Below are 72,089 nucleotides of genomic sequence, written 5' to 3' on the forward strand. Positions count from 1 at the left end.
TCAGCTTTGTTGGTTTAATTTCAATGTCATATTCCAAAATGTTAGCTACCCATTTGCCTCTTTTGCCTTCTATTCCTTCTTGAGTTAGAATATCCTTGACTACAGTATTTGGCACATAGGCTATTACATGAGAGTATAAGATATAAAATCTGAAGTCCTTGATAGTTTTTACAAGGGCATAAGCCTGCTTTTCTATGATTTGATATTTTAAAGGTGCATCTCTAAGCGCTTTGCTGAAAAAAGCTATGGGATTTTCACATCCTTGGTCATCTTTCTGTAATAAAACAACAGCAATAGTATGTTCAGATGCAAAGGAAAAGATTATAAAGTCTCTGTCAAATTTTGGGCTTGTAAGGGCTGGTGTTTTGGTTAAGGCTATTTTGATTTCTTCAAAGGCTTGTTTGGCTTCTGTTGTCCATTTGACTTTGGAATCCTTCTTTAGCATGTTGTTCAACAATCTTATTAGTTCAGCCAAGTTGGGTATGAATCTTCTTAGAAAAATGATTTTCCCTAAGAAAGCTTGCAGTTCTTTGATATTTCTAGGGTGTGGAACTTGCAGAATGGCTTGTATTCTGTATGGGTCAATTCTGATGCCATCTTTTGAGATGATGTGGCCTAACAATTTTCCTTCTTCTAGGCCAAATAATGATTTCTTTGGGTTTAGTGATATACCATATTTTCTGCAGATTAAGAACACTTGTCTAAGATGATCTAGGTGTTCCTGGTCTGATTTGGAAAAGGCAGTGAGATCATCTAGGTATATGACCAGGAAGTCATGAATTTCTTTAGCGAATGCTATGTCCATGGCTCGTTGAAATGTTGCCCCTGCATTTTCAGTCCAAAAGGCATTTTTACATACTTGAAGGTTCCCCAAGGTGTTGTAAAAGCAGTTTTATCTTGATCATCAGGGTGAACTAAGATCTGATTAAACCTTGAAAATCCATCCAGTACTGAAATTCTAGAGGCTCCCACTACCCTTTGTAAAATTTGATCCATTTTGGGTAAGGGGTAGTGGTCTTTTAGAGAGACTTTGCTTAGATTTCTCAAATCGACACACAGTCTGATTTCTCCCGTTTTCTTCCTAGTGGGCACTAGATTTGAGATCCATTCCGAAAATCTAATGGGTGCAATTATCCCAGCATCATACATTCTCTTGACTTCTTTTTCAATGAGAGGAAGAAGTACATGATTTACCCTTCTAAGCTTTTGTTTTAAAGGTTTTTGATTTTCTTTTAGAGGTATGGTGTGCTGGATAACAAAAGTATCATAGGACTTAAGATCTTCATAACTCCATGCGAAGACATCCTGAAATTCTTTGAAGAGTTCAATATATTTAAGCTTTTGGTCAGGTGGCAAAGTTTTAGACAATTTTATCATCTTAAGATTCTGTTCAGTGCCTATATTACAGTCCTCAATTTCTGCGTTTAATGGCTGCATTTTTGGCTTTCTTGGAATATCATTAGAGTCAAAAATGTCCTCAAGAGGAGCTAATCCTGTAGGTAAACAATTGTCCTTCAACTCAATCACCTCAGCTTCACCTCCAACAATATCTTCAAATTCTATTTTTTCAAGCTCTTGCAACTCTTTGATAGTAAACTTTGTTGGATGTAATATCTGATTTGCCGTTTGAGCTGAAATGTGAGTTTCAATTTTGTCCAGTTGATAAAGTTCATGAGCAGTGCTTGTGTCTATGTTAGTGCTAGAAAATTCTTCTCTTAAAGTCAGGAAATTATTAATCTGAATGTCACTGTCAAATACTTGCCAGTTTTTGACATTGTTAGGCACAGTTGGTCTGTTTCTAATCTCAGCTGTAAAGTTATGATTCGTCTTAAATGGTAGTCTACATGTACTGGCAAAAGTTGCTAGACGGTGAGCATGTAGATTGTGGTTCCTTGGGATTTTAGTAAGCTGAGTTTCCAAAAAGGTGTTGAGTATTTTGATGGCTGCAACTCTATAAGACCTTAACTTGAGATCATTTGTAATAAAGTTTCCTTTCATTTGTTGAATAACCAAATCAGAGTCTCCCAAAATTGATAACCTGGATGCCCCTAGGCTTTTGACCAATTTGACTCCTAGTAGAAGGGCTTCATACTCAGCCATGTTATTTGTGCACCTAAAATTCGGCCTGTATGCATGTCCTTCTGCATGATCGTTTTGCACATTATGTATCCAAATTCCTGCCCCAGCTCCTAGCTTACTGATAGATCGATCAAACTCCAGATACCATAGGATTTCTTGATTACAACTAGCATTAGGAGTTTCAAAATTTTACTTAGTATGCAGATTTGGATTTTCAGTTTCATGTGGTTTCCCCTATGCGTCTGTATTATCATTGGTCATAGAAATTTCTTGAATCTGAACTTTGGATTTTTCATTCATGACTTTTTCTTGTGCTGATATTAACACCTTGTTATCAGTTGGCGGGCAGATTTTAGTATTGAATACGATGAAAGAGTCCATATCAGAGTGCATGGAATAAATGGGAAAATTTTGGGGCTTCTCTTGGCTGCTGACCACCTATTTCATCAAAGTTTCCCTATATAATCTTTTTGGCTGGCCAAAGACTCAGATGGTGGCTTAGGACATGTCAAGCTGTAAAGAGCCCTGAAGTTTGGCACCCCAGGATCTAGATAATAGCATTCCATATTTGGGTGGGATATCAGCCACTATCACATCCATTAGAATTGTCTTGGCAGGGTATTGTACCAATGATACACACAAATCTTTAATCAATCCTAGGCATCTAACTTGGCTAGAATCAAATGAGAACAGGTCTTTGTATGGCCGGGCTATGTCTAGTTCCAACTTTTCCATCACTGATTTGGGCATCAGATTGTGAGAAGCCCCAGAATAAAAAATTGCATTGTGAAGTACTTTGTCATGAATATTCAGACTCACATAAAAAGGAGGGACACCTCCATCAACTGATTTGCCATTTACTTCAGGGCCAAAAATTAGTTCCGGTTGGTCATCTAAGACATTCACTGCATCTTTGTGTTCTGAAATTTGGAGTGACCTGCTAATTTTTTCTCTATAAACATCATGTTTAGCCAATTTTGAGAGTGGAATGGCTACTTTTAATTTGCCTATTTCCGTTTCAAGATTAAACAGTTTTTCTATCTGAACTTTTGCATTTCGGGCAGCAAGATTTTCTTTTTCTGCTGTGTTTTCGATGCTTCTTTCTTTATTAGGAGTGTTGTTATGGATTCAATCTGCCTCAAAATCAATTTCAGGAGGTTCCTTTGCATTTTCTTTGGGAGGAAATGGAGTTGCAGATTGTTTATCATGTTCTTGATCATCTGTAATATCTTGAATAGTTGGGCTGTTTCAGTTGGGAATTGTCTTAGGAGGGATTTGTGTAGGAGAGTTCTTGTTTTTGGCTTTGGTAGGTTGTTTGGTTTCTTTATGCTTGTTGTCATCAGAGATATCTATTCTCCTACTTCTCAAGTTATATTGTTTATGGACTTCATATACAGCTGTGTCATATCCTGCCTTAAAATCAAAGGATTCTCCTGATTGAATTTGAAACTAACCCAAAGTATGGGCCTCTTGGTCTGCTCGGGTTAGGAAATTTGTTGTTCACTTTTGAGACCCATTAAGTTGATCTGAGGGTCTTCTGTGGGCTCATTAGAAGTTGAAGCTTCTGCATAGTTTTCTTGGAATGGGGGCCTAATGTTTTGGTCTGGGCCCGACTTTCCAGCATTGGGATTTTGATTTCTTCTAAAGTTTGGACTTCTTCCAGTGTTATTCGGTTGGCCATTCCAAGATGATTTCCTTTCAATAGTTTCTACTCTATCCCCAAGTCTGTCCATTCCCTTAATAATGGCATCTAACTTTTGTTCAAAGGTAGATGGTTCTTCTTTGAAAGTTGTTCTCCTTTCAGCTTTAGCCCGATTCTTCTTAGAAATCAAGTTGGCCTCCACACTAACAGCTATGTTTTGCATTTGTTCTAGGCTTTGAGGAGCCCTTTCCTTTAGTTGATAGGCCATGTCTGAGTCAAATCCATCAGGGAATTTGATCAAGTCCAAGTCTGGTGGAGGTCTAAGATTCTGAGGAATAACATTGTATACATTATTAAATCGGCTGCAATAATCTTGAACTGTTTCTTGTGGACCTCTTTTCAAGTTGTCATATTCTGATAAAATATGTAAGGGATCCTTTTTATTTTCCCATCTGTTCATGAAGGAGTGGTAAAGGGCTTCTAGGTCAGCAATAGTATTCATAGGGAGCGCTCTGAACCAAATTCTTACATCTCCTGTTAAGCTTTGGACAAAGACTTTCATTCTCACATCATCATCATCAATCTCATAGTTTTCAAAGTAATCCATCATTTTCTTGGTGTGTTGTTGAGTTGTATAAGTTCCAGTACCATCAAAATAGGTGATTTTGCTTTGATAATCCTGAGGCATAGCCCCTGGATTTGCAAGTAACTGCAGGGGAGCATATCGGTTTGCCATATTTGCAGAGATAAGTGGAACAACTGGAAGAGCATGGATAACAACGGAGATGAAAGGTTTGGATGGGGGAGTGGAAAAGATGTTTTGAAGTGATGATGGTGAACTAGAAGAAGCGGGAGCAATGGAAGAGAGGACCTATGATTTTCCAGCAGTAGGTTTAGCTTGGAATGAGCTCTGCTGAGGTGTGTCAAGGTTTAAATTAGCAGAATTTTCTTGATTTTCTCGACTTCTTAGGCTCTTTGGGATCAAATTAGGATTTTCAAAAATAGTTGGAGGATTTGGATCTGGATTTGATCTAGTGTAACAAGTTTTCTTCTTTGGAGCCAGCTTCTAGATATATTTTTTGGCTTTCCTTGGAATATTTTAAGAATACAAGTTTTGACAATATTTTGAAGGAAGCTTTTGAAATATAGGAGGCCTTGGGCTCTCCTCTAGGTATGTTTAATACAAGGAAACTGATCAAGTCTTTGAGACAGCTGTTTAAAGCCTAAAACTAGACTGGAGAGAGACTGAAGCAGCTTTTATTTACTCCTGTAATTACATAGCAAAAGTAGTTACAAAGGCTGCCTGGCTAACTTTAGGCTCCATCTGTAGCTTTAGAAACTAGACAACAGTAACAAACCATCGTTCAGGTCCCCAGTGGAGTCGCCAATGATGTTATCACTCAGGTTGTTTCCCCAAAACTTGTATAAAGGGGAATACGGCCGAGATAACCACAGACCAATCTTTTAAACACAGATTCTAGCCAATCTGCATCTAGAGAGGGCTCTCTATAAAGTTTAGCTTTGTTTTTAGATTATATTAGGCTAGTTATGAAGTGCAAGGGTTTGGTTTTGAGTTTTGGATGGTGGTGTTCTGTAGAATAGCGCTGCAAACTTGAAAACTTCAATCCATTGAGCTAATGGAGTCTAGGAGGTTGAACCGCTGGATGCGGTCTTTTTGACAGAAGGAGGCACTACAGAGCAGGGTAATCAGTCATGGAACAATTCATAAGCTGAATTAGATGGGATGGAGTCTGTGGTTGGAGGGCAGTTAAGAATCCTTCAACATGCAGACAGAAAGAAAGTGAATGATTATGACCAAGAAGCAATTAAGAATTTCTTAGCATTAAATCAATATGTAAGAACCAGGGAAATAGGAGCAGTTAAGAATTCCTATTTATGCTGATCCTGAAGAAAACATTAATAATAATAAAGATTGAACACAGAGTGTAAACAAACAAATTCTGGGCTATTCTTTTTCTCTATTATTAAGATCATGAAACATATATGATGTATATAAACACATAAACAGTAAAACACAGGTGAGGATAAACTTATTGATCCATAACATGACTCAAGAATTCTGTAGCAGGGCCCAGAGCATCAATTCCACATTCAGAGATCCACCAACAACGAATCCCAACATCTTCTGTATTGAAAAATCTTCTGAATTACAGCGCAGTCTCATAAATTATCACCAACCAACCCTGAATGCTCCATTTGGGGAGGTATTTATACAAAAAGTGTTTACAAAATATCTGAATGAGAAAATATCAAGCAATAACTTCATCCATCTACTTTACAGGACAAGTAAATGATGTTGGAAACAGGGAGAAATGAATGCAGAAGTAATTGCTGCTGTGTTGGCTGCTTCAGTTGGTCAGATATGTTGACTTTCACGCTCAGTGAGCCAGCTGGTAGCTGTCTTCTATTGATATCCCGTGCTATTGTCCTGGCTTTCTCGGCTGTATCTAGACTGTCTTTAATACGCTGTTGCCCCAGCCTGATTCCCGTCCTTCCTTGCTTTCCACTGCATGGTGCATAACACGAATTTTTCACTTCCCAAATATATAAGGAAATCAGAAATATATCTCCAGAATTTCTAACATGCTCTGCCACCACTAGTCTCCTGGAAATTGGTGTCTTTGCAATTTCCTTAATGTTTCATCTGCTTCTGTATACCTAAAGAAATTGGGTTGGACTGTGAAAAGATGTCTTATTTCATGTTCAATATAGAACAAAATTTCCGAACTATCATACAGGCTCTGTCCTGATGGGAGTGCTCTTTCTTCTGAAGTTCTTGATGAGGCTGTGATTTGATTTGTAACATATGTATTCACCTTGTGAGCATAGTTTGCATGTGTCATCAGTTTATGATCATTGGTTAATAAACTGGGCAGACCCTTTTCCTGCAAAATTGCAAATCTCTCTGTAAAAGCATTTATTTCTCCTTGCATCTCTTGGCACTTTCTTTCCAGATTTTGTATGAAATTCCTCATGGTCAGCACCTTTTTAACTGTCAAAATGGTGCCTGTCCTGTCCCTGATATCCAGTGCTTCTAATTCTTCACTGGTGTGGGTATTTAAAAAATATACTAACCTGTCGGCCTGTTCAGGCATATGTCCCAGTAAATTCCTGGCCTTTTGAATCTCTACCTGGGCTCGTACTATCAAGTCAATTTGCTCATGGATTGTTTGTATTGATCTCCATTGATCAGTGATGGATTGCCCAATATTAGTCCACAAGATCTTTTTAATTTCTGTTAGAGGTTTGTGAAGAGAAAGATCCTTTTCTAAGGATCTTACCTTGTTTTCCAATGCTTTTACCTCTCTTGTTCTTTCTGCCACAGTCATTTTTGATTTGTCATAACTTACTTCTAATTTTGCCAATTTCTCTTTGGCATCCTTTAACTCTGATACTTGGAGTTTTAAATCCTCCATGGATTTCATTAGCTGTTCTATGGTCATGCTGGTACCTGGTATTGTTGTTGTTGCTGTTGCTGGGGCGCCTGCTATGACCTCTGTTGTTGAAGTGTGGACTGTGGGAGGTATTGTTGTTGTAGCTGTAGGAGGAGCAGTTGTGCTTGTTGGAGTTGTTTCTGGTGGCTGGGAGGTCGACTCTCCCTACTTTTCTTTCATTGCTTTCTCCAATGCCTGCTTTGTTTCTGATAACCTCTGATTCATCCTCATTAACAAGTTCATCATGTCCTCCTCCTCTTTTTGCTGCACAATTTCTGAAGTTTGTGGATGCATAGTAATAGGCAGCTTCAATTGTTTCTTGAGGGCAACAATTTCCTCTTCCTTCTTCTTTATCAGTGCTTTTATTCCCTTGGCATCCTTGGGATCATATCCTAGCTCTGATAATTTCTTCCAAGGATTTGATCCTGTTATCCTTGGCTAATGAAGAGGCCTTTTCCAACTCTAATTGGGCAGAGGTGTTGTGCAATGAATTCTACAATTTGTGAGCTAATAATGCCTTGTCTGCCAAGGTGGAGTACACCATTTCTCCGGTTTGCTTATGCAATTCAATCTGGTCCATTGGATGGATGTCTTTGGAGAGAACTTCCAGATTGGTCCTGATATAATCAGCAGCTGATTGTGGTTGCTGCATTTTAGGCTTAAAGTGACTGAGAGTAATCTTTCCTTCTTGAATGTCATATGCTGACATTAACCTTTGTTGATTAGTGGGAGCCATTCTTAGCAATTGATTATAAAGTTGAATTCTTATAGGCTCATTCTTTGCCTTTATCTCAGTGAATATTCTCTTGATGTCCGGGCCTTGCTTTCTTTGTGGCTTGGTGGATGTTACCTCCACACTATGCTGCTTTTATAGCTCTTGTTGGTATGAACTAGTTAATGTGTCCACAACTGGAGGAGTCTGTTGTTCAGTCATTCCCTCACCTCTTAGGCTGCCTGTTGTTTCCTCCAAAATTTCCTCTTCAGAGTGAGTATTTAACCTTTGCCTCTTTTCCCCTGGTTGTTCTGCTGGTCCACTGATAGGTGTGCCTTCTTCTCTATCTCTTTTCTTGCCTCTTTCCTCATTAAGAGGAGTTTGTAGCGCAGGGGTTTCAGGTGCCCTTATCTATGTTGAAGGGCCTTGCCCTTGACCTTGTTCCTTTGTTATAGCTGGCTGGTCTGTCATAGTGTCCTGCTCTATGTCTATTACTTCTTTTCCCTTTGCTGATCCTGTGCTGGCCTTTTGTGTGGGCTGCTGAGAAGTCCCGGCAAAAGATGTATCACCTCCTATGTGCTGAGGCAGCTTGAAGGATACCTGTCCAAAAGAGTCCAGGTCAAGCGTTTTTTCAAGCCCTTTCATGGATTTTTCCAATTTCTCTTCCTCAGTAATTTCTTCAACTAATGTGCCTTCTATCCATTCTTGTTGATTAGCATACAATTGAATCTTAGGGATCTTGTGATGAACGTATGGCGCCAAGTTGTTTTTGACTTTTCTATAACTTATAAAGTGATTGGGGTCATATGGTGCCCAATAGAAACTTTGTTTCAGCTTAAGTTGCTCCCCTAAAATCTTATCAGCCTCCTCCCAGGCTTCCCTTTTATTGAAGACAAATGGGCCCAATTGATTTCTTATTTTTAGCTGTGCCTTTTTCTTAGCACTGCAGAAGTGGGTTATGTATGCATGGATAAACTGCCTGAAATACTCCAGGGAAAACAGTCTCATAGGCACAAATTTGGGTAGCTTGTAGGGGCACAATTCACAACCATATATTCTTATTTCAGTGTTATTTTGGTAAAGGTACCAGTCACCTATACTGTAGTTTTTTGATAACTGTAAAATTTTCTGCATTTCACTAGAGAGTCTGGTAGGGGGAGTTTCCAACAATAAATAAGAGGTTGGATGTATAAAGAGGTCAATGAATTCATAGTAAGTGTAAGGAGAGTTATGGACTTCATGGAATACTGATTTCCAGAAGATTACAGACCTTCACTCTCCTTTGAAATCCAATTTTTTAATAGGAAATTGAAAACTATCTGGTTGATAGTACAACAACAAATGATATATGTATGATGTGTATTTGAATACTCCTTCCCTGTCCAGGCTCATGAATTGCTCATGGATCTTATCAGCTATGAAGGTGGCATAATCATATTTGACAGCAAGGCGCTGTCCTGGAGTAAACATGGATAGCAAAACTAATGTGGTCTCATCAACATGCTCACTTTTTTTAAATCCTAAGATGTAGGATATCATGTCTATAATGAATCTTCCTGCCTCAGTGAACCAAGCATGCACATATGGGGGTGGGCCTCTATGCTGGCAATTTGGTCTCATGAACAATTGAGTTAATCTGGTTATCTCTGAGCTGGGCAATTTGGCACCTTGGTCAAGCAAAAGTCCCATGGAAAGAGGAGTCAGAGGTTGAGTGGGCCTGAAGTGTAGCATTTCATTTATGGATTCAGGGGTGATGTAAAAGAGGACATTTCCAGAAGGGGACATAACTGCTCTTTGAGTGGGCTCATAATTGGCATGGCATTGGTGGATGAGGTCAGGGAATACATTCACTGAAGGGAGGTAGTACATGGGCATGTTGGACTCCCAAATTCCATAGACATCAGTATTGCTGCGGTAGCTATTCCTAATTTCACAAAATTCTTGGAGATGAGGCTTGTCACCAATTAAGTCATTAATCTGGAAATCCCTGTCAGCTAAAGGTATCCATTCCAGTTCTTTGTGTGGAGCATTGAGAGGTGCAACATTCAGGGCCACTGGAGCCTCCATTGCTCAACTATCTGCGATTTTTCAATTTGGAATTTGGGTCTGTGTAGCAAAGGTAGATAAAACAATGGCTCAGGGGATTTTCTCAGGGAATTGCAGACTGAAGTCGATTCAAATTTTAACTTGCTGGGTGAATCTCACAGTGGAAAACGATGTTTGTATGGTTTTTCGGTAAAAATGGACAAAAACAGTGGCAATGGTGCACTAGTTGAAAGCAGTTTGACAAACTGAGCTTAAATTTGGGCATTTTTGGAAATTTTGTAGAGGCAAGTTAAAAACAGGGGCTTGGGAACAAGATTTAGGTAAATACCTATTTTTTATCGGCTCACTGTGTTTTTAGCTGTGGAAGTCAAGTTTTTTGCGGAAAATGGACAAAACAGGTATGGTTGGGGTTTATTTTTCAAGAGATATAGACTGAATTTGTTCGATTTTTGGTTCTACGAATGTAATTTAGAGAAAAAACCAGAAAAACACAGGGTTTGGAGGTAATGAAGTAAATACCTATGTTTTTGCCACACACACGAGAGTAATTGGTCGGTTGGACGATGATTTGTAGAGCAGGATGCTGGATTATGGTGGTCAAGGTGACGGACTGGAGTTATGGTGGCAAGTTCGTCGTGATTTGCATCCACAGGTTCCATAGGACAATGAATAGAAATGGATGAAAATGATCACTTTCACGGGTTTTTTTTAACAAAATTTGGCTTTACGGGCTTTTTGGCGCTTTTTTGTGATGACGTCATCATGACGTAATTTTTGTCATGTAGTGCGGTACGGAAGATGACGTGTCGGATGATGTGGTAGTCGACATGGAGGTGGTGGATGACGTGGGTGATGACATGGAGGTGACGTCACAGGATGACGTCATCGGGGGTTCAGTGAGGGCAGTAAATGGTATTCCCCGCATCGCTTTTGGGACAAAGGTTGTTTCGGGCGGAGGGAATGCGATGATATCGGGCGGGCGACATGCGTCCCGCAGTACGGCAGGAATACTGCTTTTACACGGGTGCTAATCATCGGCCATCGGACGGGTTCCGATATTGATGCGAGCCGTCCGATCTACGGGCCTTGATCCGACGGTTGACGGGTGACAGAGATGGCGGGTGTTTATTGCGCGAGGAGCCGGGTAATGGATCATGATTTAATTTGTATTGGGGGAATTCCTATTGGCTGTCGGGGGTTTAGATTATTGATTAACCAGGTGTTAATTAATTTTCAAATATTTTGCACGGGGAGGGTTGTCCATAAGGTTTTGGATAAACCTTGGACCCCCTTTAAACATTAATATATGGCTTATAACTAAGCCCAGGGCGGGATTTTTAAAATTTTGGGGTTTTTCTCATGTATTTTATATAGAACAGGGATGGGAAAAAATCTTATATAGGAGCTATATAATAAAGTCAATATGTTAATATGAGAAATATGTTTAAACAAAAAAGCGCTAAGTTAAAAGTGAGAAACTTAGGCTTAGGGAGATGAAAGGACACCAAGCTATGAAGTTCAGGAAACTTAGTATAATAGACAAAAGCATTTTTACACAAGAAATGTGTCTTTAATGTACTTAAGTAAAAACATAGCTTTACTTAGTCTTTTTCACGAAATGAAGTGAACTAGGAGCACTGAGCAGATCTCATTATCCTTGGAGGGAGGTTAGTGAGTGATTTTGGGAAAAGAGCGAGGGAAATTAGTCATGCTTTAGCTATTTTGTAGCCAAACCATTGTCATGATACTTTATGATCTCCATGAGATGAATCATCTTGAAATGACAAAATTGCTCATAAACCTACTTATGCAATATCAAAACTGCCTACCTAGCCTCTTACACCTAACATTTTTTCTTCTTTCTTGCTTGGGTGCATTTGAACTAGCAAACCTTGATTCTCTTCTTTTCTTTTAGCTGCAATCCTATCTAAGTCTGCCCTTATTTCTTCCAAGGGCTCAAATTTAGCTGTTGAGACCCCTTTTCTTCTCTACCTAGCTAATTACGTGACAAGATTGAACAGTTTGTACAGGTTTCATTCTCTATCTCTAAGACAAGTAAATTTAAATATGGACTTGGCCAAGATTAAGCTGTTTGGCCAGCCATCAACTGTGGCAAGAGTCAACAGTTGTACTCCATAAGCTCTTTGCAAAAATAGAATGGTAGTGGCTTTTTGGACTTGCACACTTTCCTGGTCCTTTCTTTGGGGTTCATTTCTTTCATTTTTTCCTTTGACCATTTTATTTTTCTTGCCCTTCGATTTTTCTTTTAGGGCACACCTCTTTTCATTTTTTAATTTTTTGTTTTCTTGGAATATGGAACACCTTTGGAGCAAGCCAAAGGTTTGAACATATTAGGCCTTATCAATGTCAATCATGAAAAATGACACCTATTGGTATAGGAACCTAACATGTGGCTAGATGAGCCCATCACCATCACGGACCACTTAATCCATCGCATTACCTCGCTTCTGTGCAAAGGAGAGGACCCCGTAGACATCTCGGAGGGGAAAAGTAGCTATTTGGCCATCGCGGAGGTCATGAAGAAGAAATACAATATGGAGAAGAAGAAAAGGGGCTACACCATATCCACCATCAACAACAAAGAAGTTAAAGTGGCGACCCAGATACTGGAAGGCAAGCCCATCTAGAAGTGCCGCGCGGACGAGGTGCCCATGCCGATGGTTACACTTGCTGAGCAGTGTGCGGAGTGGGTCCAGTTTAACTGGTTTGAGTTCCTATGCGAAGAGTTCCTAGAAAATTGCCACGAGGCCCAGGAGCAAGGAAGAATGTTCCACTATGCATGGCTTCTGCTGTCCATAGTGCTGGTGGCAGGAGAATTACCAGAGGACAGCCAGTTCCCCATAATTGACAGTGATCTATCGGGAGCCGCGAAGCACGCTTTTCTGTGGGCCACGAAAGATGCGAACCGGATCCGTGATAGCAAAATATTATGGGTGTTCATGGAAATGAACATCAAAATGGGGATTAACTGCAAGCCGTAGTTATCAACCAACGTCTACAACAACTTGTAAAGTTTTTCAGAATTTAAAGCTGACTTCCACAACATATATATCAGAGCACGCAAGGACCCAGCCGAGAAATGGAGTGAGCTATCCTGCATGGCCACAAATGATGTAATTTTTGATGTACTGGAGACATGGAATATAGAGTGGCATGCCCCAGACATCGCAGCATTGGAGAAATCTGTGGTGCAGAAGAAGAAAGAGGAGGCCAAGCTGCACATGGCACAGTTGGCAGAAAAGAGAAGACAAGAAGCAGTGGCAACAAAAGCGTAGGAGGAATGGGACACTGTGCAGATAGCAGCCAAATAGGCAAAGGCCGCAGCAATAGTAGAACAAGAGGCGGTCGAGAAGGCGTGCGAGGGCCAAAAGTCATCTTCACATGGGCAACAGAAAGATATGGAAACAAAGGAAGAAGAGGGCGGCGTGAACCCACATACAACGTCCACACTATTGAAGTGCCAGCGCTCGAGTGAGCGGATAGGGCTGCACAAGAAGGTGAAAGCATCCAAGATGTCGATCGACCTGATCATTTTTACTAAAGGTGATCTGCACGACATAGGCGAGATAGTGCGTGACGTGACCACTGAGGCCCTCCAGAATTTCACGGAGGAGAATCAGACTGTGTTAGGGGCCCTTAGAGCATAGATTCAGGAGTTGTAGTTGCGCACTCCTCAGGCTACTACCCTTTCGACCAGCCTCACAGTAGGGACGACTACAGTGGAGCAAATGCAGTGCGCTCGGACAACAAACACAATAGTGCTGCTTGAATGGGCACTGGTTACAACAAATGAGGCCTACGATTAGCGCACTCAAAGATATTGTGATCAACATGGTTGCACTCTCGTGGGAGATGCTATATGTTCTACAGGATGGGATTACTGCAAAACTGCGAGCTAGGGAGAGCCGCGCGCTGCAAGTGTTGAGCGAGCAAAAGATAAACATGGAGTAGTTGAGCTTGCAGCACGATGAAGTTGTGTCACAGTACAGGCAGATGGTATAGGTACTGGAAGAAGCTTGTCAGATGGTTCCTGAGCTGGCCATCCCAGGAAACGCACCAGTAGAGGTGCGCATCCACAGACTAGCAGCAGAGGTGCGCGAGAAGAAATGAGTAAGGTTTGGCTGGAGCTGAACCTTCAAATAGAAGAGCTGTGGTTCAAGGCACAACTTTCTACCCCTCCAAAGGTAAGAGAACAATGCGCCAACACTATTACAGCGGGGATGGAAGAGATCAACAGTGCAGTAAGGGACTGCACCAGAATGTAAGAAGAGACATTTGAGGTCCTCACTAACCTACAAGAGGACCCTAACATCCAGGGCTTAGAGATAGAGGCGCGTGAGATCCAACAACAATACGACAATGTCAGAGGGACCGCATAGACAGTGGCCCTCACTCAAAGGCTCGCGTGAATGCAATAGGCCAAAGCGCTGAAAGAGCAGGTGGATGCAGAACAACACAGAGAAGCAGTCTTGAAGGCACACGTTCAGCCTTGGATCGACGAGGCCTTCGTCATTACAACAATAATTGAAGGCAAGCTTGCGCAAATGCAAGGGATGCGGGAACAAGTCTAGGGAAGCAGTTCTGACACCGTGGTCTCGGAACAGCGGGTACAGGAGATTCAGTAGACAGTTGCTCATTGCGTTGCCGACCTTGTAGCGGTTCGAGCAGAGTTGGAGGGACTCAGCGTGAAGATCTCCGCACCAACAAAGTGACTCAAGGGCGAGTCCAAATGTTTTTTTTTGGGGCCTGTTGGGCGTGGAATCCCCCCATGGCATGTTTTGGGGTTTAAAGCCCAGGTTTGGACCAAGTCTATTGTAAAGACTCCGTGATTTGTGGGTGCGGAGTGCGAAGTCATAATAGAGTCACAGGGTTATCCACCCTTGTTTTTGTAATGTAATGTCAGTTTGAAAAATCTATCCATGGTCCACGGACCATGGGACTGTATAAATAGAGCGATGATCTAAGTGTAGAAAACAGTTAATCAAATCCAAGCATCGTAAGTCTAAGGAATTGATTGAGAAGAAGTGTAAGTTGTGTCTTTGGGTCATAGAGTAGGAGAAGGCTCTGTAGCTGTGTGTTTAGAGGCCTAGTAGTCTGCAGTTGAGTGCGCGGCCCACCATAGCTGAGTGCGCAGACCCCCGCAGCTAAGTGCGCGGACCCCTTCAGCTGAGTGCGCAGGGCAGGTTGAGTCTGTAACCATTGGAAGCATTAATAAAGAGAATTTATATAATATTTTTGTGTACCTTTTCCTGTTTTATGTATTATTGGGTATGAATTGCAAGTTTACTGTTTATTTGTTGCGCGAACTCATATGAATGTGCTGTATAAATAAATATAACATAAGGCATCCATTTACACGAAGATAACTAACTGGTGTAAGAAGATAAGTAAGATCTCGAGTGTGACTTAGCGGGATAGTGCAGAGCACTGCTCCAGTAGCGCGGGAGCCCCAAAGCCCCTTGTTAGGGCTACGTGAAGGCAAATATATTAGGGCACGAAGGCCAGGGAATAGCGCGCAAGGACTAGCAGTTGGACCGAATCAACTCCTCAGATATCTCAAGGGTGCGAAACCTAGTTCCAGCACCCCCCCCATACTACTTTGGGTGAGACCTCAGTCCGCGCTCTGCAGACTGTTGCCGAAAGGGCCAGTAGTACAGGGATTTTTTTGGCTAATTAACTTCGAACCTGGGTCAGGCCCCAACAAGCCAACACATTTGTTGTCAACCATGGTCAACCATGTTTATTTTAGGGTTTATAATATTTATCATAGGGTTTATATACCTTCTGTTTATAATATTTATCCCCTGGATTTAATATTATTTCTTTGGGTTTATAATACCTTGGTTTTTTAATATTAATATCTTGGGTTTATTATTTCCTTGGGTTTGTAATATTTATCTTACGGTTTATATAGCATGGGTTTACAACATGGTCCAACATCGCATTGTGACAAGGATTGTCTCAATATGGAAATCAACCATGGTCAACCATGTTTATTTTAGTGTTTACAATATTTATCTTAGGGCTTATATACATCGTGTTTAAAATATTAGTCCATTGGGTTTCATATTATTCTTGTGGGTTCATAATCCCTTGGGGTTTTAGTATTAATACCTTGGGTTTATTATTCCCTTGGATTTATAATATCAATCGTGGTTAACCATGATCAATCATATCCAACCATGATTGAATGTTGCATGGTGAAAATAATTGTCTCAATATGAAAATCAACCATGGTCAACTGTGGTCCAATGTCGCATTACGACAAAATTGTCTCGATATGAAAATCAATCCTAGTCAACCATGGTCCAATGTTGCATTTTGACAATAATTTTCTCAATACGAAGATCCACCATGGTCAAACATATTTATTTTAGGGTTTAGAATATTTATCTTAGTGTTTATATATCTTGTGTTTATAAATTTTTATCCCTTGGGTTTTTAGAATTAATCCCTAGGGTGTATTATTCCCTCAGGTTTATAATATCGATCATGGTCAACCATGTTTTATAAATTCAATCATGGTCAACCATCGTCAACCATTTTTTATAAACTCAATCATGGTAAACCATGATTAATCATGGTTAGCCATGCTCCTACATCGTATTGTGACAAAGATTGTCTCAATATGAAAATCAATCATTGTCTCAACCATGGTCCAATGTCGCATTATGACAAAGATTGTTTCAATATGATAATCATGGTCAACCATGGTCGAATGTCGCATTGTGACAAATATTATATTGATATGAAAATCAAGCATGGTTAACCATGGTCAACCTTGGTCCAACGTCGCATTGTGAAAAGGATTTATCTTAGGGTCTATATACCTTAGTTTTATAATATTTATCCCTTTAGTTTAATATTATTCCCTTGGGTTTATAATGCCTTGGGTTTTTAATATTATTCCCTTGGGTTTATAATATTTATCTTAGGTTTTATATACCTTGGGTTTATAATATTAATCTCTTGGGTTTAATATTATCCCCTTGGGTTTATGATACAATGGGGTTTTAGAATTAATTACTTGGGTTATACTATCAATCCCATGGGTTTATCAACCCCTTGGTACAACACCACATCGTGATAATTGTGGCAATCCATGGTCAACCATGGTCCAACGCCGCATTGTGAGAAATATTGTCCCAATATGAAAATCAACCATCCTCATTTATTATGGTTTTTCCAGTCACATTGTGACAAAGATTGTATCTTTTTCAAACATTACATTGTGACAACCATGGTCATTCATGATCAACCATGATCCAACGTCGTATTGTGACAAAGATTGTCTTAATATAAAAATAAACCATGGTCAACCATGTCAAACCATTATCAGACCATTATTCAACGTCACATTGTGCTAAATGTTGTCTCAATATGAGAATCAATCATGGTCAACCATAGTCCAGTGTCGAATTGTGACAAAGATTGTGTCACTATGAAAATAATTTTTGGTCAACCATGGTCAACCTATTTATTTTTCAGTTTATAATATCTATCTTAGGGTTTATATGTCTTGGGTTTATAATAGCCTTATCTCAATATGAAAATTAATCATGGTCAACCATGGTCCAATGTCACATTGTGATAAAGATTGTCTTAATATGAAAATCAATCATGATCAACCATGGTCTAATACCTTTATAATATTTATCTTAGGTTTTATAATATTTATCCCTTGGGTTTAATATTATTCCTGTGTGTTTTTAATATTAATTTCTTGGGTTTATTATTTCCTTCGGTTTATAATATATATCTTAGGGTTTATATACCTACAGTTTATAATATTACTCCCTTGGGTTTATAATACCTTGGCATTTTATAATTAATCCCTTGGGTTTATGTTATCAATCCCTTGGTGCAACGTCACATTGTGACAACCATGGTCATCCATGGAAAACCATTATCCAATGTCGCATTCTAAAAAATGTTGTCTCAATATGAAAATCAATCATGGTAAACCATAGTCCAATGTCGCATTGTGACAAAGATTGTGTCACTATGAAAATCTTCTATGGTCAACCATGTTTATTTTTCAGTTTATAATATTTATCTTACAATTTATATACCTTGGGTTTATAACAGGCTTTTCTCAATATGAAAATCAATCATGGTCAACCATGGTGCAATGTTGCATTGTGATAAAGATTCTCTCAATATGAAAGTCAACCATGATCAACCAAGGTCCAATACCTTTGTAATATTTATCTTAGGGTTTATAATATTTATCCCTTGGGTTTATAATATTTATCTTAGGGTTTATATACCTTAGGTTTATAATATTAATCACTTGGGTTTAATATTATTCCTTTGGGTTTATAATACCTTAGGGTTTTAGAATTAATCCTTTGGGTTTATACTATCAATCCCTTGGGTTTATTAATAGAAGTTTTTATACCTATTTGGTTTATCAATCCCTTTGTGCAACTTCACATTGTGGCAACCATGGTCATCCATGTTCAATCATGGTCTAATGTCGTATTGTGGGAAAGATTATCTCAACATGAAAATCAACCATGGTCATCCATGTTCAATCATGGTCTAATGTCGTATTGTGGGAAAGATTATCTCAACATGAAAATCAACCATGGTCAACCATTTATATTGTAGGTTTTATGGTCACATTATAACAAATATTGTCTCTTGGTCCAACATCGCATTGTGACAACCATGGTCATCCATGGTCAACCATGGTCCAATGTCATATTGTGACAAAGATTGTCTCTATATGAATATCAACTATGTTCAACCATGGAAAACCATTGTCCAACGTCACATTGTGCCAAAGGTTGTCTCAATATGAAAATCAATCATGGTCAACCATAGTCCAATAGCGCATTATGACGAAGATTATGTCAAAATGAAAATCATTTGTGGTCAACCATGTTTATTTTCAGGTTTATAATATTTATCTTAGGGTTTAAATAGCTTAGGTTTATACTAGACTTTTCTCAATATAAAAATCAGTCATGGTCAACCATGGTCCAGTGTCGCATTCAGACAAAGACTATCTTAATATGAAAATCAATCATGATCAACCATGCTCCAACATCACAATGTGACAAAGAATGTCTTGACATTACAATAAATGATGGTCAACCATGGTCACATTGCGACAAAGATTGTCTCTTGGTCCAACTTCACATTTTGACAACCATGGTCATTCATGGTCAACCATGGTTTAACGCCACATTGTGACAAAGATTGTCTCAATATGAAAATCAACCATAACCAACCATTTTCTAATGACACGTTGTGAGAAATATTGCCTTAATATGAAAATAATTTGTGGTCAACCATGTTTATTTTAGGGTTTATAATATTTATCTTAGGGTTTATATACCTTGGGTTTATAATATTTATCACCTGGGTTTAAGATTATTCCCTTGGGTTTCTAATCTCTTGGGCTTATAATCCCTTGGGTTTTTAATATTAATCTCTTGGGTTTATTACTCCCTTGGATTTATAATATTTTTCTTAGGGTTTATATACCTTGGGTTTATAATATTAATCCTGTGGGTTTAATATTATTTTCTTGGGTTTATAATACCTTAGGGTTTTAGAGTTAATCCCTTGGGGTTATATTATTAATCCCTTGGGTTTACCAATCGAAGCATTCATATCCCTTAGGTTTACCAATCGAAGCATTCATATCCCTTGGGTTTATCAATCCCTTGGTCCAACGTCACATTGTTACAACCATGGTCATCCATGGTCAACCATGACCCAATGTCGCATTGTGAGAAAGATTATCTCAATATGAAAATCAACCATGGTAAATCATGGTTAACCATGTTTATTATAAGATTTATAATATTCGTTATTTATTATTAATATTTTTAGTAACAATATTTTTGTTAGTATTATTATTTATTAGTAATAATGAAAACGATAATATTCTTAGTATTATTTAATTATTTAATAAATTTAAATTATTTAATTTAATTGTTAATTATTTATTAATAATTAACTATTAATAATCAATTATTATTATTAAATATTTAATTATTATTACTAATTAATTAATTAAATAATCATTATTATTATTAATTATCTATTAATAATCAATTAATATTATTAACTATTTAATTATTATTACTAATTAATTAATTATTAATTATTAATAATTATGGTGTTTATGGTCATTGTGACAAAGATTGTATCTTTGTCAAACGTTACATTGTGACAACCATGGTCAGCCATGCTTGTTTTTTGGTTTATAATATCTATCTTAGGCTTTATATATCTTGGGTTTATAATAGGTTTTCCTCAATATGAAAAATAATCATGGTAAACCATGGTCCAATGTCGCATTGCGATAAATATTGTCTCAATATGAAAATCAACCATGGCCCAATACCTTTATAATATTTATCTTAGGGTTTATAATATTTATCCTTTAGGTTTAATATTATTCCCTTGGGTTTATAATCCTTGGCTTTTTAATATTAATCTCTTGGGTTTATTATTTCCTTGGGTTTATAATATTTATCTTAGGGATTATATACCTTGGGTTTATAATTGCGCCGTAAGGCGTTTCCTTTTGAAATGAATTGCCCCAGCCGATGACGTGTCCTATTGTTGACCGTGGATTTGTGATTTAGACGATTGAACGAAATTTGGTCGTTGATCCTCAGACTGTCCTTTTGTCTCCCAACCCATTGGCCTCTCTGTCTTCAGAGTTATTTTTCAGATCTGATCTCTGTAGAGTTCGGACGGTGGTAGATTAAGCATTTCTTACTATCGAGCCTCGCATGGACACTGGAGGCCTTTCATACGATGGTCATGATTTTCACCAACTATGAACCCCATTGGCATTGCAATGGAGGGAAAACCCCAAAGGATTTCCTTTCCATGAAGCCAAGGTTCGAATCCTGCAGCCTGACGGGATCTATATGCTCCATGGATCGTGCCTCATGGGACTGGGACGGAGGCCCCGGGGTTTCAACGGTCTCCGAATGGGATCTCGTCTGCGGCCAGAAATAAAAAGTTGGGTTTCTGCAGTCTGCGTTCTTTGTCGGGTGTTTGCTTGGTAATTGATATTTTCAGCCCCTGTGCGCTTTTATATCTGACGGATGATCGCCATTAAGATTTTCTTTCAGTTTCTGATTTATTTTTTGATACAGGTGCAGGGATATTTGGGCATCTATCGGATTCTTCGCTGGGGCGTAAGGGTGTCCTGAAGTTGGTTTGCATCTGCAATGCCATTTTTGGTTTCTTGACGGTAATGTCACCGAATTTCTGGGTTTATTTAATTCTCCGTCTATTGACGGGAATTAGCAGTGGTGGCCTGGGGTTGTCGTCATTTGTCTTGGCGACGGAAGCCGTCGGACCATCCAAGAGAGGACCGGTTGGCATGTCGACTTTCTACTTCTTTTCTCTCGGCATAGCAGTGCTGCCGGCTCTGTCCTACTTTTCCGGCAACTGGAGATATCTGTACGTCGCGAGTTTGATTCCCTCGGCCTTGTATTGCATCTTCGTTTTGCCGTTCGTTTCGAAGTCCCCGCGATGGTACCTGGTGAAGGGAAGGCTGCAAGAAGCCATGGGCATCATGAGATCAATTGCGGCCAAGAACAGTAAATCGCTGCCTGTGCGAGTTTCTTTGGCCCTGGCAGGCGACAAACAGGATGCGGCGGACTCTGACGAGTCATCGGGAAGCCTTGTGGACGTTTTCCAGTCGCCTGTGATGCGGACCTGAATGGTTTTAATGGCGTTAATTTGGTTGGCCTGTGGAGTGGGCTACTATGGTTTGAGCCTAAACGTTGTAAATCTAAGTACCAATTTATACCTGAGCGTTTTCCTCAACGGAATCGCAGAAATGCCCGCCTTTGCCCTGACAGCGGTCATGTTAGAAAATTTCGGACGACGAGCAATGCTGGTCTCCACGATGCTGCTGAGCGGAGTGGCTTCTGTGTTAGGAGGCCTGATGTCGGCCCTACTCCATGTTCACAGTTCGAATCCCAACCGCACAATGGGCATGCCAAGCTGGGTTGCCGGGCGCATGCGGGGATTTCTGAGCGGCGTGCAGTTAGCATGTGGCGTGGTAGCAATATTCGACATGGCGGGGACTTATAATTTGATATATATATACACATGCGAGCTGTTTCCAACAGTAGTGAGGAACGCAGCGCTCGGGCTGGCGAGCGAAGCGGGACAAATCGACGCCATAATCGCTCCGCTGGTGGTGGTGATGGTAACTGTAAATCCTTCCCTGCCGTTTGCAATTATCGGCGTTTCGGGTATTGTGGGAGGGTTTCTGGCTTTCAAGCTTCCCGAGACTTTGCATCGCCCTCTGTATGAAACCATGGCAGCTTTGAAGCATGCAGAGCCCACTACCTGTGCTTAATTTAATTGTTTCAAAACACAGGAGAAACGATTTGATTCGTTGCTGAATCAAATCATTTGTTAATTTAGTTGGATCAAAGTACTTTTAGTTGGTAGAGATTCACTGAGGAGGGTAATTACATAAGAAAAGAGTTGAAAAGAGTTTTATTAGTGTTATTTTTTAGATTTTTGGTGTTGGAATTTGTTTGAAAATTTTGATTTGTGTTATTTAAACTGGTTTTTTGAGTGTATATATAAATTTAGTATTCTGAAAAATTTTAGGGTGTTTCTATTGTGAAGAAATTACCAATCAAAACTTGTGATTTGAATAAATTCCTAACAGACTTAGAGCAATTAAACTAAAAAAACCATAAACAAAACTTACAAAAAAAAATCTCACCAAAAGCAACTCCGATTTAAAAGTTTATTAGTATCTTTATCATATCATTGGTTTTAGTTATTCAACATAGGTGTCAGTGAATTTGCTTTTGACGAAATCAAACAAAATCACAATTTATTAATGAAATAAAATATTTACAACCCCACGACGATAAGGTTATTTGACTTGGCTTGGGAGAAATCAAACAAAATCACCCTTTATTAATAAAAAATAAGAAAAAAAATATCTATAACTCCATGAGGATATGTTTACATGATGTATTGTCAGGTGAGTTTTTTGTTACGACATAAGGCGTTTCTCTTTGAAATGAATTGCCCAAGCCGATGCTGTGTATTATTGTTGACCGTGGATTTGTGGTGTTAGACGATTAAACAAAGTTTGGTCGTTGATCTTCCCATTGTTCTTTTGTCTCCCAACCCAATGGCCTCTCTGTCTTCAAAGTTATTGTTCAAGCTCGAACACTTATAGTGGTGCGAGCTCTCGCACATCCAAATACGATCCAGATTCAACTTCAGATCTGATCTCCGTAGAACCGAGTTTTCAAATTTTGAATCTGCCATTGATTCGGAGAAATACTCTCTAGGGTTTAATCTATTGATTTCGAGGGTTTCATCTGTTAATTTCCAGAGGCTTTTGGCTCTGCGATTTTTTTGTTTTTTGTTTTTCAAATTTTTACAGCCATGTCGCTTCGACCCAATTCTCGGACCGAGGTTCGAAAGAAGAATTACAAGCCGTCGGTCGATCCAGACGAAGCTCGCTGCAAAAGAGAGGAAAATCTGATAGAAATCAGGAAAAGTAAGAGGGAAGATAATTTGCAGAAGAAGAGAAGAGAAGGGATGCAGGCGGCACAACAGTTCCTTCAGCAGGGGCACTCTACTACTGTTGACAAGAAGGTATGTTGAATTCATCCATTTTTGGCCGATAACCCACCTCAAAATTAGGCTATTTAGGTTACAAGGTTGGACATATGTTCTGTGTTTTTTCCTTCTCTTAAAATTTAAAAATATTGATTTAGATGGCACCCAAAAGAGTGAAATTTTCTCTCAGGAGGTTTTCAAATAACTTAAAATTCAAGAGGGGGATCCCGAAATTATGATTTTTAATTGCAAATCAGGATCATATGAAACTTTGGGTTTGACATATCTCCTGTCAATGTTTATGTTTTACAGTCACAAAAAATTCAAAAAACAAAACAAATGATGGAACCCAACAGAGAGAAATTTCAATCAGAAAACTTTCAAGGATCTTAAAATTCAACAGGGGTAACCCTTGAAGTTTGTTTTTTAAAAGGGGTTAGCTCCCAAATAGAGTTTTTGTTACCAGTGATCACTTCAAACTTCTGTCCATGTTTATGTTTTTCATTTACAAAATGCTGAAAATAAAAACAATTTCGGTGGATCCCAAAAGAGCAAATCTTCATTTATGAGGTTTCAGAAACTGAAATTCTATGTAGCTCGGGACTAGTTCCTGCTGTTAAAACCTGCGTTCTTGTATTTCGGGCACTTCGGTACTCTGCGGAAACCTACCAAACAAGCGAGAACTCTATCGGGGATTTGGAAATCTTTCTAACTGTACCTACACAGTTCCCTGCCAAGTTTAGGGATTTTTTTTGGGATTTTGGAGGGAACTCCTAGCTGCTTCAATGCCGAACCCTTATTTGTAACGTTAAAAAATGGAAAAAACAATAATGATTACTTCTCCATTCGATTAATGATTTGGCACATATTGGCATATGTAGGTTTGACGTATTGTAGTTCTAATGGTGTTTTTATTCAGAGATGTACTTGATGCAACGAATTCTGTGCAGTGTGGTTAAAGGCTTGGAAACACTACATAACATCTTGAAATCTCTAGGTTAAGATCAAGGCTAAGTGGATGGAATGGGGAGATTTTCCTCCCATCAATGGTTAATGTGATGTTAATGAAGCAACTGCTTTCAAAGGTAATTTTGGACTTAAGAAAATATTGAGATTTGGCAAGTTGAAAAATCATACTAAAAAATCATGTTATCTTACCATGAATAATGACTCATGAGTTTTGTAAGGGGACTCGACTTTTCTGATTTTGCAAAGACTGTAACATTCTTCCTCCAGAAAATGATCATATAAATAGTGTGAGAATAAAGATGATCATGCCAAGACCGATGGATGAAAAATGAGACATCCCGTTTAGGCCAGGTGATAAGAAAAGACCTGAGAATAGCATCTGGTCCTGACACCATAAAAAACCTCTGTGAGATCGATGATGTTTATGATCAAATAATTTTTGCAGCATTCAAGACTGAAATGATCGAAAGATTTGAAAATGGTAGAAGTAATAGAACTCAACTCATACTGAATCCCCAACCACTAAAAAGAGGAAGATATGGGAGAAACTGACAGCCGTGCTTCGGATAGGGGTTGGAAAATTAAATTATGGAAAGGCAGGTAAAAAATGATATTTATGCAGTAAACTATATATGTATATGTAATCCAATTCCCCTGGAAAGGCAAGTGCAATAAAGAAAGCAACTTAGAACCAATAAAAATTGATATTTATGCAGTAAATTAGTTCTATTTCATGAGTCCCCAACTGGCCAACCCATGAAATGTTTGGGGGTGTGCTCTGGTCATTCTAAACACCTCTCCTCCCATCTCCCCAGTTCATCTGTCCTGGAAACTTGTACACATAGTTCAAATTCAATTGGGTGCCCAGAAAGTTTGTTTTCCAATCCAAAAAATGGACTTATGCAAATGGGGAGATGCGCTTCCTTTAAATTCCAGAAGGATTACATTTGGGCTAGACTATGTTAGGCATTGCAAGTGGCCCAGTTTTGGGGTCTTCTAAGATGAACCATGCATCACAATCACTTTTGTTTTGCTAAGTTGCTGCAACAGGGAGTTGCTCTTTCCATAAAAATAAGACAGTGCTTAAATTTTGTCCCAACCGTTTATTGGTGTTGTGGAAGACTAGATCTTTGGTGCGTCGCCTGGCACACCATTTCATTCACCATTGAACAATGATCTCATTGGTTGTTCAGCTGAAATTTCTATTTTTTGAAATTGCTTACTTTATAACATGTTTTAAAGGCAACACAACATGTTGCAACTTGCATGACAAGTAATGTCCAACTGTGGGACATGCAAGGACAATGGGTTTAAATTTCTATTTACAATTGTGCATCAATTACATATAAATAATGACTTAACTTAAGCCCAAATATGTTATAGCCAAAATATAACAAGGGAGTCTTACTAAGATTATGTTGGATATGTTACAGTTGGAGAGTCTTCCTGCAATGGTAGCAGGGGTCTGGTATGATGATCCTACCATGTAGTTAGAAGCACCAACTCAATTCAGGAAGCTTCTCTCTATTGGTAATAGTCTTGAGTATATGTATCTTTATTACCATTTTCTTTTGTCTTTAGGAAATGGCCATCTGAAAAAATATATGTGACAGAAGGCTGTCCTCCAATTGAGGAAGTTATCGCTGTGGGTGTGGTCCCTCGACTTGTAGAGTTTCTTGCAAGGGATGATTTCCCTTAGCTTCAGGTATGATATGTTTTTCAGTTGAGATTCTAAGTATTGAATTGACATTATATTGTGGTAATCTAATATCGTTTTAATTTGGTCATATTATAGTTTGAGGCAGCCTGGGCTTTAACAAATATTGCGTCCGGAACCTCAGAGCATACCAGAGTTGTGATTGATCATGGAGCTGTGCCCAAGTTTGTGCAACTTCTTAGTGTTGCCAGTGATGATGTCAGAGAACAGGTTGCATTTTGGACCTTTCCATCCATTTATGTTACTTAGAAATATTTTTGAAATTTGCCATCTCTATGTTCAATGTGCTTTCTTTACAGGTCTAAGGGTTATTTTGAACTAATTGAGATAGTAATGTTCGTTTCATTGTAAGGATCATGTATTACAAAAATTAATGTCGGTGATGTACATTTATTAAGCTCCATGGTGTGGTTTGCCTCTCACAATTTTAATCTGTTTGATGGATAGTAGGTTTTAGGTTTTGAAGATCTATTGAGGAGTGGTATTTGCAGTCTCTGCTCTAGCCAAGGAACGGACTATTCAATCGACGTGGGTGTTTAGAGGGGAAAAAAAGTTATGGATGAACTGGAGCATTTGCTGCTAGAAGCAGCTGGTCGAACATCTACCAATGATGGAAAGCAAAACCGAAATCCTGTGAAAGGGAGACTGGAAGATTCTGATTCAGATGATGGCAGTGACTGGAAATACATTGATGACAATGATTCAGATGATGCTGGGACAACAAATAGGAAGGATTCTGGGTCAAGAATGCCCCTGAAAAAGAGATTTGATTCTGGTGACAAGGATGATGATGACAGGGGTTGCTGTGATGATTCCGATAGAGAATTATCCATAGGAAGTGATTTATACAAAGATGATGAAGATATGGAGCAGCTTTGAAGATATTAGAAGCATAACAATAAGGAGATCAAAACTTTCCAAGTGGTTTATGGAACCATTCTTTGAGAATATCATTGTGGGCTACTTGTAAGAATTGGGATAGCAATGTCCAGGTCAGGACAGAGTACTTACCGCCTTTGCATGGTAAAAAATGTTGATGTGACAGACCTTGATAAACAATACAAGTTTGAGAACCGCACCACATACAAGTATTTGAATTGTTTCTGGGCTAGCAAGAGCAATGCAACAAGATGGCAGATGGCCAGGGTGTCTGATTCACCTCCACTTGAGAAAGAGTTTTCAGATTGGGAACGGAAAGTAGAATGCAGTGGTGGTCAGATGATTAGTCGAGAAGAAGTTGAGGAAAAAATAAATGCGCTAAAAAAGATAAATCAATTTGTGTATTCTGTAGAAACTGTAAAACAAATGTTGCAGGAAAAGAAGTTGGCTTCCAAAAGGCCATCGAATGTGGCTGCTGAAAAGGACAGGGTTAGAAGAGAGATGGAGCTAGCGGAGAGCAGGCATGATTATTCAGAAGTTGAGAGAATTAAAGTGAGATTGAAGGAACTAGAAGTCCTTTCTCTTCAGAGCAAAAGCAAGGATGCAAAAGCCTTGATGCTAGTAGAAATGAATAAGAAAAACAAGGCTCAAAATTTCAAGAATGCTTCTAAGATCAAGCCTCTAAACCTTCATCTTAAAGCAGGTGAAGTAGGGTATGATCCTTTCACTCGGCGTTGGACTCAATATCAAAATTATTATGATACAAAGGCGAAGGTTGCTGAAGACAGCATTGATGCGAACAAAAAGGCAGATGCCGCCAAAGTAGAGGAAGCCATAGCAATAGAAACTGCTGAGGATGATGGAAAGCTTGTCGACACTGATGCTCCTGTATCATAAGATGCAAGGGTGTATTCTTTGCATGATTTTGAACTTCCAATTTCACTTGCTGGACTGCAGAAGTATGGGGGTGCTCAAGGGGCCCCTTTAGTTTTTATGGCTAGAAAGCAAAAGATTGAGTCAACTTGTGGAGTGCAAGTTCCTAGCAATGATGGAAGGAGGCATAGTCTGACATTAACTGTGAACGATTACAAGCGTAGAAGAGGCTTGCTGTTAAAATAAATAATGATATTTTCTCTACTTGTTGGTTTCCCCATTTATTTTTTATATGAAATATTCGGAAATTTCCTTTTGGGATTGCCAGAAACATATGCAGAAAAGCCTTAAAGTGAACATTTTTGTAAATTGTTTCAAATTCTATATGTAGTGTGCCATTATAGGCACTTTAAAACCCAACTGCAATAACCTAGTCAACCAAGGATTGTCTTATAACAGTAGCAACATCATGGATTGTTGGCAGGCATGAAATCAACAATGTGTTAGAAATATAGGCTGTATTTTCTTGACATCTAAAGTTCAAGGGTGTTTTTTTGTCTCAACCATTCTGCTAAAAAACGGTATATAATGTTCCAAAAGGATTCCTTTCCTCTAAGTAACACTATTCCACTGCAAGTTATCATGCAGTTGGTGAAACATGGCATTTTATGTTGTTTGAGATTGATGTTGAGTGATGCCTTTTCCTAAATTATTGTTGAAATATGTATTGTTTTTCATATTCATGTAATAAATGCTATGTTTTATTAATTTCTGTTGTTGTAGTATAGTTTGATTAAATGCTTTTAGAGTTGTGGTTGTTTTGTTGTGCTTAGTTGTTTATTCTTGCTTTCGATTGATTGCAATTCTATCTAATAAGCAACTATCTTTTACATGGTAAAAACGTTTAGCTGAATCGAGGAAGACATTCTAAAATCTGGAAGAACTTTGGTACAGCCAAATAATTCGGTTCAGTTGAGATTCGTATAGTCAATATGTTGTTTGTCCAAAACTGAACCAAACCAAATCCAATTTTAACCCAAAAAAATCATCTTCCCAAGAAACCCTAAAGAATTCTTAAGAAAATGCATTTTAACTTTCAAGCCACTAATGAATATGTTATTTGCCCAGTTCTTCTCCCTGTCCTGCCAATGGCTGTCACTACTCCCTCTTTTAGGAGATAGCCATGGGAGATTTCAGGAGACTATGCTGCTGCTGATGCCTAGAGAGGTTTGTCTATTCTGTTCATGTGTGAAGTCTCGAGGAGACTGCATTTGTAGTTGGGAAACTATTGCCTGCACCTTAAAGGACTGCTTAGACCTTCATAAACAAAGTTACACTCAAATGAAGCATGCCGACCGAGCCAACATACTAAATAAGTAGATTCCAATAGGTATTTAGTCATATATTCTCTGTTTGCTATGTGCTTATTTAATTTTTATTTTTCAACTTGAAAGGGTGTACCTAATGTCTGCGCATATCCTTCTTACTTCCAGAACACCTAGAACAGGTTACATGACCTGCATTATCAAAAGTAGAATCACAACAAATGCAAACAAATACATACTCCCACCAAGCACAAGAAAATAGTGTGATGGCTATCAACTTTTTAAAATCAAACTTGTAATAATCTCAATAATAAATCTAATGTTCTTTAGAGAAGACCTGCTACTTTTTGCTGGGTTTCGTACAGTTTATTGTGTATGATAAGGAAATACATTTTATTGAAGGGATTGCATCAGAAGGCTCAATGGACCTTTGAGCATTTTTGTAGGGGTTTATGTTATCCAATCATTAAAATTTTTGATAAAATTAGTCTGGACTATCCACATACCTATTTTTTTTCAGTAAATTTGAAGAAGTGCATGTTTTTGCTTTAATAATATGTATACTCCTGAATTTTCTGAACTGTAGTTTTGTGGGCCAATTGTTTTTTGTATTGTATGGTATCCACATTTGGATTTAGATTCTATCTTGATAACTATCATTTCTTAGTATGTTTTTATGAATATATTGCATTGTAAGTGTTCTTTCTCTTCTTACATTGGACAAGAGAATACGACTGTCTTTGACAATGTGAAGTTGTTGAAGATGCAAAAATTCCCTTGCTTTACATGAGCCAACTTGACCTTCAATAGAAACGTTTCTAAACACAATGAGAAGTTTCACGTTTATTTAGAGAGCATCCCGAAAGGCTTGTGTAATTCCTGCATTGTTTTGGTTGATGCCTTGCTGAGGAATCATTGAGACTTATGATGTTTTTGTGGTCCAATCAGAACCTATTCAATACTCACCTTCATTGACTATATTAGTTGGACACAAACCCTGTCAAAACTCTCAATCCAGTAGGGCTCGGGCACAATGTTGGTTCCTCAATACGGTGATCAAAGTCTGTCTTCAACATTACAATTGTCTTCACTCATCCTTTTTCTAAATAAATCTATATTACATGCGCTTGAAGAACTAGCTTTGAAGTCTCTATTCTCCGGTAATGTTCAGGTCTAAGTTCATGTAGGCAATTCTATGTTGAAATTATACTTGCATACCAGAATCTTATATTGGCGGAAGACCGTTACTCAAATGTCTGCCAAAAAGAGCACCTATTCTGACACACCACCTATGCAAAGGAAGAAGCCTCACAAGTGTTTGGGATCCTTTTCTCTATCATGGCTGGGGAAGTAGCCAAGAGTAAATATCTCTGCAGGCATGAAGTCCAATGAAAATAATGTATAATACATATTTGACAACCAACAATTGCATCTAAAATGCAAAATATGTTCCCGGCCTTTCAGAAAATGTGGAGTCCAGCAGAATGTGAGGCCAACACTATCATCGAAATTCCAACTAGATATGAATCTTTCAGTCTTATGGTATTATGGGACAATAACATCACTAATATATGAACTATATATCAAGCTTTCAATCCTAAAATATAAGTGTTGGATGCTTCACTGCAAAGCCTAGAAGCCTTCTTTCAAATGTAACAACTGGATGATGCACAGAAATTGATGCTAATAGAAGTCTGTATGAAGCGACCAACCCTTAACATCGTGGTGGGCTCTTGTACGAGAAGCCTTCTTTCAAATTTAACAACTGAATGATGCACAAAAGTTGATGCTAAAAGAAGTCAGTATGGAGCGACCAACCCTTAACATGGCGGTGGGCTCTTGTACGAGACTTAGTCAACTCAAATTCACCTCCTACACAAACTTTCATATGGTTTAAGCAAGAAATGCAAGATAGGTTATACTTGAAGGGGAAAGCATAGGAAATCATGAAGCAATGGATTCACGTAAGGCAAGTACCTGGTCAAAGGCATCAAACAATATTTTTGATGGCTTCAAGTCCATGGTGATGAACTTGGAAGTTCCTCGACTCACTTCTCAAAGGACTCTCAACCAAAATATCCAAAGAAAAATGGACTTGCTTAGTATAAATGCTTTGGAGAATTCTTTACAAGTAGCTTTCGAGTTTGAGGCCAAAGCTTCAGAAGAAAATGTACTAAGCCTCCACCAACTAAAGCAAGGTTCTCGAAGCCTTATCTTTTAGAACTGTCTCTATTAGTAACTCAGAGCAGCCTTTAAATCAGGGAAATGATTAGACAATAGATAAAATTTGCCAGCACTTATCAAAAATTCCATCCAGCCAGATAGTCGATGCTCAATCCTACTTTATATTTTCTAAGCACAACCAATAACTCCACGAGGATAACATGATCCTTATTTAGCAAATACACCGGCTGCCTGCTCAAATCGCTGGTACCTATAATCATAGCCCTGCACGGATAAAAATTGATGACTACGAGTTACATTGGCTCTATATATTGATGATAGTTTCTTTATCTTTGCCAACAATCATTGTACTCTAGTATAGACTAAATGGACACTGGAATTTCCATTATCCAGAAGATGGAATCTTACCCAAGGCATTCACAAAAGTTGTTTCCAACCCACAACTGGTTGAAAATAATCTCCATCATCATAATAAAATTTATGCCCATAATATGCACAAATGGTAACACATGATACATCTCCCAAACCAATAGAGTCCAACTAAAGTCTAATCCGAGATCCTCCATTCTCAACACTTTATACATAAAAAAACTTGTCTGTAATCGGCCTCTCTTTGCACTTTTTGGGGCAATTGCTAGTTATATTAAGTTACTTGAAAAATCCGTCTCCTACAATGTATTTTAGGGATCAGAGGAGGGAAACGATTATTTCCATTGATTGAGGAATCATTTAGGCAATTTCAGTCTTGTAGAAAAGATTTGTGTTGGTTCAGCCTGGGCTCGAAACTTTTTCGTTGTCATCTAATTAATGAATGCATTAGGTTGACCATAACAAAATATCCATTTTCAGAATACACATTATCGTCCACCTTTGCTTTCAACAATGCCCATTCACATGTTGCTATTCTTCCCCACTCTATGCCTTACCACTCTATGCCTTACGGCGTTTCCTTTGCAACATAAGGTGCAAATGCTAGTATTAATCCATTGGGTTAAATATTATTCCCTTGGGTTTATAATACCTTGGGGTTTTAGAATTAATCCCTTGGGTTTCTACTATAAATCCCTTGGATTTATCAATCAATGTGTTCATATCCCTTGGGTTTATCAATCCCTTGGTGCAACATCACATTGTGACAACCATGGTCATCCATGGTCAACCATGGTCCAATGCCACATTGTGATAAAGATTGTCTCAATATGAAAATAAACCATTTCCAACAATGTTTATTATGGGATTTATGGTCACATTGTGACAAAATTTGTATCTTTGTCAAATGTCACTTTGTGACAACCATGTTTATCTATGATCAACCATGGTCCAATGTCGTATTGTGACAAAAATTGTCTTAATATGAAAATCAACCATGGTCAACTATGGAAAACCATTGTCCAACGTCACATTGTGCCAAATGTTGTCTCAATATGAAAATCAATCATGGTCAAACATAGTCCAATGTCACATTGTGACAAACATTGTGTCACTATGAAAATCACTCATGGTCAACCATGGTCAACCATGTTTATTTTTCTATTTATACGATTATCTTAGGGTTTATATACCTTGGGTTTATAACAGGATTTTCTAAATATGAAAATCAATCATGTTCAACCATGGTCCAATGTCGTATTGTGATAAAGATTGTCTCAATATGAAAATCAACCATGGTCCAATAGCTTAATAATATTTATTTTAGGGTTTATAATATTTATCCCTTGGGTTTATAATCTGTATATTAGGGTTTATATACCTTGGGTTTATAATCTGTATATTAGGGTTTATATACCTTGGGTTTATAATATAAATCCTTGGGTCTAATATTATTCCCTTGGTGTCATGTGTCAAAAGGAGGAAGAATCAATCCAACACCTCTTCATTAACTGTATGGTGGCGAGAGAGTGCTAGAAACAGGCAATAAGTCCTTTGGAAATAAACATAAATCCAACAACTCAGTTGACAACTCTTCATAAAAATTGGGATAAAAGCTATCCATATACAAAGAAAAAAAAGGCAACAATAAACAGGATATGGAAATGCCTCCCTTCAATACTGTGTTGGCAAATTTGGTTAGCCCAAAACAAATGCATTTTCAAAGATCAAAAACCAAATCTAGGCAAGATCCTAGCAAAAACTTGGAGCCAAGTTGCAGAGGTAATAAGTACAAATGGAATCTCAAAAATGGACCAAAATGATTTACAACAAGAAGAGAAAGACTGGTACAACAAAGCAATGCTAGTAAACAAAGCAAAAGTGGTAGTTGCAGCGAAAAATAAAGAATTTCACACAAACAAGAACTGGAAATTAAGACTGGATGATAAAGAATTTGCAAAATGGATAAAAGAGTAGAAGAGACACCTTCTCTTTTTTGATGGAACTGCAAAAAATAACCCAGGTAAAGCAGGGGCAAGAGGAGTCATTCTAGATCCAAATGGGAAAAAATAATAAATTATGAATGGAGCCTTGGAGAAATGACAAACAACAGGGCTGAAGCATACAACCTTCTCCTAGGCATAAGGATTTTAAACAAAATGAAAAAAGGACCTATAATAATAGGGGACTTGGCTATCATAATAGAAGCTTTGGATGCCAAAAGGGACTTTAAAAGCATAGCCATCAACAAAATCTATCAAAAGATAGGAAAAAGCTTTGAAATCCTAGGAAAAATAAGCATAAAGCATGTCTTGAGAAATCAAAATAAGGACGTTGATCGTCATGCCAACAAAGAAATTGACAGACCAATTGGGATTTTCAAAGAAAATAATGGAGTTTATGAAGAAAGTATACCATGATCCCACAACTAGTATGAGGATCGAGGAAGAGGATACAGATCCGAAAAATCTCACAAGCAATTTTAAAGAGGGAAAAAATATAAAAGAAGAATCAAAATACCAACTCAAGTTGGAGATTACATGAAGAAAGCAGAGAATATAAGTCAACAAAGATTCTCAATTGTCATCAGCATTGCATAAAGCACTCGACTCTCAAAATCCCAATTTGCTACACTATATGATGAAACAAGATCCCAATTGTCCCCCTCTCCTAGGCGACATTGGCTTTAGTCGTGTCACCCATGATCGCCTAGACAGTAACAACTTAATCTCCATGGTTGACTGCACAAGTTCCCAGGTGACCCGAGATAGCAAGGCATTCATCAGTAGCAAGTCTCCCCTCATACGAGACCAATACATCAGGACAAGAAATCAATTAAATAAAGCGTGAGGGGATAGATGAAGAATCCCCGCACAGGAACTGTTGGATCTGAAGATCAACGGATAAGGAGTGCCAGCAGAGGCATCGGGAGAGGATCTCGATGAAGGCAGATCAATGGTCATCGGGCGCTAACTTGCGCGAGACTTAGTCATAGCGAAAAGGCGGGAATCCGTAGGAGTGGTTTATTCGGAGGAGTTTAAGCGGTAAATGGTTTCTGGTGGGAACCCCCCAATCCACTCATCGTTGGACACATAGCAAGCTATTGGGGCGAGAATACCGCTTTATTGGGTGGGTATTCTCCGCTCGGTTTGTCCATCAGATTTGACGGAGGAAATCTACGATGGAGATTGAGTTTATTAAAGGCTAGTTTTGATATTTACGCTAAGTTTGTGGAAAAGCGGAACTATAGTCCCGTGTGTTTGTTTTATTGCCCGCCATTTCCAAATTTAAGTGTGGGTTCTTTGGTTAAGTCCGTTGTTTCAATGTTAAGTGCAAGATTTTTGTATTTTTTGAAGTTTTTAAGAAACAAGGTTGTTAAAGTAGCTATGGGGACTGCGCTCCCTATTGAGCACTACTTTGATCCAACCCTCCTCGGATTGTACAAGGAACTAGCTTCCTTTTCCAATTTTTTTGCAATATATAAAAAAGTAACCGACTGTGTTAATATATCTATATATATATATATATATATATATATATATATATATATATATATATATATATATATATATATATATATATACATATTATTCCCTTGGATTTATAATACCTTAAGGTTTTAGAATTAATCCCTTGGGTTTAATACTATTCCCTTGGGTTTATAATACCGTAGGGTTTTATAATTAATCCCTTGGGTTTATATTATCAATCCCTTGGTGCAACATCACATTGTGACAACCATGGCCATCCATGGTCAACCATGGTCCAATGTTGCATTGTGGGAAAGATTGTCTCAATATAAAAATCAATTGGGCCAACCATGTTTATTGTAAGGTTTATGGTCACATTATAACAAAGATTGATTTTGGTCCAACGTCGCATTGTGACAACCATGGTCCAACATTGTATGGTGACAAAGATTGTCTCAATATAAATATCAACCATGGTCAACCATGGCCAACCATTGTCCAACATCACATTATGCCAAAGGTTGTCTCAATTTGAAAACCAATCATGGTCAAACATAGTCTGACCTCGCATTGTGACAAAGATTGTGTCAATATGAAAATCATCCGTGGTTAACCATGTTCAACCATGTTTATTTTTAGGTTTATAATATTTATCTTAGGGTTTATATACCTTGGGTTTATAATAGTATTTTTCTCAATATAAAAATGAATCATGGTCAACCATGGTCCAATGTCGCATTGTGACAGAGATTGTCTCAATATGAAAATCAACCATGATCAACCATGGTCCAACATCGCATTGTGACAAATATTGTCTTGACATTACAATCAATGATGGCCAACCATGGTAAATAACCATGGTCACATTGTGAAAAAGATTCTCTTGATCCAACTCACATTTTGACAACTATGGTCATCTATGGTCAACCATGGTCTAACATTGCATTGTGAGAAAGATTGTCTAAATATGAAAATCAAGCATGGCCAACGATTGTCTAATGCCACATTGTGACAAATATTGTGTTAATATGAAAATAATTTGTGGTCAACCATGATCAACCATGTTTATTTTAGGGTTTATAATATTTATCATAGGGTTTATAATATTTATCTTGTGGGCTTAAGATTATTCCCTTGGGTTTATAATCCTTTGGGTTCTTACTATTAATCTCTTGGGTTTATTATTCCCTTTGATTTACAATATTTATCTTATGGTTTATATACCTTGGGTTTCTAATATTAATCCGTTGGGGTTAATATTATTCTCTTGGGTTTATAATAGCTTAGGGTTTTAAAATTAATCCCATGGGTTTATCAATCGAAGTGTTGATATCCGTTGGGTTTATCAATCCCTTGGTCCAACGTCACATTTTGACAACTATGGTCATCCATTATCAACCATGGCCCAATGTGGCATTGTTAGATAATGGTAGAAGTGTCCTCAGACAGGTAATTTTATTAATAAAAAAAAATTAATGACATAATTGATTTTGCAAGAGTTTACACCCGAGCATCCAAACACTCTTGCAATGAGCTATTTATAAGCTCCATGTCCTAACTACCTTTAATTATGGATCACTTATTAAATAACAAATGTCCATTTACAATAAATACTATTCAAACCAACTAGCTAACAAATCTCCTAAAATAGAGCCTAAGATACGACACATTTGGAGAGTCATATCTAGTTACAACAATATACTAATTCTAAATAATTAAGCATTCTAGAATAATAATTATTAATTGAATATCTTAAATTAATAATTATTTTATTCTAATTTTATAACCTATGATAAGATTATATTTTTGGATCATCTAACATCCCCCCTATGATCCAAAGATACATTACAATAGATACCAAGCTCATCCCTGAACTTAGTAAATTTTATTCTGCCAAGCGGTTTCGTGAAAATGTCGGAGATCTGATCTTCAGAAGGACAATAAACTGGCTTGAGGACATCTTTGGCAATGAGAGATCTGATATGATGATACTTGGTGTCCACATGATTTGTCTTTGAATGAAAAACTGGGTTCTTGGCAAGTTTGATGGTTGGCTGGCCGTCAATGAATAATGATGTAGCTTCTACCTGAGAAATGCCCAAGTCCTGCAAAATTCTACGCAACCAAACAATTTCACATGCTGCTTCCCATGCTGAAATGTACTCTACTTCTGCTGAGGAAGTGGCCACTGTAGCTTGTTTCTTACAACTCCAAGATACTACTGCTGACCTCATGTTCATTAAATAACCTGATGTGGATGCTCGATCATCAATACTTCCAGCAAAGTCGGCATCGAAATATCCACCAAGTACAAAATTTTTAGTCTTTGTGTAAAGAAGACCAAAATCTTTTGTTCCTTGGATATATCAAAGAACTTGTTTCGCTGCATTCCAGTGGCTGTCTCATGGTTCCTGCATAAAGTGTGAAAGAATACTAACTGCGTAAGATAGATCAGGACGAGTATTTGTCAAATAAATCAAGCTGCCAATCAACTGGCTGTAAGTTGTACTGTCCACCTTTCCCCCCCTTCAAATTTTGAAAGTTTCAAGTTTTGCTCCATGGGGGTGAGAACGGGCTTGCAATCTTGCATGCCAAATCGTTGAAGAACCTCTGCTGCATACTTACTCTAAGAAATTAAAATATGATGTGTACAGTGGAAGACTTCAACTCCAAGATAGTAGTGAAGTAATCCCAAATCTGTCATCTTAAAACCTGCATGTAACTCCTTTTTCACCTGTGCAATATGATAATCATGGTTGCTAGTAATGATCAAATCATCTACATACATAACAAGAATTACCAGATATTTTCCCTGTTGTCACGCATACAAAGTATCATCAGATTCACTTCGTTGAAAACCAACTTTCCTAAGGTATTCATCCATATTTGCATACCAAGATCGGGGAGCTTGTTTTAATCCATATAAAGCCTTGATCAATTTGCATATTTTATGTTCTTGTCCTTCAATTTCAAAACCTGGCAGTTGGGTCGTATACACTTCCTCCTGTAAATCCCCGTTGAGAAAAGCACTTTTCACATCCATTTGATGAAATTTCCATCCTTTCTGAGCGACCAATGCAAGTGTTAATTAGATGGTGTTCCATTTAGCTGTAGGAGCAAAAGTTTCCTCATAATCAATGCCTTCCTACTGCGCAAAACCTTTTGCGACAAGTCATGCTTTATACTTTTCAAGTTCTCCCTTTTGATTATACTTAATTCTGTAAACCCATTTGCATCCTATGGGTTTAACATTTGATGGAAAATCAACAAGTTTCCAAGTGTTGTTATCAATTACTGCTTGATATTCTTCAACCATAGCCTGTTGCCATTCTTTATGTTTTACTGCTTCTTTGTATGTGGAAGGTTCAGTAAAATCATGTGCTATCAAGGCAAAATTGCCTTCACTTCTATGTGCCCTTCTGGTGCCTGTTTTATTTTTCTCATCAGGCTTTACATCTTTCAAAAGTTGAATTGCCCATTTCGGTAGTTGGTGCTCACTTGTTTGCGCTTTTGTAAAATCTCCATCATTGTAAAGAGGATTAATATAAACTAATGTTCGTCATTCAGGTGAAGAGTGTGGAGAATCACTGTTAGAGGAACTGCTGCTGCCTGGAGATGCGGATGAACTGCTAGAAGACCCAGTTGATGTAGATGGACTGGATGACTCATCTTCAGCGGAAGGAAAATCAAGTTCGTACCAATTTGGTGAAGTTGGTTGACTTTGCATTTTTCCATTTCTTTTACTTCCCTTAGTTTCTAACTTGTGAAGAATATTTTCAATTTCTTCAGCACTTTTACTCTCAGTTTCATCAAAAATAACATCCCTGCTCATAATGAATTTTCCATTGGTCAAAAGACGATACCCTTTCTTCTCATCAGAATAGCCAATCATTATGCATTTTAAAATTCTTGAGTCATTCTTAGTTTGTTTTTCTTTCGGAACTAAGGCATAACATATTGACCCAAAAACTCTAAAATGTTTAACTCGAGGTTTGAAACCAAACCAAGCTTCATAAGGTGTGATTCCATCTAAAGAAGCAGTTGGAGGTCTGTTTCTTAAGTAGACAGTTGTATGTATTGCTTCTGCCCAATATGTTGGACTTAACCTCTTAAAATTTAACATGGATCTCGCCATTCCTAACAAGGTGCGATTCATTCTTTCAACTACTCCATTTTGCTGTGGAGTGTAAACATTAGTAAGATTTCGTTTTATGCCATTTTCACTGCAATAAGTTTTGAATTCATTTGAAGTGAATTCTCCCCCATTATCCGTCCTGAGAGTACCTATCTTTTCTTTGACTTCATTTTCAACAAGTTGGGAAAAAATTTTAAACTTATCAAATGCTTATGACTTGTTATTCAAGAAGTAAACCAAGTCATTCTACTGAAATCGTCAACGAATAATAAGAAATATTTGCAACCACAAAATGAAGTTTGTAGTGGTCCATAAACATCACTGTGAACTAGTTGTAGCCGCCTGTTTGCACGCCATGAACTTATTGGAAAACTTTCTCAACTTTGTTTGCCATAAATGCAAGCTTCACATTTTGCATTTTCCCTTTTGAAAGTGGGAAGTCCTTTAACCATTCCTTGTTTCTACAGTTAAGAAAGACTCCCAAAATTTAAATGTCCATATCTTACATGCCATAGTCTTACAGGTGAAATACCTGTACTTACTGCCCTTGCAAAATCAAAATGCCTTGGAATAACTGTCCCTTTCATCTGTAACAGTTTTCCATCTTCATAACCTGTCATGGCAGTTTTCAAACTTTTTTTAACTGAATTAATCTTAACTAAACCATCTTCCATAATCACCTGATGTCCTGCTTGTCGAATCGTGACTAAAGAAAGCAATTTTTTCTTAAATGTTGGTACATACCATACATTGGAAATAATTTTTTCTCCAATGCCAGGGAGAAAAACTTTAACTGCTCCTTTTCCATAAGGAGTATGTTTTGTATCATCAGCAAGAAAAATGGAATTAAGTTGGAAATCTTGAAAATTCCAGAAAAAATCACGTCGACAAGTCATGTGCTGATTTGCACCAGAATCCAAGATCCAGGCATCTTCATAATCACTTCTAAGATGGGATGAAAGTTGTGATGTTGGTGAAGAAGTAAAAACACATTCTGAGTTATCATCATCTTCATCATTTGCAAATTGCGTTGAGCGCTGCTGAAACTTGGGAACTTTATTAAGAGATGTTCGACAATCTTCAGCATAATGGCCAACTTTATTACATCTTCGACACACAATTTGACTTAAGTCTCTTCCTCTTCTTGAAGATTGTCCTCTACCTCTGCTTTGACTTCTATGATGAGATTGTCCTATACCTTGATTATTATTTCCTTATCCTTGAAAATTGCCTCTTCCTTAGTTGTTTCCTCTACCTTGAAAATTACTCCTTCCTGAACTGTTGCCTTTAGAAAAGTTGTTTCCTCTGCTTTGGCTTCGACCTCGACTTTGTACATTATGAGCTACTTGATTTTGATTCCCTCTGCCTCTGCCTCGAGAACTGTTTGCTGATGATTTACTAGTGCTGGCCTCTGTGAGAAAAACATCTTCACCTACTTTCTTCTTCTTCTTCCCAAAAGTTTTATCATGTTGGGTCAACATTTCACAAAGCTCATCAAACGTTAGTTTCTCTAATTTCCCAGTTAATTGTAAAGTCTCCAAAAAATGCGTGTAGGAAGAAGGAAGTCCAGCAATTACAATCGTGACCATAAAGCTATCATCAATTGCTGGAAAACCTGCATTAATGATTTCCTGCCTAATATTCTTAAGTCTTGAGATATATTCAAGTACATCACCTCCTTTAGTCAATTTTTGTTGTAACAATTTTAATTCTAGATCAACTTTCTTTGATTCAGGCTGAGTATCAAAGAGGTCTTTAAAAGTTTTCAAAGCAGACCATGCATCTGTAGCATTTTCTATATGGACATACATTTCATCATTCACAGCATATTTAATAAGAGCTAAGGCTTTGGCATTCTTAACTTCCCATTTTGCTAGAGTAGCTGCATCTGTGGGTTTATTTAGCTTAATATCTCCATCACATATACGCTGCCATAATTCGTTGTAAATGAGAGTGCTTTCAATGAGACGGTGCCATATTTTATAAGATTTTGTGCCTTCAAGTTTGTCGGAATCAGAAAACAAATTAATCAACTTAGACATTGTAGTGTTGAAGCTTCGCACCAAGAATCAAAACAAAAAATGTCAAGATGGCCAACACAACACACCACAAAAAAAAAAAAAACACGATCTATCGGGGCTTGGCCTTGACCCTCATATAGTCGTTAGAGCAGGAGAAAAATGACTGAGCTTTGCAATTGGCTCTAGTCAATTTTTCAAAAATTACAGGGCAACTTTCAAAATTTGACTTTTACAATGATGCTCTTGCAAAACTTGGTAAAAAAAAGTTACCCCCCCTCAAAGTAAAATTACTTTGAGTTACACTTTTCCCTCCAAAAATTACAATTAAAATCCCCTTAGTACTCCACAAACAATAAATTTCCAAAATTAAAAAACTCACCAGATCTATTCAACATACAATATACCTTATCTCTCCAAATATTTACAAAATTAAAAATATTCCTTATCTTTCCACAAAAATTACAAACAAGGAAAAAAACCTTATCACTCCATTAAAACTTTATGAAAGTCTTTAAAACCCGCGTTAAAAAAAATGAATGAGTTGCAAGTGTGAGACTGGCAGCGTGGAGTCCGATTTCCTGTTGTTGAAATGATGATTTCAATTGATGCATTCATCAACTTATAATTCTCTGCTATCCACCAAAACACCAGATTTGACAAATCTATTCATCAAAGATCACAACAAAAATGTAAGATTCAGGAACTGTGTGATGGATTTTCTAAGAGAAATTCGAATTATTTTTGTTGCCGCAGGGAGAGCAGCTGCTGGTCGATGCACCAGAGGTAATAGAAAACACCTTGGGGATAGAACAAAAAAGTGAATAAATGCCTTAAAGAAAATGGGTTCTCTGATTCAACCTCACTCTCTCGATATCCGTTGAAAATTTCACAAATTCTTTAATTTCTTCACTTGAATCTGGATCCACAAAACCCATCGAAAACACGGTTAATATATTTTATTGCAGAGTACGCTTGTGACAAACAAACTACCCCATGCAACATAACTTTGAAAGCCACTTGGGAGAAAAACCCTGCTCTCAGATGCCAATGCCATGATTTAAAAATACGGCAGCCTAGAGAGAATCTTCCACACGCCACATTCCAGAGATCCTTCAGCGCCAACTGCTATCCGGGCTTCCGACAAGTTTCATGATGGAATTTCTGGCTGTTAAGAACCTTGTGGCTGACCTCTCGTGAGCCAGATATGCCAATCGGTAATCTACTGCACGCTCCAAGGAACAACAAGCTCAACACTTTCCCAAACATTCGCTGAACAATTCAATGGAGTTTTCCACAAACTTGTAGAGCTAGAATCTCATTTTCACATCCACTGCAGCATTACTGGAGCTCTGATACCACAATAATGGCAGAAGTGTCCTCAGACACGTAATTTTATTAATTAGAAAATAATAATTACATAATTGATTTTGCAAGAGTTTACACCCGAACATCCAAACACTCTTGCAATGAGCTATTTATAAGCTCCATGTCCTAACTACCTCTAATTATGGATCACTTATTAAATAACAAGTGTCCATTTACAATAAATGCTATTCAAACCAACTAGCTAACAAATCTCCTAAAATAGAGCCTAAGATATGACACATTTGGAGAGTCATATCTAGTTACAACAATATACTAATTCTAAATAATTAAACATTCTAGAATAATAATTATTAATTTAATATCTTAAATTAATAATTATTTTATTCTAATTTTATAACCTATGATAAGATTATATTTTTGGATCATCTAACATGAGAAAGATTGTCTCAATATGAAAATCAACCATGGTTAACCATTTTTATTATAATATTTATAATGCTCATTATTTATTGTTAATATTTTTAGTAACAATATTTTTAAGAAAAGTCTTTTGGTAGAAATCACATGAGAGATATTTTTGGCCTACGCCTTTCAAACCAATAAGTGTGGTTCATCATCAGGACTAGATGAAGAGGCAGGCCATGGCAAAGGCTTAAGTAGAGAGCAATGTAGAGACCATAATTTCAAGTAACAGCTATATTTGAACAATAATATTTAAATTATGATATAAATTTATTAATATATTAAAAATAAATATTATTAAGTAACTGTGATATTAAAATGTTCGTTGTTTATCAATAATATTTAAATTATGATATTAATTTATTAAAAACAAATATTAATAAATAACGACTATATTAAACGGCTAGTTTTTGAAAATTAATATTTAAATTAATTTATTAAAATCAAATATTATTAAAAAAAATTATTACAAAGAAAGAAAAAGGGTCAAACTCCAAACAAGGAGGGAAGTCAAAAATTATAAAAAGGATTCAAGATCCTAATCAAGACAAGATAATTTAGATAAGGAGACTTCGGAAGAAATTGTTATGAGTGCTGGCGAAGGCACGGAGGAGGCGATGGAAGTAACCGGACAAGGGTTAGGTTTTTCCCTGAAGCTGGCGACCTGAGGCTTTGATAGGTTCTCTGCCCCTGTGACCTGGATCCTGTACTGACTATGGGCCGTCTCTATCCCTGTATGACCTTCCCCGTTACTCCTTTCATCTTTCTCCATCAAGGATAGGCTTCCCCCAAAGCCCTCTCTCCTGTTCTTCCCAACTGCTTCACTCCCTCAACAACAACGGGCAAAGAATTTTTTGAGGCGGCAGCTGGCGCGGTTTTGTCGGAGTGGGTATGGAGGATATAGTAGATTATTCAGAGGACCCCCTGGAGGGCACCCCCATCTAGACAACACCTCACTCAAACCCATTGGTCCTGCATCAGTTTTCCAATGAGCTCTCGGACGAACTGGAAATGCTGCCCTCCTTCTCTGGCCCTTCGAGCTCGATAGCTACCCACCCTGTGCTTACCTCCTCCTGGCCACCTTTCTCATCTGACCCTGAGCCGCCGCCAGCCCAAATTCTTATCTCCAGCACTGCAGAAGTCACCCTGGCCGGCACATCCTCAGACTTTGCTTCTCATCTACCTTCTGCTAGCTCAAACACCTTCCCTCCGGCTCCCCCTGGTCTTCCAACAGGGACCCCTGTGGCCATATTTACCTCGGCTCCCCCATCAGGCAGTTTTACCCTAATTCCACCGATTACCGGAGCTTTCCTAGAAGGGTATCCCTCAGAGGCCACAAACCCTAACCCTCCCTCTGCTTAGCCTTCGAGGGGTTCCCCACAAGCTCATCCTGAGGTAGGGCTCTGCCCTAACAAGAAGCAGAGGTGCGTAAGATCAAAGGCAACAGAAGCAGTCCTTTGTTTGGGAGAGGACATTCAGCTAGGGGACTCCATGGAAACTGCAGATTGGGTGCTGGTCGGCAGAGTTCGAGGAAGAAACTACTCAGCGGCCAGGCTGAAGCTATGGGCGGCTGAAGTCTGGGGCCATCATCTAGCTGACCTCCCTTTCGTTCAAACCTTTGTTAAGGGTTGGTTCGCGCTTTGATTTTCTCGAGCCGAGCACACTAACTGGGTCCTCTCATTAGTGTGGCACATTGAACAGGCTCATGTCCTATTGCGAAGATGGAATCCACTCTTTGATCCAGAGAGCGAACACCTAGGAGCAGGCCCCCTTTGGGTGAGATTACCAAGTCTCCCTCTCCAGTTCTGGTCTGAGGATGTATTTCACTGCATTGGAAATACCTTAGGCACTTAGACCATGACAAAGCCTATCTATCCACTGGAATGATGGTATATGAAAGAATTTTGGTGCATTTGGACACTAGGGAGGGATTACAGGATCACATTACTCTCCAATGGAGGAACATTTCAAGATCACAGATTCTGGATTATGAAGGGGTGCCCTTCTGCTGTGGAAGGTGCCATAAGGTTGGCCATCCTTTTCAGGATTTACCTCTTAACTCAAAGGCCAAGGCAAGGGAGACATGCAAGGGAATTCTAGGAAGCAACCATCTAGCTAATGAACATCCCCCCCCTTCCAAGAGAGGCAGAGACTCAAGCTCGCCCTGAGGCAGTCCATGGAACTCGCCCCAAAGAGGCTTCGAAGAAGCGGGCTAATTCTCAGCATCAGCCTCCTTCTCCTCTACTCACCAGGGAAAGGGCGGCTGCAGGGGCATCGGGCATTCAGGGCAAGAGCTCTTCGGTCCCCTGTTCCTTGAAAATTTGTGCTTCTTTTGCTGCATCAACTCATGTAAAGATTAATTCAGGTCTGTCTCAGTCCCCTTCCCCTACAACTTGCCCTCTCCCTTTGTCCTCCCTTCTGCTGTGGAAGGTGCCATAAGGTTGGCCATCCTTTTTAGGATTTACCTCTTAACTCAAAGGCCAAGGTAAGGGAGACAAGCAAGGGAATTCTAGGAAGCAACCATCTAGCTAATGAACATCCCCCCCCTTCCAAGAGAGGCAGAGACTCAAGCTCGCCCTGAGGCAGTCCATGGAACTCGCCCCAAAGAGGCTTCGAAGAAGCGGGCTAATTCTCAGCATCGGCCTCCTTCTCCTCTACTCACCAGGGCAAGGGCGGCTGCAGGGGCATCGGGCATTCTGGGTAAGAGCTCTTCGGTCCCCTGTTCCTCGCAAATTTGTGCTTCTTTTGCTGCATCTGCTCATGTAAAGATTAATTCAGGTCTGTCTCAGTCCCCTTCCCCTACAACCTGCCCTCTCCCTTTGTCCCTCCCTTTTGAATCCCTCATCCTTCCATTCATTCCGGACTCCCCGTCTCTCCCTTCCTCAGCTTAGGAAGCTGGTCTCCCCCCTCCCCATTACCCAACTCATTCCAAGACAAGGATACTTGTTCTAGACCTGTTAGGCATAGGCCTTGATTCAACTCCTTTTCCCCTAAAGCTCCCCCGAGGCAGACCTTCTTCCCTATCCAAAGCTAAACTTCAAGCTGGGGAGGATGTAGCTTCAGGAAGGCAAAGTACTATCCACAGGGCCCTTAGAGCAGTGAACACCCTGGTTGAACCCCCCTTATGAAGATTCTCTCTTTCAACTGTAGAGGGTTAGCTAGGCCCGATAAGAAACTAGCCTTTCGAAGATTGATCATGGCAGACCCTGTTGATATTATTTTCCTACAAGAAACCCTTGGTAGCACTGAAGCTATCTCTGGGTTGCTCATTTCGATGATCCCGGGCTGGACACTTTAGGCCCTTGACGCATCCGGGAGATCTGGAGGTTTGGCCCTAGGCTTCAACTCTCAGACCATTAAGCTTATAAACTGTTGGGGTGGCCCTGGGCACCTAGGGGCCGATCTTTTTTCAGCAGAATTGAACTCCGAGATCAGGTTCATTAATGTGTATGCCCCTTGTCACTAGAGGACTGAGTTTTGGGAAAAACTCTTGAGCTCTGAGATTCTCCGGAAGGAACCTCTAATCCTGGGAGGGGACCTTAACTTCTCAATAGGTCACTCAGAATCCTGGGGTCACCATGCCCAAGCTGACCTCCTCTCAGACTTCTTTGAGCACATTTTGGAAGCGCATAGCATGGTGGACCTCCCCTTAGCAAAGCTGCATCCCACCTGGAGGAATAACAGAGTTGGGGAAGCCAGCCTTTCTAAAAGGCTAGATCGCTTCCTCATTAAGGAAGGCCTTCTTAGCTCAGGTTTCAATCTCAGGCAATGGGTGGGCACAGGAGGACTTTCAGATCATTTTCCCATCTATTTTGAAATCAGAGGAAGGATAGAAAAGCCTAAGGGTCCTTTTAAATTCAACTCCTCCTGGCTAAAAGAGGCTTCCTATATTCAAATGGTCAAGACCTTCTGGTAGGCCCACCCCCTGCTGCTAGAGGGAATATTGCAGAAGGCTTTGTGGCTAATCTAAAAGAATTGAAGAAACTCTCAAAATCTTGGGCACATAACAAGAGAGTGATGGATGATAGAATCCTCTGGGAGACCGAAGCAGAGATCGCTGTGATCGAGAATGAAAAGAGGGGAGTCTTCACCTCTCCTGATCAAAAGGACAAGCTGCAATCTCTCTATGCCTCTCGAGGCAAAATCTTGAAGGATAGAGAAGAGACATGGAGACTGAGAAGTAGGGAAATTTGGCTACTTGAAGGTGATGATAACACGAAATTCTTTCACAAATTTGCAAATGGGAGGAAAGCAGTTAACACCATATGGCAGCTCAATGATGAAAATGGGATCCCCTCAAACACTTTTCCTCAGCTCTCGGGTATGGCTACTTCATACTTTAAGCAGATTTACAGAGCTCCCACCAATGTCTCTCTAGCGGAAATCATTCGAGTAGCCCAACTTTTCCCCCGCTTTGTGGATCAAGAGGAGGCATTGGATTTGGAAAAGGAGGTCTCGATGGGTGAGCTGGAGGCTACTCTCAAGTGCTTCAAGAGAGACAAGAGTCCAGGTCCAGATGGCTGGACAGTAGAGTTTTACTTGACCTTTTTTGAGACTATTGGCCCTGATCTTCTCAAAGTAGTTGAGGCCTCTAGGAGGGAGGGCAAGATGCTGGATGCCTTCAACTCCACTTTCATTGCTCTCATCCCCAAGTCAGCCAATCCTGCCTCTTTTGATGATTTCTGGCCTATTTCTCTGTGTAACTGCCTCTACAAAATCATAGCCAAGATCATAGCCAATCGCCTGTGACCTATCCTATCCTCCCACATCTCTCCAGAATAGTTTGCCTTCCTCCAAGATAGGCAAATCCATGAGGCGGTTGGAACTGCACAGGAGGTCCTGCATACCCTTCAGACTAAGAAATTGAAAGGAATGATCCTTAAGGTGGATCTCTCTAAAGCCTTTGACAGAGTCAGTTGGCTCTATATAAGAATGCTCTTAACTCACTTAGGGTTTCCCTTTGCTTTCATCAAATGGATAATGTGTTGTATCTCTAACATACCCTTCAGTGTGTTGGTCAATGGAGCGGCTTCCCCCTTCTTTCTCTCCGAGAGAGGTCTTAGACAGGGTTGCCCTTTATCCCCTTTGCTTTTCTTGCTAATCATGGAAGGCCTGAGCAGGCTTATCAAAGAAGATCACACTCGAGGCAGACTCCAAGGAATCAAAATCACTGATGGATGTACCCTGACTCACTTGTTATTTGTGGATGACATTCTGATCTTTCTCAATGGAGGAATAGGGGACCTAACATCCCTAAAGAACTCTTTCTCTCTATTTCAGACAGCTACTGGGATGATTGTAAATTGCAACAAGTCCACTCTAACATCACCCAGCTACTTGCCCCACGAGACTCATTATGCCCTCCTTCATTTCAACTTCACCCTTCTGAGAATGGAGGAGGGGCTCCGATATTTGGGTTACAAGCTCAAACCTCTGGGCTACAAAATAGCAGACTGGGTCTGGCTTATAGCTAAGCTGGAAAAAAGGCTGAATATTTGGTATCTCAAGTACTTATCCAGGGTCGGCATATTAACTCTAATAAAAGTAGTACTGGAGGCTACTCCGGTATATTGGATGGCCCTGGCTTGGATCCCGAGAGGCATTCTCACCAGGATACAAGCCCTTTGCAGCAGGTTCCTATGGAAAGGCAATCAATCAAGCAGAATTTTTGCATGGGTCAAATGGGAAGCTCTATCCATTCCAAAAAAATGGGGAGGCTGGGGAATTAAGAAGTTGGAAGATTTCTCCTCAGCGCTAGCAGCAAAGCTAGGCTGGAAGATCATCACCTCAAACAGCCTATGGACAAAGGTGGCCATCTCCAAATATTTGCCCCCCTAAATGTGCTGGACTGGCTAAGACAACCATTAAGAACCACTTCAGGGATATCAGTAATCTGGAAGGCGGTCCTAAAATCTATGGAGACCATCAGATCGGGCCTCATCTGGAGAATACACGATGGCAATGCCGTGAGGATAGGGGAGGATCCCTAGATAGGCTACGGAAATGCCCATAGACTGCCTCCTGAGCTTAAAGCTCACCTCTGGGAATCGGGCATTACTCATATTAGCCAAATCGCCGACTCTGATCATACCTCGATTTTTCAACAAGCTTGGAAATCAGCTCGAAGCCTGCTCATTCCTTTGCAATGGGAACAGACTTGGAACAGCTATACAACGGCTTTGACTGAAGCACAAGTCAGAATTTGAGAAGGAGCAGATGAATTAATTTGGGCTCATGCAAAGACTGGGAAATACTCTCCTAAGGAGGGCTACTTGATTCTAGCAGATAAATATAAACCTCAAGCTCTCGAGGCATGGTGGTGCCTTTTATGGAAGCTTAAGGCTCCTCCCAGAACTCGCCTCCTCATGTGGACGATCCTTAGAAACAAAATCCCAACAGGGGACAACCTCCTTAAGTGAGCACAACATGGACCTTTTTGGTGTTGTCTGTGCAAAAGCAATAATGAATCTGTGGACCACCTCTTCCTGAACTGCCAGGCTGCAAAAGACCTCTGGAACTAGTCCACCTTATCCTTTTCTACCCCTTACAGATGGCAGGGAGGCTCACTGTATGAGGCCTGGATGAACTGGTGGGCTAGTGCAGCCCCACCTAAAACCAGGAATCTTCCCCTTCTTATCTGTTGGGCCCTCTGGATAGCTCGCAACAACCTCATTTTCCAGAATATCTCGCCCCACTGGCCTTCCATATCAGCCCGTATCATGCATGATTTTAACATCATTCCAGAAGAGGATGTCATCCATCAGCCCAGATCCATCGTCCCTGAAATCATCAATCACCAGTTACCCTAGGCCTACTTTGATGGCTCTGCTCAAGAGCAGGGCTGTGGGGGAGGGGCCTTATTGTACTTATTAGACTCCCATTACTTTAAACTGCAAATGGGCCTAGGAAGAGGCACAAATAACTTTGCAAAACTATCCTCAGCCAAATTCCTCATCCAATTTGCACTGGGAAAACATTGTAGAGCTCTTCAGTTATTTGGTGATTCAAAAGTAATCTGTGACTGGATAAACAAAAAATCATCTTGTTCAGTTTTTACTCTGAGACAGATTCTGGATGAGGCTCATCGTCTCATCACTCTTTTTGACTCCTTCATATGCTCTCACATCTACAAGGAAAGAAACTCAGCTGCCGATTCTCTATCCAAAGAAGCTGCGGACAGGCCTCCAGGCATCTGGCTGATCCAGGAACAGAGGGACGGGCACCATTACCAATTCTACCACTGGCCGTATATAGATGCTCTAGTCTAAAGGGCTTATGGGAAGCCTGGAACATGTTTTTTATCATAAGTTATCATCTGTAAATATTCATATTTGCATCAAATTACCAGACTCATAACAGACAAGTACTCTTTGACAAGAGCAATTTTGATTAAAATTTTGTTGATCTAGCAACTGTGCCTCCCTGCGTAGATCAAGGCACCTGTTACTGATTTTTTTTGGTCTTTTCTTAAGTGTTGATAGACACCTTGCTTCTTCTACAGCATATGCAATCTACATATACAACATGTAATTTTCTTCTTTAATGAAAATTACGATTTTTCCCAGGGGAAAAAAGTACAAGATCATTTAATAAATAAAAATAATTAATGGAAATAATATAAACTAAAATAAAAATGATTAATGGAAAATAAATAAAATAAAACAAAAACATTCACAAGCCAAAAGAATATATATATATATATATATCTATTCAAATAAAATTAATCAATAAATAATACATGGTCAGCAATAAAATATGGGGTTGAGGCCCATTAAACAAATAACAAAAATACTAAAAGGAGTTAAGAACAAATAGGATGATAAAATACTTAAGAAAACACGAAGGATCAAGAATATAAACTCTAATGAAGAATAAATCAACAAAAAATACTATAAAAATGACACCAATACTTACATAGATAAATAAACAAACAAAATAAATCCCAAAAAGAAACTTAAAAAACTAGGAGGACAAGACACAGACCCAACTTCTACTAATATTCCAACCATTGTCTCTATTCAAATTATTGGGTATGGAAATGACTAACCCTAGCAATGACTTGGGCCTCTTCAATGTAGATGTGATGCTTAGATTTATTTGCATGCTCTGCCAATGCAGAGGAGCAGGTCCTGCCATGCTTTATGCACAGGGACTTCACTCAATGAACCTATGACATATCACGTGCATTTGTGACATATTAAATAATACCCTTATTTTGATTACATATTGTAAAATACCTCTAAAAATCAAATTATTTAACCCCTTACTAATACAAACCAAATACATCTTCCCAATTTAAGAAACCCCTGCTTCCCCTAGATATTGTAGGTATCCATTTTTTCATCAACATTTGTTGTACCCCATTATATTTTTTCATTAACTTTGAGCTCCATTTTTTATGTATGTTAATAGAAATTCCCTTTAGCCCCTATATATCCCCCAATATATTATTTTATTTTTTTCATCAATATATATCCTCCAATATGAACCCATGTGGCATGGTATTGCTCCCCTGATGAAGCCATTGTGGCTTGATGTCAGCGGCATGCTCATGAATCCTTTGATTAATTGAGCGACCAGTCTCACCAATGTAGGGAGTCCCACAAGAACATGGGATAACATAAAAACCCTTCATACTCCTAGGGTCCACTGGGTCGTTTACAGATCTAAGGGAGCTCTAGATGGTATTTAAAGGCCTAAGAGTTGAAGCCATCTTATGTTTCCTTAGGATACTCGCAATCTTGTTAGTGGTCCCTTGGATAAAAGGAAGATGAACACCAGAAAATCGATCCTTGGTATCTTTCTTAGCACTAGGACCTTTTACAACTCTGAGGAAAGTCTTAGTACATTGGTTTCTACTACACCCATTATTAAAGAAAATACTTAGGATATCTGCTTTCTCTTCATTGAGATGGTTGTCATCAGAAATTCTTAAAGCTCTAATCGCTAAGGTGTTGAGAAAACTAAGATTTTGAGCTGGGAAATGATGAGAATTAGCATGAAGATATTGTTCCATATGAGTTTTCTTACGAAATACCTGATGAGAAAAAGAGCCATCATAATTCCTTGAGAAGAGGACATCAAGGAAGGGCAGACTACCATTAATTTCAAATTCCATGGTGAACTTTATGAAGCTAGATTGATTGTTAAGATGGAGAAAAAACAGTTCCAACTCTTGCTTACCATGGGACCAGATGACACAAGTGTCATCCAAAAACCTCTTCCACATCTTAGGCATAAGATGAGAAGAAGCTAAGGCCTTTGATTCAAAATCCACCATGAATATATTAGCTCATAGAATTCCCCATGGCGACACTACAAGTTTGCTCATAGAATTCTCCATCGAATGAAAACAAAGTAGAAGTAAGACAAATACCAACTAAATTAGCCATATCAGGACCCGTAATGAGCTTGATGACTTTGATGGCCTCGTTGATAGGGATATTAGGGTAGAGGGAGAGCACATCGAAGCTTACAAGCTTGTCATCTGGATCAAGTTTGAAACTCTTTAACTCATTGACAAATGATGCATAGTCCTTTACGAAGGATTATGTATGGCCAACAAGGGGCTTAAGCTTCTGGGCTAAATATTTAGCAAGAAGATAAGTTGGTCCTACTATCGTGTTGAAAATGGGTCTCAGAGGAGCCCCTTCCTTATGAATCTTTTGCAGGCCATAGATTTTGGGGGTAAGAGGGAAAATTTCTATAAGCTTATGACTGAACGAGTTGACCGGGCTACGAGTTGACACTTTTGGAAATATTCTTTAGGGGATCCTTATTGAGTTTCATGTATCTCCTGCTGTTGTGGATTTTGTCCAACATCTTTCGATGGTAATCATTTTTATCAAGAATAACCACTGCACCATCTTTGTCGGCGTTGAGGACAACAATATTCTTATTATTGTTTAACGATTTGAGAGCGTCAAGCTCAGATTTGATAATGTTGTTCTTGGGGGGCTTTGCCTTTCTAAGGACAACTGCACAGTCTTGATGAATGATATCTTTAGTGACGTCTGGTAAGTCTCTAATACCATATTCAATGTCATTGATGATATTGTCGATCAAGATCTTTCTAGGAGCAAGAGAAAAATTTAAAACTTTCTCCAAAAGACTAAAGACAGGGGGATCAAAAGAAAAGCTAGAGAGATTGACAATCTTATTACTAGAAGAGGAAAGAAAATTAGAACAAACATTATTATCAAAACCTAGAGCCTTATTACCAATCCTAATGTTATCACAATTATTATAATTGAAAACAAAGTCACTAACCTCATTAATATTATTATTATTAAGCCTAGTGATATTATTATTAGTATTATTATTATTATTATTATTATTATCCAAACATAAAGTATTATTGTTATTCCTATCCGAATTGAAAATATATTCACTATTATTAATATTATTATTAATAAACCAATTAATATTATTATTATACAAATAATAATAATAATAATTAACATTCAATTGAATATTATAAAAATTATTAACCCCGATCAGGGTGTGTGCCAGAGGATGGAAGGGACGGAGGACAACTATGAGGAGTAAAGGATGGGTACCATCCATCACCCCCCACACACTCATGGAAATGGGTGCGGTGGACCTTCACATGAATACATGCAAGGGTGGTGGGAAAGGTGGCAAGCATGGAAAGGACAAGGTAGGAGGTGTAGCAGGTAAGGAAAGACAAGGGAGTGGCAATTGCATTGTTGATTGTGGAGTTAAGGCAAGACATGGGAGTGTTAATTGCATTGTTGTGTGTGGAGTTTGGAGCTGGAGCACTGGAGCAGGGAGGCAGAGGAATCGTCGACAACATCTGTGGAGTGAGCACGGGTATGTATCTTGGTCCTGCAACCCTCTTGCAATGGCGACATGGTTTGTTTTTTGTTGGAGGGATCAGGAGAAACCTGGGGAGGGGAATTGGGGGACTTGTTGGGGAAAGCGTCGTAGGCATTGTATGGTTGTTGTCTAGTTCTGCGTCTTGGCTATAAGGCACCCGAGTTTTGACCTGGCCAGTGGCTGGGAAGCCCCTCCTAAGAGCTGCATTGTGACCTCGTGTGATAATTGGGGTGGAATGGGAGAGGCTATGCACTGGGGATGGGTAGGCTATAAGGAAAGTAGAGGAGCGACATAGTTTGACTGGGTAGAGGGGAATGGGAAGGCTCACCTATGCATGGGGACCCTTTCTTGGCCAAGAGAGGGGATTGTCAACCACTTGGGGTATGAGGGACAATGGGAAGGGAGAAGTGAGAAGCATGCTAGGATAAGGAGATTGGCCTTGTCTTCTAACCAAGCTATCAACCAACCTGCGTCTTTCTCGGAGAGTAATTGGGCTAGGAAAAGGATTAAGGATAACAATGGCAATGAGATTCAAAGCCAGAGGTTAATACCTCGTTCCTGTGAACAGGTCTTGTACAAAGTGGAGATGGCTCGTCCTGCGAGAGGAAGAGGTCGTGGCAGACGTGGGAGGGATCCTGCAAGGGAAAAAGATCCGAGCACTTTGGAATTGCATAGAGGACGGAAGTCTGTTGAACACCTCATCAGTGAAGTCGTTGTGGCTTACAGGGAGGGAACGGATGTAGGCATCCGTAATCTGCTGGAAGAATGGGAGGAAGAAATTAAGCAACACATCAAGACAAAGGAGGAGATAGAGAACTAGAGGACCTTAGTCCCGGACCCCAAGAATACCAGGGGCAGAATAAATCCATTTAAGCAAACCCTTTATCTCTATTGGCTTATTAAAAGCCTCGTGGGGAAGACCATGGAACAATATAAGTGGGGATGGATCTATCCCTCTAAGACATGCCCAACTACAAATAGGATTTGCAGTGAATCCAATTCCATCTCCATAAGCAGGACATCCGTCTGGATAGAATCCAAATACACACCCCATGCATCATTGAATTAACTGAGATGCCTGGTGAAACTGTCAAGGATCCAGCACAGGTCGAATCGACATTGGAAGAGCAACATGAATAGTTAGTTAATCTGGTCTCTTTTTGTTTTATGTGGGTAGCATTTACTTTACATTATGCATGCTTATGATAGATAGACATATAGCGTCTTACCATGAAACTGAGACATATTTAGCTTGGTTAAAAAGACTGATACTTTACTGTTTTTGGATGGCTTATAACGAGGATAGGTGGCCAACAGACTTGGTTTCCCATCGGGAAAGTTGAGGCCACCTATCTCACATAAGTGGTGTAAATTTGTCATTTATAAATAGAAAATGAAGGACCCTTCCAAGCTTAACAAAAAAATTTATAAAAATTATTATTAATAGAACCATTTCCATTATTTTCGAAACCAACAGAAACCAAAGAAGAATTAACGGACAATGAACTTGAGGGAATCTAATCCGAAGAATTTGTAGAGTTATTACAGCCGAAACACAAGACCGTTCTAGCTTCACCCTCGATGGTGGAAGGGTGAGAAACACCATCAACCCAATATCAGAGAACAAAGATTTGATTCGAATTAATTATGCTCCTGGAAAGACCACGAAAGCAACTAGACTCATTAGGCTACGAGATCAATTTTTCGAGAGCTTACTGAACTTCTTGGACTGCTTTACTTTCCATATTTCTTCCAGACGAGTAGATTTCAGTGCCGAGCATGCCTCGATCCTTGACCAAAGGGGAGCAGAGATCTCATTTGAAAGTTCCAAATGCAGAGACAACAAATCATAAGAAATGAAATCCAAAAACTTTCTCACCCTGCCAATCTCCAAACGAACCAATGCCATGCTAGCATTAAGAAAAATACGAAAGTAACTAGAATTATTAAGAGGGTGCTTAATTTGAGCGAACAGAGGAACAAGGGAAGAGTCTCTACATCATTTTTGAAATGCCAGATCTATCTTCAACTTGGAAACCATTAGGCAAGACCATTCAAAGTGATGAACTTTAATAGCAATGACCCTTCCGTATAATGTAGTAATTTCTGTATTCAAGCTTATAGAAACAATATTTTGTTAATATTATTATTTATAAATAATAATGCAAACAAAAATATTTTTAGTATCATTTAATTATTTAATATTTTAAATTATTTAATTTAATTGTTAATTATTTATTGCAATGCGAGGCCCTCTACAGCGCAGTATATGAGGGAGATGTTGTCACGTTATGTAACGTTACATTAAAAAAAATATGAGGGAGACGTTGTCACGTAAGTAACGTTAAGTTACAAAAAAAATATTAAAAAAATATGAGGGAGATTTTGTCACTTAACCTAACGTTACTTTAAAACAAAAATATGAGGGAGATGTTGTCATGTAACATAACGTTACATTAAAAACAAAAATATGAAGGAAACAAAAATATGAAATATGAGGGAGATGTTGTCATGTAACATAACGTTACATTAAAAAAAAATATGAAGGAGATGTTGTCACGTAACATAACATTACATTAAAACAAAAAATATTAAAAAGAAAATACATATGCCGTCTAACATATATTGTATATGCTGAAGATATATGTAACGTTACTATATATGTGTCGGCTAATATATATTGTATATGTTGAAGATATGTGTAACATTACTATATATGTGTCACTATATATGTGTCGACTAATATATATTGTATATGGTGAAGATATGTGTAACGTTACTATATATGTGTAAGCTAATATATGTATAACGTTACTATATATTGTATATGCTGAAGATATGTGTAACGTTAGCGAAGATATTTGTAACGTTAGTGTCGGCTAATATTAACAAACTCAATTTTGAAAATGATATATATACAATTTAAAAGGAGATCGATTATCTTATTCATTGAATAACAAAGAAAATTAGGTAAAGGAAGCGGAGGATTCAATTGGGCATATCCTGTAATAATAACAAGGTAAATTTCCTAGCATTTAGGTTTTCCATTGTGTGATTTCTGTAATAATAATAACCCAGTAAATTTATATTTCGTGGTGTTTAGGTTTTCAGTTGTGTGATTTCTGTAATAATAATAATCAGGTAAATTTATATTTAATTGGGCATATCCTGGAATAATAACAAGGTAAATTTCCTAGCATTTAGGTTTTCCGTTGTGTGATTTATGTAATAATAATAACCCAGTAAATTTATATTTCGTGGTGTTTAGGTTTTCAGTTGTGTGATTTCTGTAATAATAATAATCAGGTAAATTTATATTTCCTAGTGTTCAGGATTTCAGTTGTGTGATTTCTCAGGTTAGAAAGGTAAACTCAATATAATGCAAGGTGCTCAATAAAATTAGTAGGAGTGAGGGGAAATAATGAGTAGACTTTAATATTTAGGGTGGGGCCTGACGTGAAATATTAGGTAAAATTTAATAATATTACATTTTAATTAGTATTTCTCTCCACCCCTCGCCACTATTTATTAGGTGATTTCTCAGGTTAGAAAGGTAAACTAAATATAATGCAAGGTGCTCAATACAATTAGTAGGAGTGAGGGGAATAATGAATAGAATTTAATATTTAGGGTGGGACCTGACCTGAAATATTAGGTAAAATTTAATAATATTACATTTATTTAGTATTTCTCCCCACCCCTCACCACTATTTATTAGGTGGGGGTGGTTTTAAATATTGGCTAACATATAATATTGTAATATTAGATTTTATGTAATCAATATATGTGTAACACTTAATATAGATGTGTTCCATTTATAAATTTAATTAATAAGCAGATAAAAACTTAATATTTACGATATGACAAGATTTTTAATCATGAATATTTACCATGGATATTATTAACTTCTAAGTTGGTTTTTTTACAATACCATGGGTCCATACCCAGAAGAGAAAGATAGAGAGGGGGAGGAGGGAAAAAAATTATCATATCATGGGCTGCTACCATGGTTTATCAATACCATGGGCCATCTAGACTTTTGATTATTTTGTCATGGATCTAGCCTTTTAATTGTTAAAATACCATGGGCCAATACCATGGCTTATCAATACCACATGCCCAAAAACAATAACTTATTTCAAAATAAAAATATTTTACAAATAATTTAATTTTATAACATTTTTTAATTAAATCTAAGAGAAAAAAAAGGTTATAATTACTTCTTAGGTATATCTTAACCCTCCATCCTCACGACTACTAACAATATTTTCATAGAGATTAAATGGAGGTTTTAATAAATTAAAAAATGAGAATACTTTTATATATACATAAGTGAAATTTATATAATATAAATAATGTTATAAAGAACTAGGATAGATGCATCTTAACCAAGGAGTGAGAAAGCAAAGTGATTAAGAATGATAGAGGAAAGATAGTGGGTGATTATTTTAATCTTTTTATTATGGTATTTTCTTTCACATGATTGATCCAAAATATAAGTTTAATATTTTACAACCAATTATGTTTTTTTATTATTTAAATACTTTATTAAATATAATACAATGGGATCAAATTTAAGAAAGAGAGTGAGATGGAAAGGGGAATAGAGTGTGGGAGAGAGACATAGAGGTGAGAGACACAGTGAGAGAGAAATGAAGAGAGAGAGGAGGGGGAGAGAGGTAGGGAGAGAGATGGATTTGAAGGGGGAAAGAGAGGGAGGGAGAGAGATGGATTTGGAGGGGGAAAGAGAGGGAGTGACAAGGGATAGATGAAGATGGAATGAGGGAGAGAGGAGACGAGGGAAGAGAGAGAAAAGGAGAGGATAAAGATTGGGAAAGAGGGGGAAGAGAGAGATAGGGAGACATATATATGGAGATGGGAGAGAGGGGGAGAGAGAGAAGGACAGAGGGAGGGAGATAGTGACAGAGTTGGAGGGTGTAGAGAGTGTGTGTATGATGGGGGCAGAGACAAAGGGAGGTGGGAGAGAAGGGGAGAGAGAGGAAGGAAAAAGAGAGAGGACTTGAGAGAGAGGAGAGAGAGAGGGGGAGAGAGAGATGGAGTTGGAAGGGGAATAAATACATAGAGAGAGAAAGGTGGAGAGGGAGTGGAAGGGATAGATGGAGAGTCAGTGATAGTGTGTGTGTGTGTGTGAGAGAGAGAGAGAGAAAGGGAATAAATAGAGAGGGAAAGGAAGAGGGAGATATAGATAGATATGGGGGGAGAGAGAGAGTGTGTGTGACATATGTTTAGGGGGTTGAGATAGAGAGACAAATAAGGAGAGATGGAGGGAGGTATAAATATAGATGGCAGGGGGAGAGAGGAAAGATAGAGAAAGTTAGCAAGAGGCAGATAGAGTGAGACGGGGGAGAGAGGGAGGGGAAGAGAGAGAAGGAGAGGAGGAGGGAGATAGACACATAATGGAAGGTGGAGAGAGAGGGAAGAAGAAAGAGTCTCACAAAGACAAATACAGACATAGAAGTTAGATCTAGAAAGTCACGAATATTTTAGATTTTCACTAAAATGGATGTATTGATTTCAATGTAGTTGTTGATTTCTAATCCTATTTGATCACATGCACTAGATGCATTGATTTCAGTGTCGATGTTGATTTCTACTCCTATTTGATTGCTTGCATAAGATGCATTGGTTTCAGTGTAGATATTGATTTCTAATCCTATTTGATTGCTTGCACTAGATGCATTGATTTCAATGTAGATGTTGATTTCTAATCATATTTAATACCTTACACTAGATGAACTGATTTTAGCGTAGATGTTGATTTCTGCTCATACTTGATTGCTTGCACTATATGCATTGGTTTAGTGTAGATATTGATTTATAATCATATTTGATTGCTTGCACTAGATGCATTAATTTAGATGCTGATTTCTAATCCTATTTGATTGTTTGCACTAGATGCATTGATTTTAGTGTTGATTTCTAATCTTATTTGATTGTTTGCACTAAACGCATTGATTTTAGTGTAGATGCTGATTTCATATTTGATGCAACAAGATGTATGATATACATTAATTTCAAAGTAATTAGATTAATATTGTGCATTGATTTCGGTGCAAGCACATCACTACCTCCTCCATCTATATCTCTATCTCCCATTGTGTCTCTTCTCTATCTCTATATCTCAACCCCTAAACATACAAACACTCTCTCCATATATATCTATCTCTCTCTCCCTCCATCCCTTTCCCGTCCCTCTCTCTCTCTTCAGCTTCTCTCGCTCTCTAACATTTCTCTCTCCATATCCATATCTCTTCCTCCCTCCCTGTCTTTGCCTCTCTCTTCTTACCTCTCCCCCCATCTATATCTCTATCTCCCCTTGTCTCTCCTTTTCACTGCCAAAACATACACACTATACATAAAAATTATTCTACCATACATACAATACTTGAATTTTCATCCTAAATAAAATGTTTTCTTACTTGAATTTATAAATGGGTACATTCTTATTATTCCCATTTTCCATCATTCAACATTGTTAATTACTTTGCATTCAAAACCATTAATAAAAAATAACTACCATTGAAAATTATTTGGGTTTTAAGGCTCCATAAGTCACAATGATTGACTTTGGAGAAAACTACTATTAATCACAGAAGTCACAATGATTGACTTTGGAGAAAACTACTATTAGTAATGGAGACAAGGTATGTTGTTTACTACAATAGCTGAGTTAAATATTTGAATGGTCTATGATTCCAACAAAAGTCACAATGAATGACTTTGGAGAAAACTACTATTAATAACAGAGACAAGGTATGTTGTTTACTACAGTAGTTGAGTTAAATATTTGAATGGTCTATGATTTCATATACACTTTTCATACAATAGATACGAGAAAATGGAAAAAAAATAGTTTCAGACTGATTGCAATGAAGATTGTTTGTAATTGACTATATTCTTAGTATTCACATTTTCTATCTATCAAAATTGTACACTTTGCACTCAAAATTTCTATTTCTCATTTTTCATCATTCAAGTTACTAATAGTCTCTCTCATCTCAACAAACTGAGGTAACTAAGAAAATTTTAAATTAAATTGACCAAATTAATCTTAGACAATTTAGGATATTTAAAATATCATAATTAGGTGTTCAACAAATTTTGCATGACCACACACAACTGAAACCAACCTAGATCCATCTTAACACCAGATCTATGAATCTCCGAGAGGGATCAAATCTCTCGAAGTGCAAACCTTTCTTCAATTTTTGCACTCAAAAAATAGGTTTGCAACTCCAGAAATTTGATCCATCTCGGTGCTTGATAGATCCAGTGTTAAGATAGATTTAGATTAGTATATTCATAAAGAGAAATAAATAATAAATTGTTTAATTATTAAAAAAATTACAAAAAATTGTTTAAAAAATGGAAAAAAAAAAAGTTGAATCTCAATATTATTTGGGATGTCTTAATTTTAAATTTGTAAATGAAAATATACATCTTAATAACTCCTTTCATCCATTTGAAAGGAATTAAACAATATTATGAAAAATTTATTTGCAATTTAAATAATGAATACAAAACAATATTATGAAAATTTTACATATTAATAACTCTATTATGAAAATTTTAGATTTTAATAACTCCTTTCATCCATTTGAAAGGAATTAAACAATATTATGAAAATTTTATATATAATTTAAATAATAAATACAAAACAATATTATGAAAATTTTATTTGCCATTTAAATAATGAATATAAAAAATGATAACAAAAATGTTTTGTAAGGGGAAGAAATGTATTTATTTATGATTAAATTTATAATCTTGAAATCATTGGAAAGGAATTGTTTCTAATATTAATGAGGCACATTATATTTGGTCGACATTTAATTGGCTGCATTATAATAATAATAATTTTAAAGAGTAAACTGGGTAGTTTTATGTAATAGTATAATTTAGATCCATCGTAACACTGGATCTATCAAGCACCGAGAGGGATCAAATCTCTCCAGGTATAAACCTATTTTTTGAGTTCAAAATTTGAAGAAAGATTTGCACCTCAAGAAATTTGATCCCTCTCAGCACATCTCTCTAGGTATAAACCTATTTTTTGAGTTTAAAATTTGATCCCTCTCAGCGCTTGATAAATTTAGTATTAAGATAAATCTAAACTAGTTAATAATTAATAATTAAATACTTATTATTATTTAATATTTTTAAATTATTCAATATTTATTTTAATTATTATTTTTTAATACTTTGTGTTAGACACCAATGGAATTTTCAATGTATATCCACTACATTTCTTTAATATAGTAAATGTAGTTGTGATCATTTAAAAAAAATGAAACAGATTAAATGGAACAAGTCACAAAAAATTTACTTTAAAAATGCATTTTGAAAAGATTTATGACAAGTACCCGAGTCACGAAATTTGCAGTTGACGAATGCCGACTCCCGAGAGGCCTTTCAGCAATGGGATTTGGGTGAAGAGGCCCAGACGTTCGAGATTCGGGTGGGCCAGACGAGGTGACCTACGGCAGCGGTGACTAACGTTGGGTAGAGCCGTATGGATAAGGGGGAACAGGTTGGTGGATGTTACATATCCCACTTTGTTTGTCATCACCCACCCGCGACAAGGACATCATACGTGACATAAGCGAGTTACCACATTGTGAATCTTTATGCTAATTTAGCCGTGGCATGGAAAGGAATTGTAATGATAGTATTCATTCTCGAACTTCTTCTCTAATTTCAATATATATTTACCGATTAAAGATTAATTAATTATATGTTAGTGTCAACTAGGTTAAAGATCATATTTCTCTAAATCTAAAAATTTATTTTTATATTTATCAGTCTTAATTTATATATATTAAAATAAATAAAATATTTATTTAAAATTAAATTGTTTAATTTAAATTAACTCAATAATGTTATTAAGTTACAAGAGAAGCACATACGTGGACATTGGTCTTTGCCATGAATTTGAAGGATGATTATTGGTCTTTGCCATGAATTTGAAGGATGATTATATAGTATCATTTTTGAAAATGAGGGGTGAGTTTTTCTCGAAGAAGCTTTATTAACCCAAAATTTATTACAATATGCTGCTCAACAAGATTAAGATTGATCAATAATAAGTTATAGAGTAGCTGGAAGCATGCATCAAGAGATTGAACTCGGGTGGCGAGGTGGAAAGTCGTCTGTCGGACCGTGGGGTAAATGCCCAAAAGTGAAAACATGATTGAGGTCTTTTTTAAGGTGACTTTTTATTTAATGTCAAAATTATTAATTGTTATAAGTGTTATTATACTCCTAACGAGTATGATATTAAACATTTTATTTTTCTTTTGAATGAATTACTTTGATTTTGATTAAAAAAAATTGCACTTTCTCCATAGTTTAACATTATGAATTGAATTTTATTATTTTTAATAATATTTAAAATTAATTTTCTTTAATATGATTAGTTTAGGTCTTATTTTGTAATCATTGTTTTAAGTATTACTACACTCATTATTTTCCACTCATAATGCCACCAACCCACAATGTATCTGAATATGGCTACAGTTCTAGCTCATTTGGCATTTTATAGGAAATGATACCACTTTAGTTACTTCTTGACCTATGCAAATGACGATGATGTCTCTCCACTCATTTTATTCCACGTAAGACATGGTCCACCAGTTGACCAATCATAACAACTCAACCTTCTTATTGCTCCCAGAGTATATGGTGTTTTGTCCTTCATCATTCCTTGTTTCATCATCCTATTATTATTATATTTGCTTCTCGTTCCAATTTTCTTTTACCAGGTATTACTTTATTTTTTAATAAAAGAATTGCAACTTTTCCATAGTTAACATTATAAGTTGCATTGATGAATGCTAAATTAATAATCGTCAACAATTAAATGGATTATTAGAGTTTTTCCTTGTCTTATTTTGTCATCAACAAGTAAAATGTGAAATCTTATTTACTAGAAGAACTATCTTGAAAAATGAAATCTTATTAACCATTAATTAATTAAAATGTAACTTTTATTGATATTATTTTATAATAAATATTATTAATTAACAAGTTCAAAATTAATAAATATTGTTAATTAATAGGTTTGAAATTGTATTTATCCATCTAAATAAATTTATTCATAGAATAAATCATTAATAATGAACTAAAAAATAAGTCAAACAATAAAGTTTTATTTAGTATATGTTAAAATTAGTTGGACACTTAAAAAATATCAATATAGATTCATTCAATTATTATATAATTAATTTAAAAATAAAAACAATTTATTTATATTATTTAGGTATTCATTTTGTATTACAAAATTTAGTTTAAGAACATGAAAATGATAATGAAATAAATAAATTAAAATATAAAATAGATTATAATAAAAAAAATTATATAATTTTATTTAATATCAATCAAAGTAGTAAGAAATTATTACTAAAAATTAAAATGGTTATTAATTCAAACAACAAATAATAAGTAAATAAAGCAATTCATTTTCTAATATTATATTTTTTAAGGAATATATTCAACCCATCTTTCACAGACATACCTTTGAAATATATCTATCTATATTTTACACAAAAAACGTAAAACCTTCTAGACAACCTTCCCAACAAAAACATTATCACTACAATCAAACATTATTATTATCACTAGATAATATTAGATTCTCCACTAACACAATGCAGAATTGCAATTAACAAAATACCTCCATTTGCCAATCAGTAAAACCTAAAGTACTAGATTCTAAACCTTAACACTAACTTGAATTTAATATTTTTACTTTAATTTAGCTATATTTAAACTAATAGGCAAGTACTAGTGATCTAGGTAGATGTTGGTGCCTACCTACCTATTCCACTAGGGCCCCACCATTGTTTCTTTCAGTTTTGCAGTTTCCTTAATTGTAGCACATTTTATTATTTTTGGCAGTTTTTTCGGGTCCTGAACTTTCAGATCCATTTTGAGGCCCTAAACGATTTTTGGGAAATCAGAGCCAACAAGGATTAGTAAGTTGGGTTGGTTGCTCAAAAATTGTATCCCTTGAATAGATCTTTTTAACGAGCTCTTGTGCGCGTCAAACGAAGATCGTATGCCAAAGTTATGGCCCCGGGAAGATGTACCAATTTACCCAAATGAGGCCCATAGTTTCGATGCTTCATATCCTAGGGTTAGGGTTTTCGATGTTTAGGGTTTTTCATTGTTTCTCAACAATAAATAGGTCTCCGAGCCTCATTGTAACACAGTTCAGAGGCATGTAGCAACCATATCCCTTCTTAAAGATAAGCTACCATCGCCTGAGCTAGTCTTATTTCCATTATGTTTGTAAGCATATTTTAGTATTTGATATTAATAAAATTAAGTGTTATTTCTAATGCATCTCTATATTTATGGTTGTATCTATAATTTTTTGCGTTCATGTTTAAGTTTGGATAAGTGGTATCAGAGCAATATTCTCTTTCTCTATTTTCTTTACATGTCCCCAACTAGCTCAGGATATAAGGAGTTAGGGCTCGAACTGGTCAAACCTTTGCAAGACTAGCCTCGCAAATCCCGATGACCTCTGGCATGACAGAAGAGAAGAAAGACGAGGGGGCAGGAGATCCTTTCAAAATCTTGCTCGAAGAAGCCATCAAGCGACAAAGGAACCCGACGATGGACAACTTTGCCCATATCCTTCAGCGGTTATCCAAGGGCAACACATCTCCTTCAAGAAGCTACTCTGGAAGCGCCACACCCTTTAAGGTACAAGTTAACTTTGACATCCCCATATTTGAAGGTTAAATAGATACGAACGTTGTAGATAAATGGTTAAATTTGCTAGAAGGATATTTTTTCTATTCATTATTTTTCCAGCCGGGAAAATATTACTCTTGCACTTCTCAAAACTACTCGCTCACTAGTTTTAGCCACATCCACTTGGAATTCATTCCGGGATGCCATCAAGGAGAAGTACTACCATGCGGGAGCTATGATGATAAATACATAAAGTGGACTACCCTGTGGTAGGGAAGGGACCAAGACATGTCAAAGTTTACCAATATTTTCATACCCTTCGCATGAAGTTGGATATCAAGGATTCTGAGCAGAATTTGGTACCCAAATACCAATGCTTCCTACACAGGTACATCTAGGACGAGATGAAGTTCCTAGACATCTCCTCGCTCGGCACGATGTACCGATACACTGTCAAGATCGAACAGAAGTTTAAACAAAAGAAGTGATAATTTGGATCTGTGAATCTGAAATAAGGGAAAGGTTCCTCCAAACCAAAGAACAAAGGACAAAAACAAGGCAGGGTGACCCAAGACAACCTGTCGAAGCCGTAAGAAAAGAACAATGCCACAAAGTCAATTAAGGACACAAAAAAGTGGTGTGAGTGCCATAAGAGCCCCACTCACAACACAAGTGAGTGTTGGGCCAAGTAGTCACTAGTTGCCAAGTTGAAGGCTTCAGAATCAGATGCATTCTTTGAATCTGAGTCAGAACCCAACAAGAGGAATGACAAAGGGAAGTAAATTATTGATGTAGAGAACAATGCCATTGTTTCCACCACCAAGATCCAGAAGAATGAGCCTGAATATCTAGAGAAGGGGGAGTGTCTCTTCCACTCACAGATGTCGGTGAAGGGTTCGTTGCTGCAATTCTTTGTCAACAGTGGGAGCCAAACTAACCTCATTTCAACAGAGGTCGTGAAGCAGTTGGCCCTACCGTCAAGCGGTTGGCCCTACCATCCACACCACACCCATAGTCGTACAACATCGGGTGGCTTCACCAAGGACAAGATCTCTGAGTTAGCCAACAGTGCCGCCTTCCCTACAACATCAAGCCCTTCATATATGAGGTATTGTGTGATGTTTCTCCTCTTGACGTTTGTGATGTATTATTAGGACAACCATACTTGTGGAAGCGACATGTTGTATATGGGTCGAGACCTCTTTCCGTCATTATTTCTTTGGGTATGTTATACAAGATACTGGAGGTAGCCCTACCTATCACCATCTCTTTTATCTTTGCTAAGCAACGTAGTAAGATCATCTCCCACACTAGGAAATTTGTTTTTTTTATAATTATCTCTCAAAGGAAGGGGTAGATCCTAGCCACATCCATGGTCCCTAGGAAGGGTTCCTCCACGCAACAAAAGTAGGTGGATATGGTTGTGGAAGAACACAGGGACATCTTATCCTCGCCCACAGGGGTACCATTGCATTGTCAGGTCAAGTACTCGTTCGATCTGACTCCTAGAGCACCTCTACCCAACAAGCCGATATATTGTCGCTCCATTATGGAAAATGACAAGAACAAGAAATGACATGATCAACATCGTGTGCCACCCAAGTTTCAGGTAGGTGACAATGTTTGGTTGCATTTGCATAAAGAACACCTTACTCGAGCCCATCAAAAGCTCAGATCACTCCGATGTGGTCCTTACACCATTACCAAAGTTGTGGGAGACAATGATTTTGAGCTCAACATTCTCTCATTCCTTTGCCTAGACCTAGTGTTCAATGTGGACACTTTCAACCATACTTCCCACCATTAGTGGACACATCAGACATTGCAAAACAAATCACACCAACAGAGTTAAACCCAAACTACATGGAACAAGCCACAACTAATTAGATTATAGACACACAGGTCAAGAACACTCACCAGCAAAATATCCAACTATATCGAGTTGTCAAAGCTGGCCAACTCACACACCAAGCTAAGTGGCTCACAAAGGACTAAGTTCAACAGAAGTTTCCCCATCTCATGGAGGCATTCAACGCAATGGGGACCATTGCTTCCTAAGGGGGGAGGACTGATCCAGGTGGATGTTGGTGGCCACCCACCTATTCCACTGGGACACCCACCATTGTCTCTTTAAGTTTTTCAATTTCCTTAATTGTATCACAACTTACTATTTTTGGCATTTTTTTCGGGTCCTGAACTTCCAGAGTCATTTTGAGGCCCTAAATGACATTTGTTTTTGAAAAACCAGGGCCAAAGAGGGTTTTAATCTATTTTTTTATTACTCATAAGTTGTATTCCTTGGATAGATCTTTCTAACGAGGTATTGTGTGTGTCAAACGGAGATCGTATGCCAAAGTTACAACCCCGAGAAGTTGATGTACCAATTTACCCAAACGGGGCCCATTGTTTCGCCGCTTCATCTCCTAGGTTTTGGGTTTTGGATGTTTAGGGTATTTCATTGTTTTTCAATAATAAATAGGCCTCTGAGCCTCACTGTAACATTGTTCTAAAGCATGTAGGCGCCACATATCTTCTTAGAAATAAACTACCATCGCCCGAGCTAGTCTTATTTTCATTCTCTTTGTAAGCATATTTAGTATTTGATATTAATGAACTGAAGTGTTATTTCTGTTGCATCTCTGTATTTATGGTTATATCTGTAATTTGTTGTGTCCCTGTTTAAGTTCGGATCGACTAGCTACTATGTAGCACTTGTTTACATTATATTGTTTCCTTTTCATCAATCAAAAAAGGTATCATCATTATTTTTAATTAGATATTAAATTAAATAATACTATAAAATTAAATAATTTAAAATTTTAATTAATTCCATTTAAAAGTTGAAAACCACTCATATACAATTGCAAAAAAAAAAAATTTAACTGAATACATTAATAATTTCATCATTGATTATTTGGTCATTAAGAGCGTTTACTTACATCTTATTGTAAGTTTGATGATATTGTAAATACTAATTTAGATTAAAATTAATTAATTGACTTTTAGATATGGAGAAACATGCAGTGATATTTTATTGCTTATTATTCTCTATGAATGTAGAAAATTATTTCATGAATGTATGATTATATATAAGAATATTGATTTAGAGTATAAGTTTGTTTTCATCTCTAGTTATGTATGATAATATTGTTCTAGAGTGATAGAACTTATTGAGACATTTTGGTATATTTTCTCCGAGGTTTTTTTATTTCAAAATTTAATGTCGAGAATTGAAATTTTGTTCTATTTTAATAATTGAAGTTTGAAATTTTACAAATTTAAGATTCAAGAAACCTCTAGTGAAATAGATGAAATTTCTATTTTGCTTCAACTATTAAAGTGAATTTTTTTTTACAAAATTCATTAATGCATATAATGATGCCTAACTTGGTAGGAATGTCAAGCATTTTACCAAGGAAAAGCTAACAGGAAACCCACCTGCACTCCATTTTATTTCATGAATGCTCCCTTTTATAAGTTTATTAGTACTTATTAGATTCCTAACCCAACAAGGACATCGAATGAGGCTTACTATAAGATAGCTAATGTAATGTACCTTACCTTACAAACAAATTAATTTTGTTTTTTGTTTTTTTTTTGTTTATATAATTGCATGGTGGCGCATTTTATATTTAATTCCCCTAACCTGTCACATTAACCTATTGCCTCCCTACCTGCCAGCTTGTACCTCTCCATTACTTGGACCACTGTTGCTTGGCCAAGTCCATCGACCCACATGGGCACGCATGGTGGGTGTCAGTTGGGCACGTGGACGATCGGGATGACTCCCTCAAGATCAAGGGTCTAGATTTAGTTGCTTTGTATTTGACAACCCTAAACCCCATCAAATTCATTTCACTATTGATATTAGTTGGTCTCCTTCGCGACACTCTAGTTCCTCCATGATTTTCCTCTAGGTTTACCCTTTCACCAACTCCACTATAAAGAAACCCTTGGCTATCACTCATAGGTATAGAATATCTCAGTTTCTTTCAGCATTTACCTTTTTCATTGGTTTCATATCCATTTATTTGAGTGTTTTGTTGGTTTTTACAGGAACATAGGAGGTTCTCCACATCGTGGTTATGCCCATCACCTGGCTGGTACAAGTCTCCATGGTTTCGTGTTCCATGGTCTCCATTACCGATCTGTACATTCTCAAGTTTTCCTTTGGTTTTGCTGCATCTAATTTAGCTCCTCTCATTCTTGTTTAGCATTTTATTGAGCCCTGGTTTAATGGCTATACATGTTTTGTTTTTGTATGTCTGTCATCCCAATACCAATTTTTATGGAAGGAGATATGCCTAGTTGCCTAGTTTCATCGGTGGAAATGGCCACAACTTCTCTACAAGGGAACTCACTCTCCCATTATAGGTATGTTCTGTTATAACCCCAGTCACTCAAAGAGAATTTCCTTGATCATTTTCCACAGTTTCCTACAAGTCAACGGTTAAGGTTTCTTGTGTAGTCGTTATATTGGGGCTGAATAGGTTCACCTAGGCCCTTTCTGGGCATGTCATGATGATTATGAATTTATCATTGTTGTTTTTCAATTCCTTATGCTAGGGTTTTTCTTGCCATATTTTAGTGTACGACGGTGACCGAGTAAGTTACACTCTCGGTCAGCCGGTCTCATTCTGGTGTCCTGGCCTTACAAGGGAATTTTGGTGGCTCAAACCTTGGTTATTCGACCTCCCATGGCCCACCTCTAACCTCAGCACTGCTTGGAAAATGGATAACACCTTTGTTGATTGTTGGGTGTGGAGCATGATTATTTGGAGGTCTTTGTTTCAGCCGAATGTATACCCCAGGAAGTTTGGACACCCCTCCACACGGGGGGGTGCGAGGGGGACTTGTCCCCCTCGCGGGGGTTTGGGGGGGGCCAATCCCTGCCCAGCTGGGGGGTCCGGGGGCCAGCGGTCCCCCGACGGGGGTTTCAGGGGCAGCGCCCCCAAAGCTAAAAATAGATGTAAAATTTCCTTGTAAAAGTATAGTAATTTCTAGTCAATCTGGGCCGTTCATTAGGCGGATGATCTGACGGTAGAAATTATGTTTAGTTTAGGGTTTTTGCCCTAGAAGGCAACCCCTCTCTTTGTATGAGGGCATTGTATTGAGGCTGTGTAATAGTTGTGTATTCTCCAAGCGAGAAACAGAGAGGTGACACTGTGAGATAAAACAGAGGATATTACAGCGGATCTGCTATACGTTGTGTCTCTTCATTTTACTGGATAATAGAAAGGAAGGACTAGCTGTTCGGGGTGGGCGTAGCCCAAACTGGGTGAACCACGTATATCTGTGTCTCTCTAGTTTTATGTGTTTTCTGTGTTTATATTTATGCAATATTCCATGTGTTCCATTGCTCTGTAATATATAATTTTCTAGCAACCTTATGGTGCTTCTCACGCATTCTTTGTTGAAGTCCTCGCCCTTACTATCTGAGCAGAGGTTATACTCCTCTATCTGAACAAAGGTTCTACTCCTCGTGGATTATGAAGTCTAGAAGAAAGATTTATGTAGTTTCCAATGTATTTTCTTTGATGTAATATTTTTTATACCGGTCATAACAGACAGATATGGAAACTCCTCAATATCTTGTGGATTTGGCATACATTTGATTCCCTATGTTGTCAAAGCAACACTGCTTCTTATTTATATGTAATTAGACTGATTTTGACCTTTTTCTATACACTCTCTCATAGATAATATATACGCAGGCTATTCCTTATTTATGAATGGGTGCATATTATTCTGGACTCAACTTTTTAAGTATTGTTTACTTGTTTAATTGTCGTTGATTACTATACAATGTTCTTCCTTCTTATGTTAATTTGTAATGTATTGGCTTACTATTATTTATTAATTAACATGATTGTTTCTAGCTCTATGCTTAACCTTTACACACAACCCAATTTGTATCTAGCTATTGTGCATGAAGAAAATACACATATCAGAGTTAACAAGCAGTTTAATTCTCGTATATTCACTCTTTTTTGTTTTAGATAATTTTTCCTAGATTTGTAATTATATTTTCATTCGTTTCCAACACTATAATTTCATTTTGATGAAATATAATTGCATTGAGTTGAATCATTTGACCCAGAAGTCAATTCTTATTCCCCTCATGACTAGTTTTTGTATGGAGTTAATCCTCCTTGACCGCAACAAAGGTTCTCTGAATAAATAAAGGTGACATTCTTATACATTGATCATCTACCTACGATGCAATCATATTTAACATTGTTCTTATAGTTATAAATGTG

At 37.8% G+C, this 72,089-nt stretch overlaps 3 pseudogenes across 1 annotated transcript; all 3 read left to right on the forward strand.

Annotated features, from left to right (window-relative positions):
• The first annotated feature begins 7,177 nt into the window (after positions 1 to 7,177).
• On the forward strand, positions 7,178 to 22,304 carry LOC149256200 (organic cation/carnitine transporter 4-like; annotated as a pseudogene).
• Positions 22,305 to 23,362: 1,058 nt separating this feature from the next.
• LOC149256201 (importin subunit alpha-1 pseudogene) lies at positions 23,363 to 26,038 on the forward strand (annotated as a pseudogene). The gene is made up of 2 exons (XR_016265516.1): positions 23,363 to 23,575; positions 25,942 to 26,038. The product of XR_016265516.1 is annotated as an importin subunit alpha-1 pseudogene (transcript).
• Positions 26,039 to 27,209: 1,171 nt separating this feature from the next.
• Positions 27,210 to 28,001, forward strand: LOC149256202 (protein RTF1 homolog pseudogene; annotated as a pseudogene).
• Positions 28,002 to 72,089: the final 44,088 nt, after the last annotated feature.

This window comes from Pinus tabuliformis, chromosome 7 (genome assembly GCF_031772625.1).
Source record: "Pinus tabuliformis cultivar Carrire ecotype Pingquan chromosome 7, CPIR1, whole genome shotgun sequence".
Lineage (NCBI taxonomy): Eukaryota > Viridiplantae > Streptophyta > Pinopsida > Pinales > Pinaceae > Pinus > Pinus tabuliformis.